This window comes from Zootoca vivipara, chromosome 17, assembly GCF_963506605.1.
Source record: "Zootoca vivipara chromosome 17, rZooViv1.1, whole genome shotgun sequence".
Classification (NCBI taxonomy): Eukaryota; Metazoa; Chordata; class Lepidosauria; order Squamata; family Lacertidae; genus Zootoca; species Zootoca vivipara.
In genome coordinates this window covers 26,236,464-26,297,411 of record NC_083292.1, presented here as the reverse complement: position 1 = coordinate 26,297,411, position 60,948 = coordinate 26,236,464, and the positions used below count along the sequence as shown (strand labels likewise).

Here is a 60,948-nt window from a genome sequence, read left to right as displayed (position 1 = left end):
TGAACATGGCTATCATATCACTCCTTAACCTTCTCTTCTCCAGGCTAAACATACCCAGTTCCCTAAGCCGTTCCTCATATTGCATTGTTTCCAGGCCTTTGTCCAATTTGGTTGCCCTCTTCTGCACAGGTTCCAGCTTGTCAGTATCCTTCTTGAACTGTGGTGCCCAGAACTGGACACAGTACTCCAGGTGAGGTCTGACCAGAGCGGAATACAGTGGTACTATTACTTCCCTTGATCTGGATGCTATACTCCTATTGATGCAGCCCAGAATTGCATTGGCTTTTTTAGCTGCTGCATCACACTGCTGACTCATGTCAAGTTTGTGGTCTACCAAGACTCCTAGATCCTTTTCACATGTACTGCTCTGAAGCCAGGTGTCTCCCATCCTGTATTTGTGCCTGCTGTCAAATGCCAGAGAGCCATTTGACAGCAGGTAGCAGCTGGCAACAGCCCCCAGAGATAAGGAGTGGACCTTTGGGCTTCTACGCTTATCACAAACCACCACTTCCCCTGCCACCCATGTGCAGCACCTCTGCCATCTCCACAGCAGAGTTGGAAGAGAAAAGGAAACGGGCTGACATAGCAGCGCACCCCAAACTTCTGATGTCCGCAGCACCCTCTGCTACACCAGGTGGTCTGAAGGTAAGGATGAGAGAAATCTCTGACTTACTTGATGTTTTAATGCAGACCACTGGTTCAGAGTCCCATGAAAAATTATTGGCAGGGGATGGGGAGCAGAGAAAGCTTTGATACTATCAAAGTGGATAGTATTAGACCCTGGGGGGGGTACCTAAGTGGGTGCTAAGACACAAGGGGGTTGTGGGGGTGGGTTGCTGAATCAACTTTATAATTAGAACTACCATGTTTTTCCATGTATAAGACTAGGGTTTTTAAAACAAAAAATAGGTTTAAAATTGGGGCTTATCTTACACACTGAGGGGTGTTTTCTTAATTTAGGGTCCCCCCAAATAGAGGGCATCTTATGTACGGAAAAATACGGTAAATAGTTCTAACTGGATTTTGAATCAATGTGCAATTGATGGGCTACGGTCTTGAATTGCATTGTGTTCTTATGGGTTGTGCAAACCGCTATTCTGAATGCTTTTTCTAGGATGGGGGCGCTAGGGATGAGTTTATGGAACCAAAGAAGCCATGGCTTGAAAACAAACTGGGAACCACTACTGCAGAACAGGATACTGAACTACATGGAGCAATGGATTCAAACTACAAGAAAGAAGATTCCACCTAAACATTAGAAAGAACTTCCTGACAGTAAGAGCTGTTTGACAGTGGAATTTGCTGCCAAGGGGTGTGGTGGAGTCTCCTTCTTTGGAGGTCTTTAAGCAGAGGCTTGACAGCCATATGTCAAGAATGCTTTGATGGTGTTTCCTGCTTGGCAGGGGGTTGGACTGGATGGCCCTTGTGGTCTCTTCCAACTCTATGATTCTATGGGCCTTTGGCGTGAAGCAGCAGTCAGGTGCTTTCTCCTGCTTTTGTACAGACGTCCTTAAAAGAAAAAGCAGCATCCAGCTACAGTGAGGGCCCAGAGGAATGAGCACCAGTGGAAGCAAAGGAAGTGATTCCCACCCCCCAAATGAACTGGTTTGCAGGGTGTTCTGTGATGACCAAGATCAAGCCCTTGAGATCATCCGTTCAAGAAAAAGAACCCAGGCTACACAACATATGCCAACCTTAATTTATTGGATCAAATGATCAACCCTGTTTATTTGATACACTATAGAGGACTGGGAGAAACGGTAATTTTTTTATCCTGGGGTAGCCAATATGTTGCCTTCCCGATACTGCTGGAGGATCCCCGCTCCCCCCGCCAAACTCTGCTCAGACCCAACCAATGTGGCCAATGGTGAGGGGTGGAGGCTGCAAGCTCCACAACATCTGGAGGGCACTGCATTATATTAGCAGAGGAACAAGGTATATCACCTGCTACAGGTTAGGAACACAGTTTCAAAACCAAGAAAGGGGTTATGAACAGGGCAGGTGGGTGGTGCTGATGGTGGAGATTAATAAGCAGTACTGGAAGGGGAAAGGAGACCTGGGCTGGAGATGGAAAAAGATGACAAAAAAACAACAGATCAATAGGGAGCCCTGGGGATTCCCCACAATGGCCTAAGCTCAGACCAAGTTGGCAATGCATTCTTTCAGACAGCAAAGAGGTGTGTGTGTGTATGTCATGTTCCTGACTACTTCCCCCATAAAAATAATTCCCTCCACTCAGAAATCAAGGGGGAAGAACCTTGCCTAGTCGCCCCCCCCCAGATATGCTAACTTCTCTTGTAGGTGGAAACATTTAGTTCACCCCCCAACACAGGGGAGCACCCACCCCACTGCAGTCTGATGGGATGCCACCCAGCCACAGGTTGGGCATCCCAATGAGAATGCAGGGCCCAAAGCTTTGTAGCTGTTAGAGATGGGTGGCAGGCAGAAATTCAATCTGTGCAGCTTCTCCCAGAAATGAGAGGCCACAGTGAAGAGGGAAGGGGAAGCAACCCAGGTGGGATTTCTGTCTGTTGTGCAACTGCACAGAGCTCCTGTGAAGGGAAATGAGGTGGCAGCACAGGGTGTGAGGAGTAAGGTGGCTAAGTGCATACTCTGAGAAGATTCCCAGATTTTAAGAGCTGCAGAGGAGATACCCCCCCCCCAAAGTTCTTTGACAGGAGTCTTCTCAGGGTCTGGATTTGCCAGCTCTTGCTGTACTAGGACAAGGACGGCCAGAAACCTGACTTTATATAAAGCATCAGATCGTAACCAGATTTGGAGCACATGCCATACCCTGTGAGCTGCCTGGCAGAAAACCAGCATCCCTACTCAGAACTTAACCCTCCCCCAGGCAAACAGGAGCCACCCACCATTTAAAAATAGTAATACCAAAGAAAAATCTCTCTGTGACTGACTACATTTAGCTTCAGGAGGTCACTCGATTTCAAAAGTTATGTTTATGAGACACGGGGGGGGGGGGGGGAAGAAGAGGCTTGCAAAATCAGGAAAAGGAACTACCAGTGCCAAATATCAAGGCATACCATAGAACAGCCGTCCCGAATTCTCATGCCGTGTCAATACCCCAACTTCCATCATGCTCAGTGTGGCCATGCTGGTTGCAGGCTGATGGAAGCTGGGGTCTAGAACGTCTGGAGGGGGACCAGGTTGAGGAAACACAGACATTAAAGCGCTGCTTGTTAATGGAGTGGTGAAGCCTAAAAAAAACATAGGAGCCACAGCTCGATAGGAATAGCAGAAACCCATTTACTGGGCATGTGCTTACTCCTCAGTCCAAACGTGGCCTCAGCTCCACAGTTGTTCTCCCTCGACCTGCCCGCAAAGAGGCAGAGAGGATGCAGAATGTCACAAGGCCTCGTTTCCCCAAGGGGCACCGAGGCACCATGCCACGAGGCAGCCCGTCACTAGATTTATGCACAAGGACATACCTTCGCTTTTCACCTCCTGCTCAAGAGTGGAAGAGGCTGGGTGTGGCAGTGCATAGCATAGCTCCGATCCCTTCCCCAGTGGCTCCAATGTCAGAGCATTGAAGGATGCATTCCCACAGTTCACAGGGGGCTGAACCGTTGCAGAGCAACCCAGGATGAATTAAAAAGAGCAGTTGAGTGGGTGGGATTTGCGGGGAGAGGTATTGTGGAGTGGGAAGGGCAGAGGAGGGGCAAGCCAGGGGCAGGATACGTCTTGAGGACCATCTGCATAGGAAGGTTGTAGTACAGTGGCCCAGAGGAAGGTTGGTCACGAAGTTGCTGTCCCCCACTTAAAATTGAGTGCAGATTAGATGTCCCCCAAAGTGTCAACACGCCCAAGCCCCCACATACCAAGGAGCCCACGTTACGCAAATGGCCACCAGCTGCCAAAGGCTGTCAAAGTCGCAAACACCTGGTGCCGGCCCCTGGAAGTGGAACACGTAGAAAGAGGAAGCCCTGTGACATGTTGGCCTGCTCTACAGACACCAGTGCCCCCCCCCCTGCTCCCGCCTTTCAAGGCTTCAGCTTCAGCCATGGGAAGACAATGGTAAGGATGGAGATGACGGAAGATGTCAAGCCGCAGAGCCCCACGAACCCTGGGTTGGTCTTGTACAGGCCCAGCTTGTCCATGGGGATAAAAATGTCGCAGGCGTTTTTCGCCAGGTCCAGGAGCAGAGGGGGGTTGTCTCTCAGTACGTGACACAGGAGGCGGACCTGCAGCTTCAGCCTCAAGGTCAGCTGCTGGAGCCGGTGGTCTTCCCCCACTCTGGGGCTGTCTCCACCACCGCCTCGCTGGCACTTCCCGTTCGCCTCATGCTCCATCAGCAGCCGGATCTCATAGGCGTCCCTGCTCAGGTTCATGATCAGTGCAAAGAGGTAATACCTGAAACAGATATCAACAGATATCAGCTGTGACAGCCATCGTATACAGTGTCTTTATTTGCAGTCGGCAGACTGCTGCAACGTTTTACGCCCATCAATAGTGTTAATAAAAGCACACATTCATACAACTAAAAAAAACCTCACCTGAAAGACCGCTGGCTCCATTTCTCCTGGTCCATGTGCGGAACGAGACCTGATTTCCCTGCCCACAGGATGTTGTCACAGGCGAAATACATGGCTCTGTTTAGATGGCTGACAGTGATGCAGAAGCGAAGGACCATGTCTGACAGGTGGATGGCCCGTTTGGCCGCCTCCAGGGCATCTGAAGAATTCCCCAGCCGGAACACTGGAAAGGAATCCCAAGTTAAAGTGCTCGTCCCGCATTGGTCTCACTTCAAAGGGGGATGTAAGAGAGAGGGCTTGCAGAGAGCAGCCCACTCTGCTTACTTCCATCAGATGAGAGAGCAACAGCAAGTCTGGAACAGGAAGGGTTAAGACGGGTCCAGGGCTCTGCAGAGTCCTGGTGGCTCAGCTCCAGGTTGGTAGCAGGGAAGCAGGGGAGGAGCTAGCTTCAGCAGGGGCTGGAAAGGAGGGAGGAGAGGGAACGGCACCTCAGGAGCCTGGTTTGGGACCACGGAGGACCCATAGAGCAAGGAGGAGGGGCGTTTGGAGTCTTAAAAGGGGGGTCAGAGCCCACGAGACGCCATTGTGGGCTTCTGCCCCATGCAGAGCAGACATGATTTGAGACATCTCACCACTGTATATAGCATGCACAATAAAACTATGAAAATCCAGAGGATGTGTGGAGTGCTTACTCGGGAGTAGCCAACACCCCATCTGTGACAGGGAAGCTCCAAACTGCAATCAGATTTGGTGTCAACTGGCTGTCTGAATGCGTCCTTAGACAGAATGTGTTTGCCTTAGGAGTGGCAGGAGATGGGGCCAGATAGACCAAGAGGATTTTCAAGAGGCCAGGGTCTAGGACAGCTTTGCTAACTAAGGATAACACAGCAGCTATGACAGGCATCCCCAAACTTTGGCCCTCCAGATGTTTTGGACTGCAGTTCCCATCATCCCCGACCACTGGTCCTGTTAGCCAGGGATCATGGGAGTTGTAGGCCAAAACATCTGGAGGGCCAAAGTTTGGGGGTGCCTGATCTATGAGGTAGCCGAGCTAGGAATCATCAGGTCCCTGGTTTGAATTTTACTGCTAATATGACCTCATTAGATTGGGTAGGCCATTCTCAGTACCAATAACCCGCTGCCATGTGGGGGGAGGATCCTTACAGCAACCTTGCAAGGTAGGCTCAATATAGGTCTACCTTATCGGACAGTTGCATAATGCTGTACAAGTTACTATCCAACAAATAGGTTTTCCTATTTGTTGCACGTAACCTATGGCTATGGCTGCACGTAACCAATTGTGGCAAAAACCAAAATCACCATCTTTGTCTAGTTACCTGGGGGAAGGTTCCCACTTGCAAGAGTGGACCAGGAAACTGGCTATTTACAAGCCTGGACTAACAGAGCTCAGGCACAAACTTTCTGGGAAGCCTTGAGAAACCTGCTTTATCAGTCTAGGTTCCCTATCTGTAAAATGGGAACAACCTTAAACAGTAAGGTGTGCTGAAAAGCAGTTCCTAAGAGAGCTGCTACTTGGGGAGAGACTTGGTGCCTCTTCAATATGATCTAGGAGGGCTGCTCTCCTGTACAGTGGTACCTCGGTTTTCGAGCATCTCGGAAGTTGAACGTTTCAGCTATCGAACGCAGAAAACGCAGAAGAAACTGCTTTGGTTTTTGAACACTTTTCGGAAGCCGAACATGCCATGCAGCTTCCATATTGAGTTTTCCGGACATAAATGCTTCCGGAAATGCATGCTTCAGTTTTCGAATGTTCAGAAGTCAAACGGTCTTCTGGAATGGATTACGTTTGAAAACAGAGGTTCCACAGTACTTATAAAGCATTTTACAAATTTGAAAAAAAGGGCAAAATGATGCAAACGCAATTTAGCATGAATATATGAAGCCTGCCCTTTTTTAAATACCCGAGGTCCACCAGATCTTGGAGTGTAACTGGGTGTGCTAAGAGCAGCTGACTGATTGCTGGAGGGGACACAGCTGTGGGAAGCCTCAGGAGGCTATGAGACCTTAGTGCCTGCATGTAAGCCCTAGAGTGAGGAACTGGGGCTAAGTCAAAAAGTCCTTCTTCACACAGAACATAGTTATAAACTATGGGACTCACTCCCACAGGTGGCCACCAACTCATATGGCTTTAAAAGAAGATCCAACAAAATCACGGAGAAGGCTGCCCGCTGCAATGGCTATGCTGTTCCTCTGTGGAGGGACTAACATCAGTACAGTGGTACCTTGGTTTAAGAACAGCTTACCGTAGTTTATGAACTTGGATTAAGAATGCTGCAAGCCCAGAAGCAGGCATTTTGATTTGTGAACTTTGCCTTGGAAGCAGAACATGTTTCGCTTCCTGTTGAGTGTGTTCCATTTGTAAATTGAGTCCCCTGCGGCTATGGTTTAAGAATGGACTTCCAGAACGGATTAAGTTCGTAAATCAAGGTACCACTGTATTCAGTTACAGTACTAATATCCAAATATATATTTGCATTGCATTTGCGTTCATGCTTTTACTGTATGTTTGTAAAATGTTTTTTTTTTAAATCTGCCATGCACTGCATACAATGGTACCTTGGTTTAAGTACACAATTGGTTCCGGAAGTCTGTACTTAACCTGAAGCGTACTTAACCTGAAGCGAACTTTCCCATTGAAAGTAATGGAAAGTGGATTAATCCGTTCCAGATGGGTCCGCGGAGTACTTAAACTGAAAGTACTCAAACCGAAGCATACTTAGACCGAGGTATGACTGTAGATGTATACTAAGTGCTGCAGAAATTTCCTCAAATAAATAAAAATGAATCCCTCCCCAACCCTCTCAGGTCCCAGTCAAACCCTCTTGTACTCACACTTGCGCCCCAAGCTCATGTGAGCCTCCAGCTGCTTGATCCTAGCAATGAAATCAGGGCTGGCCCCATACTTCTGCAGTGAGTAGCCAAGGAGAGTGCAGGCATACTGGGCAGCCCTAGGAGGAAAGAAACAAACAGTGGAAAGAGGTTAGCTTGGAAAAGAAGATGCTTGAGGCCCCTATTGCAATAGCTGGTAGCACAAGGCAAAAAGCTAAAGCAAAAAGGAGGGGAGGTATATACTTGTATACTTGTAAGTGGGTCCATGGGAGCCCCTTGGAATAATTAAATACTGTATATAGATATGGTATATACAGGAGGGTTTTCTTTTCCTTTACTTTTTTTAGACTTTATTATTATTAATTGACACCCAAGGGTATCGTACCCAATCTTAAGTACATGTACAAAGAAAAGGTAAAACTAATAATATCAACCTTAAATAATTATACTGTTAAATATTGATTAAAACTTGTACTGTACATGCTCTTTTCTTATACTTCCTAACTAAACAAAAATAAACCAAAGTAAAAACCCAATAAACTAAATTATATCAAAACAGACTTCCCGTCATTTCCTGATGTAAGTTACATTTACAACATTGAATGTACTTATACTTCTTACCTTACTCTTACTATATTTTCTGATACTTTCTTATAACATATTGTACCATTTCCCCTTATTTAATAATATTTAATTTACACAAGGGTCATTCAAACACTGCCATAGATGTTATGTCATTATTATATTTTTGTAGGTATTTCTTGAACATATCCCATTTTTGTGTGAATTATTATTTTGTATTTCCCTTTAATCTATTTGTCGATTGAGCCATTTCTGCGTAATCTAATAACTTATTCTGTCATTCCCTTACTGTCGGTACTTTCCCCCCTTTTCAGTTCGATGCTATTAATAACCGGGCAGCGGCTGTCGCATATAAAAAGATTTCTCTTATGTTTTTCGGGATATCACTGCCTAGAATTCCAAGTAGAAATGCTTCTGGCTTCTTTGAGAATGTTAATTTAAAGATCTTTTTCATCTCATCATAAATGAGGTTCCAGAACTCTTTTTTTTTTTTGGCATGTCCACCACATATGGTACATACTGTATCTCCTTTTGTTTCTCCACACCGCCAACATTTGTCTGAAATATTTTTATACATCTTGGGGAGTTTTGATGGTGTAAGGTACCATCTGAACTGCATTTTCATCACATTTTCTTTAATTGTGTAACATGCCGTAAAATTCATGTTAAGTTTTCCAAAGGGTTTCCCATTCACTCATCATGATGGTGTGTCTGATGTCTTGCGCCCATTTAATCATTACTGCCTTCACCTCCTCCTCCTCGACTTCCTAGTCAAGGAGGAGTCGGTACATTCTGAAAATGATTTTGGTATTGTTATTTTTAACAATTCTTTTTTCTAATTTTGAGGGCTCGTTGTTGAATCCATTTTTTTGTCTTGTTTGAATGTCTCAAAGAGCTGGTGATATTCTAGCCATCCTGATAATTAATCTTTTATTTCGTCATATCTCTTTAATTTTATTTGGTTACCATCTTGTATTAATAATGAATTATAAGTCAGCCAATTTCCTTTCATATTTTTCTTTTTAACCGCCTATACAGGAGGGTTTTCAAATTAGGATATGTCACATAAATATCCATGTATTCAATGTTCTCCAACTTGATGCCCTTCAGATGTTCTGAACTACAGCTGCTCCCATTGGCCTCAGCCAGCGCAGTCTATGGTCAGGGATAGGGTTGCCAGACTCAATAGAGGACAGGACTTCTGTGCCTTTAATTGCCCTGCTCTCTTTTGAGTCTGGAAACCTTAAAGAGAAACCAGCACACCCTTTGCTTGGAAATTAAACAAAGGGTCTGCTGGTTTCTCTTTAAGGTTTCCAGACTCAAAAGAGAGCAGGGCAATTAAAGGCACAGAAGTCCTGTCCTCTATTGAGTCTGGAAACCCTAGTCAGGGATGAAGGAAGTTGTAACCCAAAATATCTAGAGGGCAGTGGATGCCAATACAAGGGTTGCTTAAGACCCCTGATCACATACTGCCAGGCGAAACAGAGAGTGCAACCCACATATTCTCAAGCTCTGGCAAGCCTCCAGGAGGGAAGGGAGAAAGGCAACCACACTGTGTGCTTGTTATGTCCTTGAAGTTTGAACTATGGAGGAGCTCTTGGCCAACCCAAGGGTATGCAGTAAGATGTGAGAGGAGTGAAGGAGTTATTGCATCACCATATATTCCTGCTGCTACTGTATCATGAACAGAAGCAAAAAACACTCTGTGGACAGACCCTTTCTCTACAAGTAGAATCATTTTGCAAAGGGCATCTTAACAAATTAACTGTACTATCCTGAAGTTTAAGAAAAGCCTCCTTTTCTTTGAGGGGCAGTTCAGGTTAGGCCATCAGGAGTCTTCCAGCTGGGAAAAGCAAAAGCAGCCTGAGAAACATTAAGGTGCACGGCTTACAAATGGACTGTGGAGGAAAAAAAGTTTGGGAACCACTAACCAAACAATTGCTACTGGCCAGTAGAAGAAAATTGAACAATCTGAGATTTTTAGTGCAGCTGTGATGGGGAGAGGGGAGTGTGTCAGCCCAAAGCAAAAAGTAGCAGGAAAGAGAAGTATGTTTGTGTTTTTTTAATTTAAAGTTATTTACATCAAAAAGAGGGTGTGCTTTCCCTGAGTTTGTAAACTTTTTAAACAAATAAAAAATAGCCCTGCTAATGCCAATGAGATAAAGTTCATCATCTTTAATCCCATAATGTAGAGGACAGGGTGTGGCTGAGAGTGTGTAGATTAAACCACCCCTGCAAAGGAACCCATTTTGATGGGGGTGGTTAAGAGTAGAGTATTACACAACGCTGCAGTCCAGCAGTTATCCTGGTTTTGGGGAGGGGGGTATAGAGATGCAGAGGGAAGCAACTGTAAAGCAGATTGCACTGCTGGTACAATTAATTATGGGCTGGGGGGGGAGACTGAAAGAACCGAGGGTGTGTTGTGGTGAGTGGGAAGGAATTATTTGGCCACCATTGAGAAACAAAGGAGGAGCAAACCAGCAGTACAAGTCTTTCAGAGAGCAAGTGTGCCAGGTCACATCAGTCAACAGATCTACCAAAAAGGCTACACGTGTTCTCCGATACCAATGATCTTTGTCTGGAGCATTTACTTTGCCCCCGCTCCTGGAAAAATCCCCCCTTATTTCTTTCTTTGGAAAAAAGCAATTAAAATCCATTTAAAAGGCATATAGTCAAAAAGTAGCCAGATGACAAATTAAGACCTACTGTCACACAATTTGGGAAGATTTTCTGACCTACAGCTGTTAATAACAAGGAAAACAAGAGACTGAACCACGTGCCCCAAGCAATGGTACTGAAATGAGGAAATTGCACAGGAAGGTGTGTGCATGCAAAGGTAAACTGAAGCAGCTACTTGGAAGCAGCAGCCTGGATTCTTCTAGCCCAGAGATGGAAAGAAGCCACAATTCCGGCCAAGGAAGAGTGGCAGCTAAAATTGATGAACTATGCTGAAATGGCAAAACTTACAGGAAGAATTAGAAACTAGGAAGAGGCAGATTTTAATAAAGAAGGGGGAAAGTTTATAACTTTTTTGGAAAAAATATTGTAAACAATTACATTCATTGGTATGTTTAACAGAAAACTTGTAGCAAAAATTTGAACTATGGGTTGGCAAAGGATTTATAAAAGAGTGTTATGGAAGGGATGCAGAGGGGGAAAAAATCATGATATGAGGATCTACAAAGGGGGAGGAGAGGGAAGTCAAGGGGATTTTATGTTTTTATTGTGTTTATTTTTCTTTTGCTTATTGTATGTAAAATTGAAAATGAAAACATATTTTATTTTCATTTTTTAAAATGGAAATAATGAGAAGCCAGCATGCTGTAGTGGTTTGAGTATCGGATTAGGACTTGGGGGAGACTAGGGTTCAAATCCTCACTCTGGGTGATCTTGGGCCAGTCACTGCCTCTCAGCCAAACCTACTTTCCAGGCTTGGTGTGGGAATTAATTGAAGATTAGCTGAGGAAGAGGAGGGTGTTGCGCCAACTTAAATTCCTTTGAGGAAAAAAAAAGGTAGGATATAAATGTGACAAAGACATACCGGTAAAAACAAAAAGTCTTCTCTCTCTCTCTCTCTCTCTTTTCACCTGGTACCACAAGTTGATGGCTCTACTAAGAAGTCTCAAACTCACACACCCCCCCCCCCCAAAAAATCTGGCTTTTGATATTTGAGAGGTTGCATAGTTTTAAGGCACACTTTATTGTTTTAGGATTGTGAGTTGTCTTAAATTGTTTTTAATATTGAGTTTTAGTTTGCTTACTTGTTTTTTTTATCTTATTGGCTGCTGCATTTACATCTCATCTTTTTCTCCAAGGAGTTTTCAAGGGGGCACACAAAGTTCTCCTCCCGCTCCATGTTACCCTCACAGCAACCTTGTGAGGCAGTTAGGCAGAGAGAGAGAGAGAGAGAGAGAGAGAGAGAGAGAGAGAGAGAGAGAGAGAGAGAGAGAGAGACTGGCCAAAAGTCGTGGCTGAGGTGGTGTGTGTGTGTCTGTGTGTGTTGAACTCTGATCTTTCCTGGGTCCTCGTCCAACACTTCTAATCACTACCCTACAACCTGGCCCACCTTGGGATGAAAGGAGGGTGGTTAAAGAACAAATAATGATAAATGATAAACCAATAGAAACAACAACAAAATAACAATGACTAAAGAAATGTAAAATATTTAAGAATACAGTAACAACAGTAACCTAGTGACAACACAGTATTAATAATGTGGATCACAATGAACCACGATCATTACACGAATCCCCCGCTCCCCTTCCCCAAAACGAAAGGCGCCCCAAGAGATGGCACCGGGAGCGGGTTGGCTCTTGATACCCTTCGCGGTCCCTGCCTCTCCCTCCGCCACACCTGAAGACCCGCTCCTTGGCTTGGCTCTGGGCGCTGAATCGCACCCAGGAATCCATTGCAGCAGCAGCCTCTCCTCGGCGAATGCAGCACCGGCGGGCCCCCTCCTTCCCTCGCCTCCTCCAGGCTCGCTGGCAGCCCTCGGCAGCTCTTTCCTCGGCCTCGCAGGGCCACACCGCCCTCCGCCTCCCTCAGGGCCGTCACCGCCCCACTCCCACGGCACGACCCCTCGGCCGCGGGCAAATGAAATCGCGGTAACTTCTGGGGGCAGTACGGCAGCGCCCGAGGGACAAATTTAAACACAGATAAGGGTCAAAGGCTTTGTTGTCGTTGCCGGGATTTTGTTTTTTTCTTTTTACTGGCTCGCTCTGAATCGCTCCTCCGCCCTCTTAAAGGCGATTGGGGGAAATCCCGACGCTTTCCATAGTTCGCACGGTTATCATTGGCTGATCCTAAGAGGCTGGGTCGGCCTTCTCTTTACCGACCCAAGCTGGGCAGCCATTCGTCGACCTCCCGGCTACTCCCCCCTGAAGGTGTTCACGACGGCGATTGGAGGAAGCCCCTCCGAATACCCCCCGCCTCCTAGCTTGGGAACCTTGCATTTCTATTGGCTGAGTGCTCAGCTCAGGCACCTCCCCCGCTCCGGCCGAGCTGTCATTCGTCGGCCCCTCCTGCTCCATCCTCCGCCTCCGCTCCTGAGGTGCTCGCGACCGCGACGAAGCCGAAGCCCCGCCTCCTAGCTCGTGGAGGGCGCTCCCATTGGCTGAGCCCTTAGCTCGGGCACCTCCCCCGCTCCGGTGACGGACACTTTGGCATGAGGGGACGGGGGCCGAGCGTTTCTTTCGCCCCTCAGTCGCTCGACGGGCCGCCGACGCCTCCGCGCTCGCCATGATGATGGAGTCGCTGCGCGTGCAGCGGCTGCAGCCGGGCGTTGGGGGCACGCTGCGCTCCCTGCGGCCTGGCGTGACGGCGGGAGCGTGCCTGGCGGCCACCTCAACTCCCCCGCCGCCGCTGCCGCCGCCCCCGCCGCCGCTCGGGCTGTCGCTTACCCTGGGGCCTCCCCCGCCGCCGCCACCCCCGCTGCCGCCTCTCCCGCCTCTCCCGCCGTCGCTCTTGCCGGGCGTGACACTCGGATCCAGCCCCCCGGGAGCCGCGGCGACGGGTCCGCCCGCCGTGCTGAGGGAGGCCGTCGAGGCCGTCGTCAGGAGCTTCGCCAAGCACACGCAAGGCTACGGCCGCGGTGAGGATGAAGGGCTGCCTCGGCCACCGTTATCTGATTTTCGCCTCTGGGCGTGTGCAGAGTGCCTGCCTCTCCCATCCAGGCTTGCATAGCGGGACCAGTTACCGTGTCATAAGCTTCGCCTAGCCTACCTGGCAGTGTTGTAAGGATAAAGGCGGCCGGGGAGGAGCCTTACAGAAGGCCCAGAGTTTCTAGGAGGAAAAGTGGGGTGAAAAATGTAAGGAACGAGGTCGAATGTATCCCTGAGGGGAAATGGTCCCGCCTTCCCATTAACCAGCTGTTTAAAAAAGCATGTGGAGTGGTCCTGTCTCTTCTGATGGACAACTTTTTAGACGTGAGGGCTGAAGCATGTGCATAATTCAGTTGCCTTCTCTTAACCGCAGTCTGCCTTGCAGTGCTCTTGTGACATCAGGCAAACAACTTCATTGCACACATTTTGGTGCCTGCTGTCTGACAAATATCTGACTTTTAGAAGACATATGAAGGCAGCCCTTTAGGGAAGTTTTTAAACTTATGAGGTTTTATTGTGTTTTTAATAAAGTGCTCTGTTGGGAGCTGCCCAGAGTGGCTGGGGAAACCCAGTCAGACAGACTGGGTATAAATAAAAATTATCATTATTATCATTAAAAACAATTATAGTCATTCATTTTTATTATTATTATTATTATTATTATAGATTAAATTTATACAGTATACTGCCCTTCATCCGTAGATCTTGGGGCGATTCACAGCATAAAAAGTTTAGATAAGCCTATTTAGATATGTAGGAAGGTTGATGTGTGTTTTTATCAGTTTTTAGCTTATTGTTTATTTTAGTTTTTTAGCGTTTTAAATAACTGATAATTTGGTGCGTTTTTCTGTAAACGGCTTTGCAGGTTATTGCTTTCTTTTTAAATCAATCAAGCAGTGTAGAAATTTTCTGAAACAAAAAAATAAGTAAAGCAGAACAAGGGAGAAGACTTGCAGAATACCTAGAGCTTCTTAGAGGAAAAGTGAGATAGAAATGAAGTCAAAATGCCTCTGAGCAAAAAATTGACTTGACTTTTTACGAGTCAGCTGTTTACATTTAAAAGGTGAGCTGAGTTTCTTTGATGACAAGCAACTGACTACTGTGTCTATTTCTGGAGGAAAATTGTCCTGTGGATTTCAGAAAGGGAGTGCTGTGTTCTGGTGAACTGGGGAGCCCCAGTGGTGTGGATTCTTGAGTCTGGGGCTCTTGGAGAGGGAAGAAAGTAATTTGAGGGTGTTGGTACAGGTGTTGTGCACCTGCAGTTCTGGATAGAAAGGCACTCTTCTTCCCATCGCCAGCCCTTGATTGCTTGCTTCCCCGCTGAGAATTTTATTTGTTCATTGATTTATTTTAAGTATGGAAGTTAGCATTTTTGGCTTCTATATTTGAAGTAAAAATACCGGTAAGCTATTTAAAATCCTACACATCTGAAGCAACCATTGTTTCTCATGTAGGCTGTGTTATGTGGCTTATGTTAGGTCCAACCATAGGGTAGATGTCTAGAATGTTAGTTTTCAGATAGTGTTGAATGAAGGGGTCTCCCCCAGACCTGAGAAAACTTCCCATCAATCATGGTGAATCCTGCTCCCTCTTCCTATCCCTTTTTCCCCCCCAGAATGGCTGTATTTTTTAAGCAATGTTTTGTCCTTGTTTTTGGATGAAATGGGTCCGAGGTAGTTCTTCTCTGTTCTGTGAAATTTTTTCTAGCCTGCTACAATTTTTTTGTTCTGGGATAGTACAGAGGGCCCTAATTGTGAACGTGCTCCAGGGTAGCCTCAAAATGGGCCATCTTCAAGACTTGTTTGGTTGGCTTATGAAATGCAGGAAAGGAGCAGTTAAAATGAGTTTTTGCAAACATTTATGTGGGAAAATGTTGTCGTCTTCTCCAAATGGGGGGACTTTGTGGCCACTTGGGGTGTCAGATGTTGGCCTACAGCAGCAGCTGGCCCAGTAGACACTGCCTTGCAGGTTCTAAGCAGCAAATGCTTGGCAGGCAATCTGTGACTTAAACACAACACTGCTTTCCTGGCTCTCAAAGGCTTTGAGGCCATGTGGAATCATTTACTCTTTCCTATTTAATATGCAAGTCAGATGTGCTGTCATACACAAGGTAGGGACTAGAGTACAGTATGTGATCCAAGGCCATAAACAGTGGATATAAATAACAGCCAGTGGTTCTCTGACTGTAAACGTCTTCATTCTCGGGTAGGAAATGTAAAAATGAACTGCTGCTTTTCGTACTTGTTGAGGTCTTTGAAAGATAATTTCTTTCAGTACTTCATGCAATGAAAGGGGTTTTTGAACAATCACCCTTTTTTGCTGCTCAGTAAATTCCAGTCTTATAAAAAAAACCAGCTAGTATCAATACGGTACATGGGTGCTGATTGAGAATAGTGTTCTGTTAAACACAAATATTTGTGAACCCTGGCATTGAAAGGTCTGATACTAGGAGATCCGTGTAGCTTTACTTAGCATATTGCCTCTAGCTTTTCCTTCAGATCACAAGCAATTGTTCTCTCTTCAATCATTTCCCTATATTCTGAAGGACTACATACACAGTCTTCAGATTACCTGTGTATACATAAGCATAGTCTTGTATAAATTTGCTTGTAGAAGTTGGGAAGACATCCTAGAGCAGCAGTTCATACTGTTTATATGTGCTGCAAGCCTGAGGTAGAACTGAAGTAACAACAACTTTCTCCCGAGGACCAAAGACAACTGTGTAAAACCAACTGTAAAAACTAGTGTGGACAGTGGCTCATGTTATAATCTTTAAGCACACTTCCGTTCTAACATAAGCCAGCTTCATTTCCACAGTGCTTTGGACAGCATTGCTTTTCCATAGTCTTGTTGGAGCCAGTAAGCAGCCTCTGGAAAGCTGTTCTTCGTTAAGCTTTTTTTATCTCCTATGTGGTGTTTGCATACTTTGAGGAAAGGCTCAGCCAACTCTTCATGGAAACCTGGACATCTTAGACATCATTGCTTGCTTTTTTAAATGTTTCTAGCCAAAATAATTATTTTATTTTTCCTTGGGCTTTTCCATCTTCCTTTTAAAATCAGAACCTCTAGGCTGCTTTTATTTAAAATACAAGTTAGTAGAGTGGTCTAGGAGAAGCGCTATGCCTATACACAGTTTTTGTCTTCTTTTAAGATGTCACAATAATGGGGTTCTTAAGAATGCTGGTGACCAAGAAAGCATTGACCCTTAGATGGTACAGAATGAATTCCATCTTCATAGTGGATTAATATATTTTGACAGCTTGAAAAATACCTCTTCGGTAAATAATCTGTGTTGTGCAGTATTACCACAAACTCCCTCGCTCTCTCAGATCATATTCACTTTTAAACAATAACTTTAAAACAGTAACACTGCTGTTTCTAAATATTATATTAAAATGCAAAACAGGACTTTGCTTCTAAGCTCATGCATTTTTGCAACCTTAAATATGAAACTATTTTGTTGTATCTTTTCTAACCAAAATATTCATACTATTCGTGCTTGGGCTGCTGGTGCTGGTTTCCATCTTCTGGGGAAGTACTAATTTTAGTCAAGGAGTGCGGCTGCTTAGCATAATTATCCACTGTCTGGCCTCATGCTTTCACAAACATAACACTTTGCAGTACAAAGGGGACAGTGTGTAACGGGATCTTGTCTGGGCTGAGAATAGAACACCCATGCTCTGGCTACAAAATACCATTTTCGCTGCTTTCAAACATCACAAACAGACACAAACCGGTTGGTTGCTTTCTTGACACATGATGAATTGATATTGTGTCATGAAGATTCTAGATAAATAAAGTATGGGGTTACTGGGACAAGAGTGCAAGCTAATGGCCAATTCTGAGAGAACAAACACTTGCAGACAATTCTTAGAAGCATAGTGAGCAGTATTACTAAAGACTTTTCACTCTGTTTGGCCATAGCCATTTCCACACTGAGCTAGAATGCTATTGTTTCATTTGGTGTGTATTCAGCCAAGTCCTACTGGGTAGACCCATTGCAATTAATCAACCTAAGTTAGTCATATCTATTGACTTCAGTTGGTATACAGTGGTACCTCTGGTTAAGAACTTAATTCGTTCCGGAGGTCCGTTCTTAACCTGAAACTGTTCTTAACCTGAAGCACCACTTTAGCTAATGGGGCCACCTGCTGCCGCCGGAGCACAATTTCTGTTCTCATCCCTGAAGCAAAGTTCTTAACCTGAGCTACTATTTTTGGGTTAGCGGAGTTTGTAACCTGAAGCGTTTGTAACCCGAGGTACCACTGTACTCTGAGTAGGACTAGCACTGAATACCCACCCATATACTCTAGAGGTATACTTTCACACTGCATGCATGGGAGTGGGGGCATTACAGTGCAATATACATCCTTCTGTCCATGGGTGACTTACACCAACTGTTGATGTCGAGCATCATAACATATATCTAGAATGTTTATTTAACACAGAGCTACTTAGTTCAGCTGACGGGCTGCTTTTAACAGTTAAATTGACCCAGCCCTGAAATTTTCTCTCCCAGTTTTTGATGCGTGAGTAAAGCTGCCCTTTGAAAAGAGCAGTTGGGCTCTGGTAAGTGACCTGGGTGTGTGTGCATATTTTATGTGCCACCCAGGGTAGAATCTGCTTTAGGGTAATTATTTTGATTGATATTTTTTTTTGAGCAAGCAAATAAAAGGCATACTAAAGTAAAACTGCTAATATATTTAATTGTGTATTATGGGTTCAGTTGCTCTGTGATAGCTTGACAAACTACTACAGAAGAAATCTTCTTCTTCTTCGGAATGAAAGTGCATGTTTGACATTAGTAAAAATAAATTTTGCTTGCCCACATTTGAATTCCAGGCATTCAATGGTTTCCCATACAGCATACTGCACAGATTGTCTATGGTTTCCTGTGAGTTCCTTTCATTAGTAACTGCTGTGCTTGTTTGTGTGTGAGTGTACATGCACATGTGTATAAAGGAAACCCCAAATTTAAAAAAATCTCCATTAATAGTCATTCCTCAGAATCTTGCTGAAACTATTTTAGCAACATATGTATCTATTACAGTATATCTCTTCTTCCTAGAGCTAATCAAGCTAGTTCACATTAATATGAAAATTCTTTTCTTTGCTGTAGATTTGCATGGAGAAGAAAGATGGGGTGGGAAAAATCTATATTTGATGCACCCCACTTAATCAATTTCTCTTGCTCCTTGCACTTCCACAAATTATGGTATCCATCTGGATTGCCTAGATAGGGTGGGTTGGAAGGCGCCGTTTTGCAATTGTTCCAGTCCTTTCTGGAGGGTAGAGCTTCAAAGATGCTATTGGAATTTGACTACTCAACTTCATCGGCATTGGCCAGTGGGATCTGCAGTGTTCTACCTCCATCCCCTGTTTGCTTAGCATCTAAATGCAGCTACTGTACTTGGAGACGTTGTCTGGAGATGTGGGATTGAGTACCATCAATATGCTGTTGACAAGCACCAGTTACATTAAATTCTGGGGAGGCAGTAGAAGTCCTGAACGAGCTTGATGAAAGACTGGATGATGAACAAGCTGAGATTGAATTGAAATAAGGCAAAAGTATCTCTATTTGTCTGAAAAGCTGATTTGGGGTTAGGCATCTAGCTTCTGTTAGAGCTGATAGCACTCTACTTGAAAAGCCAGGTTTTGTGTCCTTGTGCTCTTGATCCTAGTATTGCTCCTTGGTACCCAGATGGTAGCTGTGGACTTAAATGGTTTTATATAGCTGAGTCCTGTGTACCAGCTGCATCTTTTGCTGAGCGAGGCAGATTTAGCTATTACCTATAAAACATGTCCTAGTAACATGAATCAACCTTGAATTTATCAAGAAAGATAGGTCATAGCATTTTATAAAAAAATATATAAAATAAGTTGGATCATTGCAATGTGCTCTTCTTGGAGCTGCCCTTTGAAAAGAGTACAGTACATAAATTTTAACAGGTGCACAATGTAGCAGAGTTGTGACCAAAACATTTTTTAAGAAAGAGATCTAGAACATGGTTGTTGTACCAGATTCTTTGCCTTACAGTTTATTTCCAAGTGTAGTTCAAAGTGCTGCTCATTTCCTTTAAAGCCTTAAATGATTTAGGACTAGGGCACTTGAAGGTTGGATTCTGCCCACCTACATAGCTTTTCATTGGAGACCCTGTTCAGTGTTTTACCACCAAGTGAAACTATTCTGTTGACAAGACCTTTATTTTTGTGGCTTTGTAACTCTACCCAAAGAGGTGGGTGGTCCTAATAAAGGTATTCTCCTACTGTGGATTTCTGATATTTTTTCCATGGTCCAGTATGTCTTAATTCTTTTTTGTATATCTTAAAAATACTTGTATGATGTGCTATCCCAAAATCCTTAAATTTGCTGAGAAATACCACATATGATTCTTGAATCAGCTGCTTACTTTCTCTTGTATGTCTCTTTCAAAATCTAGCACAGAAAAATATTATGAATTGTGCTAGGTGTGTCTGGGCAGGTCAGTCATACTATTAATGGATGCTCTTAACCTGCCCACTCTCAAACTATTTTCAGTTGCATCAGAATAGCACAAAAGGCATGATGCAGTAGTATCTTTGTTTTTAAATGTCAACAGGCTGCCTATTTTTAGGGGGAAATGAGTTGCAATTTCATGCTCTAAACTTTTTTCTGCCTCAAAACAAGTCCTTTGAGGCATTTTTAAAGTCAACCTGGGTATAGTATTGCATGCCTTAGAATAACATTTACTCAGTAACTATCACCACAGGCTTTCCTTTCCCTCCTCTAGCTTTGGATATATCCCAAGGATGCTGAATGTCTAGGCAAGCTTTAGATTTAGCTGCTGACCCTTGGTCATGGTTGAACCTGTCTTTGTATCTCTCTTGGGGGAGGGGATGATAAGCAGAAAATGATGATTGTAGATTATATTCCTCTTGCTGCCTTCGGTGTAAATACTCTGTTATGATATACGCCTCTTTCTCTATTTTCAGTCAACGTTGTGGAAGCTCTCCAGGAATTCTGGCAGATGAAGCAATCACGTGGTGCTGATCTGAAAAATGGTGCTCTGGTGGTTTATGAGATGGTCCCATCTAACAGTCCTCCTTATGTCTGTTATGTCACATTGCCTGGGGGGAGCTGTTTTGGCAGTTTTCAGGTTAGAATGTGTTAGCTAGATATTTTGATTACTGTACTTTTTGTTGTGGTGGTCTGGAACTCTGATCTTAAAGTTCCTTAGGCTGTGTGCAGATGACTTTAGTGGAGCAAAGCCAGAAAATTTCCCTTCATATCACAACCATGGCACTAGCCCTGATCTAGTACAGGCAGCTAGAGAATTGTACAAATATATCCTGTGGATATGAGAGCTGCTCCGTGGTCTGTGTATGTGTGTGTGATTCATCACGGGCACAATCTGGTAGGCACAACAGTTACCACAAAATGTGCATGCATCTCTTGCAGTGGTACTAATTATGTTTGGGAGGGCTTGATTTTCCCCAACAAAATGGTTCTGGATTTAATGGTGACTTACTGGGCAAAAATGGTGTCTCTTCTTAAGCTCACCTCAACTAGGAGGTTTTGCTTGATAGATGCCATTCCTTTCATCAAAATGTGTGGCCTGTCTGTACGGGAGTGTTATCTCATACAGTGGATAGCTTAAAACCAATTTTCCCATTAAGTTTTTTGCCTCTAATTTCTAAACCAGTGTTACCTGTTCATACTAGCAGGCAGTCCTTGATGGGAGCATCGTTGTGGTGTGTGCATGTTTGATTTCTGTTCTGCAAATGTGACCTTAGCATGCAAAAATTTGAAATAGTGTTGTTTCACACACCACAATGATGAAAAATACTGCCCGTGCTCCTTCAGCAACAACTGGTGGATAGGCATGCTGCATCCTTTCCTTTGGGCTATTGGAAACAAAATGGCTAGCTTGTTCTCGGGCGAGGTGCAAATGGAGGTAGAGGGTGTGGCAATAGATAACGCCCAGCAAAACATCTCCATACACATAAAAACCCACACGGTTGGGTAACTTGTAATTTTATATTCCATTTTTACACTTAGTAGACTGTTTGAGTGAAAGTGTGGACTGGCAGTTAGAAGAGCTGGATGTTATGTGGATGGATACTACAAACACTCACAAACTGAGACACAAGCAGCCTCAAGCCTGCATTAAACTGTTGTGTGGATTATCCCTTAAAGTCCATCCAATTGCTGTAGTAAATCATAAGTCTCTTGATTGTCCAAGACGCATGTGTGAAGCATTGTGGTGTGTCATTGTGCCATAAACTTCAATATATCGTCCTTCCCACCTCAATTCCAGTAGGATACAGACTTAACACTTGGAAGTCCAGGGTGGCTGTTACTTTTGGCTGGACCTAGGCTCTGTGTAGTGGGCTTAAAACAGGTATCCCAAAAAAGCAATCCTTCTTTCTGAACTGCCTACCCACTTGGAGAACAGCAATGGGAGTTTAGAATAGGGTGTTCACAGCTTGGTTTGAACTAATTAATTTTGTTGACAGATCCAGCTGTGGTATTTCCTTCTCCAAATAATATGTGCTGACTTCAGCTGCCTGTGTAATTCTTGCATTGTAGATGACTGGAGTTTCTGGGTTTAAAGAGCCCGTTCCTAATGACTTCAGGATGTTGGAGAGTACCATGTCAGCATGCATAGCTGCAACCTAGTAATTTGGGGTAGAAATACATACTTCATAGTATGTGGGATCTAACTGATCTTGGCTTTCGTGATTCCTGTTCTTAAGCATGCCCTGTTCTTCTGTCTCCGCCCGCCCCCTAGTTTTGTCCTACCAAAGCTGAAGCCAGGAGGAGTGCAGCAAAAATCGCACTGATGAATTCAGTGTTCAATGAGCATCCATCCCGGAGAATCACAGACGAGTTCATTGAGAAGAGTGTTTCGGAGGCTCTGGCATCTTTCAATGTGAGTGCTTTTCAAAGCCGTACGGCTAATTGGTGGAGACAGAATTGCTGGGAAGCATCACGACTCCATGGGAAGGGAAATTCTTTGCATCTGGAAACCCTTATTGGCAAGGTTTCTAACAACTCCGGGAATGTCATAAAAATAAACTGTTAAACACCCATCCAGCCCATGCTCTCTTCTCTATTGAATGCAGAGCTTCTCCCAGTTGCTTTCTTGTTAATTTGCCCTTGACACTTTCACTACACCCTGTGTGGAGGCGCTCTGGAGTACCAAACTGTTCTAATTCCAGAGCCATGCAAAAGCACATCAGAGTTTTCTGAACTCTGATCAACATTCTTGTGAAATACTTTTTTAAAAAAAACCTAAAAACTTAAAACTCTCTTTTTGTGGTCCATGGTGGGGGTGGAATGTTTGATCTGGGTTCAAATCCTGCCTCTTTCATGGGTTTATGGGACAGCCTTGAGCTACCGTAATTGCTCTCACCTCAGCCTTTGTCTCTAAAGTGGGAATAATATTGAGCTTTTCAGTGTTGAGGAAAAAAATAGAATAAAGATCCTGAAGTGCTATGCAATTGTAAGATCATAGATTTCATTACACTAGACTCTTGATTATCTGAAAATCAAGTTCATATATTTTTGTGTTTGATATCTTCTGCATTAATTACCTGCTTCCAGAAGGAGTGGCTCCAACTACCAACCAGCCATTGCTTTTCTGCTGTAAATTACAAGCAGAATTGGAACTGACTTTCTACACATTTGCTTTTTCTATGCATACATTCTGTTACATATAGAAGTAGAGTGCCACAGAGTTCTGTCCCAGGCCTAGTGGTGTTTAACATCTTTATAAATAACCTGGGTAGAGGTTATGCTCTTGCAGATGACACCAGACTGAGTGGTGCTGAAGACATCTACACACCTGTAGAGATTGCACATCTCTACTGCTCTATGGGTTGTGGGGGGGAGTCCTAACTTTCTGCAGCCTGAGAATGGAAAACCACAGGAAAAAATACAGGGTGACAATGTTTGGCTGATGCCCTGTAAAATGCGTGACAATTCCACTCTAAATGCCTAGTGTAAGCACTCAATGCTTAATTAATAAGACAGCAAAATGTAATGAAGTTCATTGCATATCTACACTCTAAACTTTTTGTTGTGTACGTATTTAAGCGCCATGGCTTCACCCAAATAATCTTGGGAACCATAATATGGTGAAGTGTGGGGGTTTGGCTAAATTGCTAGCCATACTCTTGCTGAGCCACAGTTCTAGGGACTGGGAGTGTGAATGGCTATTAAACTAGATGAACTCTGGTTTAGTTATTTCTGTGTGAGTGTAACTGGAATGCCTGTTGTGTGGCGTGAGGAAGCTTATTGTGAACCATCAAATTGACACATAAGATTCATTCTTAACTAGCTTGTGTATCTTTCTTCAACTGTCCTGCAACTATAAGAAAATGGCTATGTTTACATGTAATGCTAAACCATGGGTTAGTGCTATGTGTGTGAGCTAGAATGAGCCTGAGCAAAGCCTTGGGCTTGTGGACTCACCCTTCCCTCTCTTCTTTGGGAGTCGACAAGAGATGGGGTTTGCCAGTGTTTCAGTTTCTCTTAATCTCAGTTTAGTCATAGTTTGTTTATTTATATACAGATTTCCCCACAAATACATTTTACTCAGAGCAGTTCACCAAGGCTGCCCTGTGTGAGAAAGGAGGATGTCTATTAAAGATCACACTCTTGCTTGTATCCAATTGCTGTGGAAATATCTCTTTAGAAGTCTGTCTGCCCTAAGCTCCTTGAATATTTGTCTTTCCTGCAGGGCAATAGAGAAGAAGCAGATAATCCAAGCACAGGCATTGGTGCTTTCCGCTTCATGTTGGAGTCAAACAAAGGAAAGTCCATGTTAGAGTTCCAGGTACTCTTTTTAATATGATTAATCATTCCTCCGGGGCTGGCCCTACCATTAGGCAAAATCAGGCGGGAGGGCACAGCAGCTACATGTTGGGGAAGAAGAGGAGTGTGTGCCATGTCGGCTGCCTTGTCCTAGCCTGTTGCCCTTGGGCGCCGTGGAAGACACATTCTCATTACCAGTATTAAGGTAAGATTTTGCTGCCAGCCTGATCAATCTATGTACATGGAATGAGAGGTGGCTCCGCCTTGTACTTTGCCACAGGCAGCAAAATGTGTTGGGCCAGCCCTTCATTCCAGCCTTGTGTGCTTTATGCATAATGGGACCAGTCAGGCTGAATTTTTAAAAAAGGCTTATTAAATGCAAAGTAGAAAGGGAATCCAAGTGGTTTAGTAATGCAGTATTTTTTTCCAGTTCAGACACACACTGCTGAGCAGCAGAGGGCTTAATTTGCTACAACTCAGAAAGATGAGTATTTTAAGACCTTTGCAATTAGCTTTAAAATAGGTTCTTAAGGGATTAAAGCAGGCATCCCCAAACTTTGGCCTTCCAGATGTTTGGGCCTACAACTCCCATGATCCCTAGCTAACAGGACCAGTGGTTGGGGAAGATGGGAATTGTAGTCCAAAACATCTGGAGGGCCAAAGTTTGGGGATGCCTGGATTAAAGCTTGTAATTGATTGGTTTCAGCTGGCAGTAGCCTGAAGTGATAGTTTTGGAATTTCTTACCAACTCTAAATCCTCAATCTTGTAACAAATTAAAGAATTCATGCTTTGTATTTATTCTGCTTTTAGGAGGAAATAAATTTGTCTAGTTCTGTCACCCCCTCCCCTCCCCCCTCCGGACCACTTCAAAATTGCTAAGAGTTGTGATGGAACACTTAATTATTTTTCTGCCTGTTGTAGCAGTTGTAATGCACTGTGCTAGATGCTATATGGTTTTTCATTTTCATTTTATTGCTTCTTTTATTTCTTATTGATGGTGTTTGAATTTTGTAGAATTCACATTGTAATAAAATAAAATACAGTATAAGAAATAAAAGAAGCAATAAAATTAATAATTAATATTAATATTTAATGTGATGGATGTGCCCGTCCCCCTTCTTCAACCAGAATCCACAGACATGCTGCGGACTACCTGAATCAAGCTCCTGCGCCATTGGTGGCTCATGGACCACAGTTTGAGAATCCTGCCTCTACCGTAGTTTATACTGCAGTGGGACTTGAAAGCTTAGTGTCTGTGAGGTATCATGCAGGATGCTTAAGCAATTAAACCTTAAAGTGCACTCATGGAATGTGAATGTTGCTTATTGTGTAGGAAGAAATCTCTGATGATCATTCTGTGCCAGCAGCACACTGAATAGACAATAGAGAGACATTCTGTCAAGGGAAAATTGGGCCCCAGGGTTTCACTGCTAGGGGCTGGAATGGAGCCAGATTTATTTTTTATTTTTATTTTTGAAGGCAGGTGCCTCAGCCTATGACCGCAGATCAGCCTCCCTGGTGCTGATGTCTCCTTCTCTAGTATAATAACATTGCAGGAGGTTAGCAGAGCAAGGTTTATATTAGTGGCCCTGCTTATACAGAGTGACTCAGTTGGTTGTGTATTACCTCCTGCTCTTGCTGTACTTATGGACCTGCCTGCCTGCCTGCCTGCCTATGTGAGAGAGGTTTATGGGATAGTTTTTGGCCTGAGCCTCTGCTGGCCTTCACGCAGTGTTGTAGCTCTAGGATTCTTAGTGGTACATGCACACAGAAGACCCAAACCATGAGAATCCCTGACGGTCTTCACAGTCCTTCTATGTAAGTGTCAGGGTATCTTCCCAAGACAGCTGGAATGGTTCTTCTAGGCAACAGGCCTGCATTGTCTTGAACTCTATCATGCTGCATTTTTGCTAGCCTCTTGGGACATACAAAAGGCCTTTGTAAGAGCTGGGATTTTCACCCATGGCGCTGTGATCCCTCTGCCATATGACACTGTTTTGGAGAAAAACAGTTGGGGAACAGTTAAGCTGGCACTCAATCCCTCTCCCCACCCCAAATACACAAACTTACAACAGATTTGTGGAGGCTCTTGGCTTTTCTTTTATTAGGGGTAAATTCACTTGGTAGAATTCTGCCAAGAATTTTGGGTGATACCACTTTTTTTAAAAAATTGATTTATTTTCCATGGTACAGAAGATACATTTTGAGAAAACAATTGTTACAACAGTAAACAACAAACAACTTGTGTAATATGATTATTACATAGCATGACAAAAGTCTGTAAAGTTTCTTTTTATTATTCTAAAAGATCATGCCACATTTCCCCATGAGTGTTGGGTGGATTCCTACTGCAGTGTTAACAATTAATGTATTCAGTAAACATTTGCCATATGTTATAAAAGGAATAGGGATTGTGTGTGTCCTTTTCTGCTCTGACCTGACATGTTAGTTTCTTGACCAATGCTGTTGACCATACGCTGGTGTAACAAGAATTGAAGTTAAGCCCAACATCTGGCTATCTCTGTATGGACAGCTGTTAATAGAAAGGTTAAGTGGTCATAATTAGGGTCATCTTGGGCAGATGGGATAGTAAGCCCAAGTAGTGCTATTGCATGATATATTTCAATGGTTTTGTTATATATCAAGCTTACTTCTTTGAATATATTTTAATGATATCGCAAAGCCACCACATATGGAAATACGTAACTTTGACTGTGCACTCTCTCCAACAATTAGGGTTGACTTCCTAAGATATTTGTGATAGCCTCACAGGTACATAGTGCCACCTATGCAGAAGTTTTAATGAGGATTCCAATTTTTGCATAAACCAATTTCAACGATATCTTGGACCACAAAGCTGTCCACTTTTCATTTGCTATTTGTGCTTCTATGTACATCTCCCACAGCATTTTTGTGTACAAAAGATTGCTACATTTTAGGTTTATTAAAGATTTATAAATTGAGAAAGCTATACCCTAAGAGAATGGAGAGAGGTTGGGGGACACCAATTTTATGTATTTATACCCCACCCGTCAAAATCTTTCCCAGGGTCGTTTACAGTGGTAATCATACAAAAATACTGTATAAAATAATTAAGGCATACAATAAAACACAAACAACCCACAGTCTAAAAGCACCATAAAGCTGATGAACATGGATTTAAAATTCAGAGTTTTAAAGGCCTAGGAAAAGCGAAACGTATTTCCCTGTTGCCAAAATGACACCATGGAGGCAGGCAGGCACCCTTTCAGCCTCCCCAGAGAGAACATTTCACAAATGGAGCACCACAACTCTGAAGGCCCTTTTCTTTAGTCACCACCCACCACATCTGTAATGATGGAAGCTTAGAGGAGCGCTTCCAAATATGATCTCATGCATTTACCGTAAGTTCTTTTAGAGAGGGCAATCCTTTATTCTGACTCCTCCCTGTGAATGGACTGAAAGGAAAATACCAACACTTTGGCTAGGGCCTGGAACGGACTGGGAACCTGCGTGTGTGTCTCTCTTCCCACCAGCAAGAGACCTTTCCAGTGCCTGGTCCCTGTTAGCAGCCTCACAGCTGTATTTTGAGTTTCCACACCATTTTCAAAGGCAGCTGCATGCGCAATGCCTTTGCAGTAGTCTAATGGACAAGGCTACCAGAACATGGTCAACTGAGGCTTAGCTATCTTGGTCTATAACAGGTAGCAGTTGGTGCACTAGAGCTCCATGCCACAGAAGCAGGCAACTAGCAACTCCAATAACAAGTGTGGTTCTATGAGCACTCACAAATGGTGATCCTGCTTTTTTAGACAGAGTGCTGCCTAATTAGATTTAAGCACCACCTTCATAGATGGATGAACTATCCACTGTCAACAACAACTCCATTTTTCTGAATTGACCTTGTTTGTTGGCCTTTATCCAGTACATTACAGACCCCAGGCACTGGTCAGTGCTTCCAGAGTCTGATGAAAAAGAGAAACAGAGTTTGGTGTCATCCCCATGTGGACAATGCCTCACTCAACATTCTCATGTAGGTGTTAAAGAGTGGGTGAGTGGGAGCAAGATGAAGCCTTGTGGGATGCCTTAGAGTTGAGCCATAGTAGGCGGTGGAGGTGTCTTTTTCACTTTCAGAACATCTAGATACACTTCCTGTGAGAAGCATTTCATCCATCAGTGGACATCTCTTTAATTTCCTTCTCTTTGCTTCATTAGTGTTGAAACAGTGCTTAAAATTGGGCTGCTTTCCTTTGGCAGGAGCTGATGACCGTCTTCCAGCTGCTGCATTGGAATGGCAGCCTCAAAGCCATGCGAGAGAGACAGTGTTCGCGACAGGTAAGCAGAGCCTGCAGATGGGATTCCTGAACCTTTGGACTGACAATCCTGTCTTCTGTGTGGGATTTATGTGGCTGCCAGTGGATTCTCCCAATGCAGTATGGGAGGGTGAACCCAGGTGTAACCCATGAACGTCTTTGTAATGAAGGCTTTTATATGTTGCCACTTGCCTTCAGCACAGGCTGGGTAAGCTTTCCTATTCAACAGAGTTTATTTGAGTATACTCACTTGGGTCTTCATGGGACTAGTGAATTCTGGATAGATCTACTTTCCAGGCAGGCACACCAACAAGAAGTGATTGCATAAGCTTTCTTGTCGCTCCAGCCCTCACTACTGCATCTTAGCCATGTCTATCTGTGCCAATCAATTTCTGTTTTCCCAGACTTCTTTGAAGTCCCACTTAAAATATGCACCATCATCTCAGTGGCAGATGGGCTGGCCGTAGTGGTTCCTCTGTGCTTGGTCCCTGCCCATTCCATTCCACTGCCCTTGTGTTTGGGCGACACTAGTTTCATCAGTCAAGTGCTCATCTGCTGATCTCTTTCTCTCCCTCCCGCTAGGAGGTGTTGGCTCACTACTCTCACCGTGCTCTCGATGATGATATAAGGAACCAGATGGCAATGGACTGGGTCAATCGGGAGCAAAATATCCCAGGGGCTCTTTCAAGGGAGCTGGCCTCAACAGAGCGGGAATTGGATGAAGCCCGGCTGGCTGGGAAAGAGCTGCGGTTCCACAAGGAGAAGAAAGACATTCTGATGTTGGCAGCTGGCCAGTTGGGGAACATGCACTCGTCCAACTGTTGAGAAACCCCAGAGAGCTGTTCGGTTTCCCCTTCCCTTCCCTACACTCTCACTTCACAACCAACGTGCTAATGGGGCATGACCTAGAGCTTGTTACAAAATTGAAGGGGCCAAAATGTCCAACCAAATTCTCCTAATTGGCTTTCAGATTTTTCTTACGTTATCAGTTATGCAACATGCTGTTTGGATTTTGGATTTTTAAGTTTAATCTGGTTGTAGATTGTTGAGATTTGGCAAGTGAATAACCTATATTGCCAAGCAGATAGATACACCCACCCCCTATTTTACTGACACACAAACGCCATTTTTCAATATACTTCAGCCAGAGAGAAATATCTCAAAATCTGAATGTTGAAACTTGGTCAGGTTGAGTTTGTTCCTAATTGAGCTTCAGTTCTAACCTGAATCACGTCACTTAAAGAGTGTGCACAGGTGCCTGTTTTTGAAGAATAGGAGGCCATTTGCACATTTTTAAAACCTCTTTGTTAAAAAAAAAATTCTGTATAGATTTTATAATGTACTTGGATATTCTTAGTTATCTTTTTTCTCTTTGGGATAGAGAATTTCTTAATGATTCACTATAGAGCACATTTTTAAATGTAGCCTTTTTTAGTGTTAAATATACTAATACTCATTTAGTCCTCAATTCTATCCAGGTACTATACAGTATTAAGTGGAAATGTAGCATTGCCAAGAGGATACTAGTTTTGCCATGGATATAATGCATAAGCTGTATGTTAGGCGAATGTATTCCTGCAGTTTATGTAGTTTGATACACTCCTCTTCCTCTTGCCACCTGATAAGCACAGCACTTAAAAACACTCCTCTTCACTGTTCTCGAACTACTATTAAGGTTTTTATTCAGTTGGTTAATGGCACCTTGTTCTAGCTGGTGTCTTGATTGCAAGGTTCCACAGAGTTTGAGCAGTTCCCTAATGCTGCAAGGGACGGGGTGTATTTCGTCGTAGTGGCTGCATATGCGCGTCACTGTGTACCGTAGTTAATGGCTGGCTGTCATGTCACTCCTCCCCTAGCACAAGTGGGAGCAACAAACCGCAATCTCTGACATAGTGTTACATTTGAACCAGAGATACTGGGTTGCTTTTCTCTCTCATAAGTAAAATACAACTCATCTAGTTGCGCTTCACGAATGAATTGCGTTCATGCTTGAGTCACTTAAAGGAGCTTTCCAGGTTCTAGAGATTTGAGTTCACTTTGGGACATTCCACGCCAAATCACCTGGTGTAATGTGTTCTCACAACTCAAATATTTTAGATTTTTTGGTCCAAAATTGGCTGCAGGAGAATTTTTTTTGAAAATTTCGATTTTCACGCGATTTAGGCTAATGCACTTTCTGCGTCAGTTTAGAAAAAACCTCCTGTTTCGCTTATTTTGGTATCAAAATAAATCTAATTGTGGCCTCTTTAAAAATTAGTTATAAAATGGTATTAAGTGCCACAGAAAAGGATCACCAACCATTCAAAGTGAATTTTTGTCATTTTATTCCTGGTAGGTTCCAACCACAACTAACACGTTTATCAATCTGAGTTGTGAGAACATGGTTGAGTATTAAAAACAGGTGATTTTGTGTGGAGTGACCCCTTTATAATGAGTCTTAATGAGGAGCTCCCCGCCTTTGGCATTTTAGTCTCTCTCTGCTTGCCTCTTGCAGGGAAGGAAGATAGATGAAGTGCTGTTTCTAAGGTGCTCAGCTGATTTAAAAGAAAAAGCCCTGACTCATTTTCTTTCCCTGCTAGCTTCAGCTTCTTGATGAATGCAGAATCCTTTGATTGGGTTGCAGATACCATAGGCTTATCTTGAGTCAAAGGGGGGAAGCACTAATCGAGCAGCCTCCTGTGTCTTAGGAGACTGCATTGGCAGAGCAGTCTGTGAGTTAGCCTGTCCCCCAATAGCTAGAGCTACTTGTTTGTAAGTGAAGAACTGTGATTGTGCAGCTGCAAGGAGAAATGCCTCTTTGTTCGAGCAACATTAGAAAGTTACAAAAAATTGTAGAATACAAACTTTATATATGTATGCACTTTTTATATAAAAAAGAGAGACTGAAACTAGGAGCAGGACTCTTAAATAGCAATACTGACTATGTATATAGAGAAAGTTGCTTGAAGCTTCAGAGACAGAAGTGCTCTGCAGATCACGTGTAATATGAGGGAAAGCTGATGTAGATGTAAGGGGGAATCATGTCAGCCACCCAGAAGCCAAGATCACTCATCTGCACTGTGAGGAGAGCATTGTGTGTTCTGTGTCTGACTTTGTCACATTAGCTTGGCAAAGAACTGCCTTCCAACCCACACCCTTAAGATTTGGGACTAAGACAGTACCATGAAGTAGCAAAATGTGATGTTTAAGGATTAAAGGGGGGGGGAAGGAAAATAGGTTGCAGAGGGGGACTACGCCTCTCAAGAGTGCCATGTGACACTTTTGAATAATCTTCCTGATTAACAGTGCAATCTGAGGAAGTCCTGTTGAGTTCAGTGGGTTTTGTTCCCCTTTAAGTGGGTACAGGATTGCAGCTCTAATTGAGCTTGCTTGAGAAAATTTTGTTACCACCTAACACTTAAATATCTTATTAAGCTGATACAGTAACAGTACTACTCCCAATTTTCAGTGCGTAATTTGAGGTGAAATTGGGGCTATACTACTTTATTACTTTATTAGTTGTGAACACAGAACTAGTGGGTGACTGTTACTTCCAGGTTGATGCTAAATCCAGTGGAATCATTTGTGTACATAACATTGACTTTATTTTTAAAATTGCATAAGGAAAATAGCAGTAGTGGTGATTCTGACTCCGAGCTTTATGTAGTTTACTTACGGGAGGTGGGGAGCTATCCAGAAGCACAACTGTAGGACTGTGTGATTGGGGAAGGGGACTATTGGGCTAACATTAGTGCCATTTTGAGTGTTTCCTATCCCGGATTTTCAGGGTCTTACTTGTCATCAGAACCTGTTGCACCTTAACCCATGTACAACAACATTCCTGTAGCCTTGGGTTTAATTGCCATGGTTACACTTTTAAAACGCTTCACTATTTACAGGGTAGAATTAGAGTTTAATCAGAACCTCCTTGATGTTGCCTTTCTGGTCTTGACATTGGGCGTGGAGATTGTTTGTGGCTGGAGGGAATGAGGAGAGGCAGAAGACAGTGTCTCCCATTTATTTTCTCCCCACTTCCTTGCAAGGCATTAGCTTAACCTTACTGTGAACAAAGATCTTGGATCCCTTTGATTCTTTCTACTGAAAGGGAAAATAGCCTGGCTTTCTGTAATTCCATCCTGGAAGTCATTTTGTGTTATAATGTGTTTATAGTAATTCTTCTATCTCAGAAGATAATCTTCCAGGGTATTGTCACCAGGAATGATGGAGCTAGATGACCTGTGCACTTGGACTATATTTTAACTAGAACAAGCCCGTGAATTGATACTGCCTTGATCAATTTGCCTTGTTCAGCACTCAGAGGGCAAAAGACATTTAGTGGAAGAACAGTCTCAGTGCTGACAGCTGTATATAGCAACACATGGTATGTGATAGTTTTGTTGAGTCCTTTTATAATTAAAACTGACAGGCCCTTGCTTATAATCTTATAGGAGATTGGTACAAAGTGAAATTGCTGTCTATAGGGCCCGAGAGACACAAAATATTTGAACCAACGTCAGCAGGTAAAACACCAGATTGCTTCCCCAAGGTTTTTTAGTAACTTTCACATGCATACCATTCCTCACAACTAAATGGTAGTCCTGCAAAATGTGGGTGAGGAGAAAGGGGTGTGTCGGCTGTTAATGCACTTCTGTGTCCTTTGTGTACTGCTTAGGAATGCAGTTGTATACAGGAATAAGAACTTGGTGCTTCAGGAAGTGTGGGTAGAACGCTCTGAATTGGGCATTAGAAGCTGAGGACAAGACACACACACACAGGGATCCAAGTTAAGTCATGACTAACCTGGTTCTGTTGGTTTCAGGTAGCCATATGTTCAACTAATTTAGTCTAGATACAACCCTATGTGTACAGGATTATTTTCCACCTGGGAATCGCCTTACTGAAGCTGAGGGCCTTTAGTCTCTTAGCCAGATGGTGTATAAGCAGGTGTATAGTCCTTTAGTGAGACTTTGCAGTCAGACCTCCTAACAGATACTTTATAACTGTGGGAGCTCAGACTACCACTTTTAGAAAGGGAAAATAGACAAAGGGCTGCAGAAGATATGTGGAGATGGTAGTTGTTCCATAGGGAGCTCAAGAAGTGGCATTATTTTGTCCTCCACACTATGTCCATTTGTATACCTGAAATAATAAATCAGTCTTGTCCTTTATATATATATTTTATATACAGATTTGTTTACACAATAGTATTAACGTTGAAATGCATTTATAAAGTTGGCTTATAAATAATCCTTTGACAGTTTGTATATGAATGTCTCACTTGCCTCACTTACTACTTTCTATTAGAAACAAACTATGTACAGGGTTTGAGTTTTTCCTTTCCAAACATGTGGCTCTTGAATTTTCCTTGCGGAGATCTGCCTACAGACGTTTGCCTCTGGGCAGGCCCCAGCTGTCACCTATAACCTGATCCCCCACATCCCCTCCTTTTGGTGCTGGTTTTCTGAATATGCTGCCCTCCTCCTCCTCCCCTTCCTTCTCTTCATTCAATATTTCTACTGTCCAGGTTTTCAGTGCTGTTTTTTTTCTAGTTCAGAGGTTACCTAAAACAGTTCTACATACTGTCTGCCTTTTCTTTTACTATAAGCGATAAAGTCCAGTACTTAATTTTGTAATGCATAATTTTATACAATAAAATAGCATTTTTTTGAATCTCTGCTCTCCTTGGTTTTTCCCCAGTTAGAAATTTAGAAATTATGCCATTAGATTTGTCCCCAAAGCTTGTTCTGTCAACAGGTTAGAGCCTGGCCCTAATCTGTTTCTTCTCTCTTCCTTCCCCCACCTTCTTAATGATAAGCCTTTGCCATTTGGCTGCAAGAGCTTAAGAGCTCCAGACATCATCCTGTCTGCAAAATTAGTGTATGGATTGATACCGTAGTCTAGAGTGGCATTGACATTCAGGAATGGCTGCCCTTTGTCACTCTTCCTAAATGCATGATCTTTTTTCTTGCAGTGAAAGAGGGAATGCTTTTGGGTACGCTTCAGTTCTTTAAAACATGCTTCTCCTGGAGATGGAACAGGGGGAATTGCCCCTTCCTCAGCACATTGCTCACTGCTTTTCCTTGGATTTTGAGCTGCATCAGAGGAGCACATGAAAGGTCTAGTTCTTTCACATTAGAAGTCTGTGCTCCCCCCCTCCAGGGCCTAAAAGTCATTTAATTCATCTTGCAATATATTCCCCTTACAAATAACACTTAAAGCTCATCTACCTCTCATCTTCCCTTGGTCAAGGTATTTTATAGCCAGCTGTGTAGTACTGTTAGGTCCTCATCCAAAAATGCTTTCTACTCATGGCTGTAGATACATACAAGACTACTTTTTAACACAGGGAAATCTTCTCAAAAGTTGGGGGTAGTCTTATTTATACAGTGAGTATATACCAAACTCTATATTTTAACTGGAAAAGTTGGGGGTCGTCTTATACGGCCAGTCATCTTAAACGCCGGTGATATAGGCAAAAATCTGTCTTTATTCCCTTATTGGGTTCTCCATCGGTTGGAGAATATAACAGAGGCCAACCAGAGAAGTTTGAGAAGCAAAGCCTTTATTTTCGCTGTTGCAACAGTGTCCTGCCCTTAAGAAGAAATTTGAAATTGGTTTCAGCCCACCCCCCAGAAGCATCACCCATACATCACAGAAGGGGTGTAGCCCAAGACCCCCCTCCCTAGATTCATCATAGGTACATCATGAAAGGGGAGGTCTGGTGGCAGTAATCTGAGCATCCTGGACCCTGCCCCCTGCCCCCAAAACCTAATCAACCAAAGAGAGAGATATTTACATTTCCCTGTTTCCCAGCCAAGTTAATCACACCCTTTTGTCTGGCACTCAGGTATCAGGATGCCAGGGATTATCACTTTAATTCCTGAGACAATGAGAAGGTTCCCCCCACCCCCCTTCTTCCTTGCAGAGGAACACCTGGTCAGAGAGAGAGAGAGAGAGAGAGTCAAAATGGTGTCAGCCAGGCCTGTCTTCCTGTGCTGCTTCAGACATGTTTCTGTACATTCATGTACATGTTTTATGAACAATTATATATATATATATATATATATGACCTCAAAATTCTTATAACACCGGAAAATATGGCAATTCTAAAATCTCCCGTTTTCTCAGTACAGTATTGGGGAGCCCATATTGCTTCAGGAGGCCGTGAAGCAGAGATGTGATGCTATCAGTCCAGTGCTTGTAAGCCTCACTGACCCCAGTGGGACTTGCTTATAAATCAACAGATTGTAAAATTCCTTAGCATAATGCAAATTATTTGCTAGTTACGCTAATTTCTCTAGCTCACCTGCACACCTCAGTGGAACATTATTGTTTTATTGCGTTTATTTCCCCAACTTTCTTCTAAAGAGCTCTAGCTGGCATACAGAGTTCTTCCCATTTTATCCTCAGAACAACCCTTTGGGGTAGGCTACTGGCTCCATGATTACTGCAGATGGTGACAACAGTCACGAAATTAAAAGACGCCTGCTTCTTGGGAGAAAAGCAATGACAAACATAGACAGCATCTTAAAAAGCAGAGACATCACCTTGCCAACAAAGGTCGGTATAGTTAAAGCTATGGTTTTCCCAGTAGTGATGTATGGAAGTGAGAGCTGGACCATAAAGAAGGCTGATCGCCGAAGAATTGATGCTTTTGAATTATGGTGCTGGAGGAGACTCTTGAGAGTCCCATGGACTGCAAGAAGATCAAACTTATCCATTCTGAAGGAAATCAGCCCTGAGTGCTCACTGGAAGGACAGATCCTGAAACTTTGGTCACTTCATGAGAAGAGAAGACTCCCTGGAAAAGACCCTGATGTTGGGAAAGACTGAGGGCACAAGAAGAAGGGGATGACAGAGGACGAGATGGTTGGTGTTGTGTATTGAGTCAAAGGATTTTATATCTGTATTATTATTGTCTGTATTTGCATTAGGATAAAGTAACTGCCTTTTGGTTCCAGAGGGTACAGCTACTATTGGTTCATTTAAGCTGCTGTATTTGGATCCTCTGTCTTATTGGTTTCCTCCAAAAGGCAGCACTGTGATTGCTCGATATTGTTCCCTCCAAAATGTATCCCTTCCTAGCTAGTTCCCTGTCCCTATAAATGTAGCTTTCCTCTCCTCAGTCTTCAGTCTTGTTCACTGTAATAAAGAGCTGTTACTAGAGAACTGTCTCCAGCATGTTTTGTCAAGAGAGCTGAAATCACAAACCCCACGTCACAACAACTGGCGACGAAGGTGGGATCCGGAATGCTGAGGAGCGGTTAAACACAACCCTGCCTCAGAGTCCGGATTGCAGCTGAGAACAAGACTCACTGGCCAGCTGAGAAGACGACCCTGCCCGCTAGGACAATGGAGAGTCCAAGGGTATTGGAGCCCTTCCAGCCATCAGAGCCCCACACCTGGGAAGACTACGTCGAACGCTTCGAGTTCTTTGCAGTGGCTCAAGGGATCACTGATGCCAGCAAAAGAAGGGCCACATTCCTGAGCTACTGTGGGCCCGAGACCTTCAAGCTGGCCAAGGCATTACTTGCTCCAGCGAAGCTGAGTGAGACATCTCTCAAAGATATTCTTGCCTGCCTAACAAGCCACTTGGCGCCTACTGAGACCAAGATGGCCCGGCGGATGGAGTTCCATAAGAGGCAGCAGCATGCTGGGGAGTCTGTATCCACATTTCTGGCTGAACTCCGGAAGCTCGCTCAGCACTGCGGCTTCCAAAATCTGGAAGAGACTCTCCTGGATCGGTTTATTGGTGGTCTGAGCAGCAAGAAAGCCAGAAGACGCATCGTGGCTAAAGAAGAGGTTACCCTTGCTTCAGCCTTGAAAGAGGCCACCGCCACGGAGAATTATGAAAGAGAGGAGCTTGATGCCAGTCGCAAGGCCACTAAGCCACAGATAGAAGTTGCACATGCCATGGACGAGCTAGAGGCTACTCCGAGCCAGAGCCCAGTCCGTGGGGTCGAGTCGGTGCGTCAGGCCTGCACAGTGCACAGAGATCGCCGAGGCAGTTGCCCAGGTTGTGGCGGAAACCATGAAAGGAAGAGTTGTCGTTTCAGGGATGCTATCTGCCGGACGTGCGGAAAGACGGGTCACATCGCCAGGGTCTGTAGATCGGCGGCGTCGGGAGCGACAGGAGCACCTAGACTGGAGCATCGCAGACCGCCCACAGCAACTCGTTTTCTAAAGGACTGCCACTACGTAACGGAGATCAACGGGAGGGCCGTGCAGTTTCCAGCGCAAGGCAAGGCACACGTCAAGGTGAAGATTGAGGGTCAGCAGTGCGACATGGAGGTGGACTCCGGATCCGCATTCACCATCGTGTCGGACCAGACCGCGAAGACATTCTTCCCCAGGGGTAAGTTGCCCCCTCTGGAGCCCTTTCCGGCAACCTTGCAGTCGTACTCAGCAGGCCGCATCCATGTTATGGGAATGTGTGCCGTGAGAGTACAGTTCCGGGACAAACAGGCTGTACTCAAACTGGTGATTGCGAAGGGCAGTCGCCCCAGTCTCCTGGGCACTGACTGGTTCCCTGCCCTGGGACTGAGTATCTCAGGGCTTAATTCAATCCAAACCTGCCCTGAGATGAGTGAGGTATTATGCAAGGAATTTGCTGGTCTCTTTAATGGAAAACTGGGTTGTTATAAAGGGCCCCCAGTTGACTTCGAGTTGGACCCCGGGGTGGCTCCAATCCGACTCAAACCAAGGCGAGTGCCATTTGCACTGCAACCCAAGATCGAGGCAGAGCTGGATAAATTGGTCAAGCAGGGAGTTCTCTCACCCGTGGACTCTGCTAAGTGGGAGACTCCAATCGTCACACCCCTTAAAGCAAATGGGGAAGTCAGGATATGTGCAGATTACAAATGTACTATCAATAAGGCACTCAGGGGAAACTCATACCCCATTCCAGTCGTATCACATCTGTTGGCTAAACTGGCTGGGGGCAAGGTGTTCGCCAAAATTGACCTGGCACAAGCTTACCAACAGCTGCCAGTAACCCCACAATCAGCGGAAGCACAGACTATTGTCACACATAAAGGGGCGTTCAGAGTTAACAGATTACAGTTCGGAGTTTGTGTGGCCCCAGGGATTTTTCAAGGGCTCATGGAACGCCTGTTAAGAGGTCTGCCGGGGGTCTTGCCATTTTTTGATGATGTTTTGATTGCTGGAAAAGACCCACAGGAACTGGTTGCGCGTGTCCGTGCAGTGTTGCTCAAGTTCAAGGAGGTGGGGTTGCAACTGAAAAAAGAAAAATGCAGTTTTGGGGTGCCAACTGTGGATTTCTTGGGGTTTAAAATTGATGCATCAGGCATCCACCCCACAGATGCTAAGATTAAGGCCATCATCGAGGCACCACGACCACAGAACAAGATGGAGTTGCAGTCATTCCTGGGACTTATTAACTTTTATCATTCGTTCTTACCCCAGAAAGCTTCGGTAGCTGAACCATTACATAGACTATTGCAGAAAAAGAATGTGTGGCGATGGGGGCGGGAGCAGCAGAAGGCTTTTGACTCCTTGCGAGGAATGCTGAGTAGCAGGAGCGTCCTTGCTCATTATGATGAGTCAAAGCCGCTGGTCCTGGCATGTGATGCCTCTCAATATGGTCTGGGGGCTGTGCTGAGTCATAGGGAACCGGATGGGTCGGAAAAGCCCATCTCTTTCTATTCCCGTACGTTGTCGCCCACAGAGCGCAACTATGCTCAAATTGATAAAGAGGCACTGGCTATTGTGTCCGGAATCAAAAGGTTCTATGATTATTTGTACGGTCGCCATTTCTCCATTGAAACGGACCACAAACCACTGTTAGGGTTGTTCAACCCAAACAAACAAACGCCACAAATTCTCTCCCCCAGAATGTTGCGTTGGTCAATATTCCTGAATGGGTTCCAGTACACCTTGACCCATGTGCCGGGGAAACAGTTGTGCCATGCTGATGCGCTGAGTCGATTGCCCCTTCCTGGCGGGAGAAATGAGGATCCTGCTCCGGCGGAGCACATTATGATGCTAGAAACACTTCCGGGGGCTCCTGTAACAGCTACGGATATAGCTGAGAAAACTAGGAAAGATGCTGTTCTCTCCCGTGTGCTCACTTGGGTGGGGAGGGGGTGGCCAGGTGGTCCGCATGAAGAAAAATTCAGGCCTTATGCGACAAGGCAGCACGAATTGTCCATGCATAAGGGTTGTCTCCTATGGGGAGATAGGGTGATAATCCCAGCACCACTGAGAAACAGGGTTCTTGAGACGCTTCACATGGGACACCCGGGAATGGTCAGGATGAAGTCGCTAGCCCGATGTTATGTGTGGTGGCCTGGAATGGACCAGAACATAGAACAATGGGTACGAACATGCAAGGCATGCCAAGAGGTGCGGCCAGAAGTGGCCAGAGCACCAGTCCACTGGTGGGAGCAGTCCAGGACTCCCTGGAGCCGGCTGCACATAGATTTTGCTGGGCCATTCCAAGGGAAGGTCTTTTTGGTTATCGTTGATGCATATTCCAAATGGTTAGAAGTGGCGATGGTCCCTAGCATGGCATCAGCTGCCGTAATCAAGGTGTTGAGGCAGCTGTTTGCTACCCACGGGTTACCTGAGACCATTGTATCAGATAATGGGGCAGCTTTTGTATCCCAAGAATTCAGGGCATTCTTGGCTGATAACTTTATAAGAGGGGTCACATCCGCGCCCTTTCACCCATCCTCCAATGGGCAGGCTGAGCGCATGGTAAGAACAGCCAAAGAATCCATTGCGCGCTTAATGGAGGGTAACTGGTCGGCTCGCATTGCGCGAATGTTATTTTTGCAGCATGCGACGCCGTGTACTGCGACGGGCAAGTCGCCAGCCGAGCTGCTCTTAGGTAGAAGACTGGTAACGGTGCTGGATTATGTCCACCCAGATAAAATGCCAAACCGTAATTCAAGAGCAACCCCCCAGGCTGAGACTGACACAACAAGGTATCTCGCCCCTGAAGATCTGGTCTGGGTGAGGAACTATTCACGAGGTCCGCGGTGGGTGGCCGGTGTGATCACCCGGGCTAGTGGACCTGTGTCCTATTATGTGACCTTGGAAAATGGGCAAGTTTGGAAGAGACATATAGATCAGCTGAGGCGCCGGGCGCTCAGCAGGGAGGAGTCAGATAATTCATCCCTGGCTAATGACGCACAGCTGCAAGACCAGAGTGAAAATGGTCCAGAGGTACAGTCACCAGGGGCTTCAGCAAATGAACCAGGGTCTGCTAGTCCTCATGATGACGAGGTACAGGTCGGGGACCCTGAGATGTCTGGGACTCCATCTGTTCCTGATGAAACCCCTATAGCACCCCCTCCACCACAGGTAACACCCAATCCAGAACCTGCAACACCTGTTGTCAGGAGATCAGGTAGAAGTTGTAGGACCCCACAGTACCTGAGGGATTACGTCTGCTGTGCTCACTAGGGGGGGAGGGGTGTTGTGTATTGAGTCAAAGGATTTTATATCTGTATTATTATTGTCTGTATTTGCATTAGGATAAAGTAACTGCCTTTTGGTTCCAGAGGGTACAGCTACTATTGGTTCATTTAAGCTGCTGTATTTGGATCCTCTGTCTTATTGGTTTCCTCCAAAAGGCAGCACTGTGATTGCTCGATATTGTTCCCTCCAAAATGTATCCCTTCCTAGCTAGTTCCCTGTCCCTATAAATGTAGCTTTCCTCTCCTCAGTCTTCAGTCTTGTTCACTGTAATAAAGAGCTGTTACTAGAGAACTGTCTCCAGCATGTTTTGTCAAGAGAGCTGAAATCACAAACCCCATGTCACAACAGTTGGACCGGGGTCTTAGAAGCTACCAACATGAGTTTGACCAAGCTGCAGGAGGCAGTGGAAGACAGGAGTGCCTGGCGTGCTCTGGTCCATGGGGTCACGAAGAGTAGGACACGACTAAACAACAACAATAAAAACTGGCCCAGGAGCACCCAGTGAACTTCGTCACCAAGTGAGTGGATTTGGACTCCCAGGATCTAGTCAGGCAATCTAACCACTGCTCCACACTATCTGGAAAGATAGCCACGGGTAGGGTCCTTCAGAGTCTCCGTGTTAGAAGATCCCGTTCAGTCTTAGCCACACCCCTCTCATCCTCATTTTACAAGCTGGATCCCTCTGTCCGCCCTATTTCTCTTTTGGCCCTTCTTCCCAAGAGGCCTTGCAACTCTCCTTTCACCGTCGCGCTTGTATAGCGCCGCAAAGACCTCCTCAAGATGGCGCTCCACGCCCCCTCCTCCCACGCCAGAAGACTTCCCCCCAGCCGGCTCATCTGCGCAGGCGTTGAAGTATCCCTAGTACCGTAGCTGCATAAAGACATCCTCAAGATGGCGCTCCACGCACCCTCTTCCCCCCGCTTCTTGCCGGAAGCGGGCCTTCAGCCAACCCATCTGCGCCGGCGCCGAGCTCTCCCGGCGTGCACTGCGCTTTTTCCGTCGTCAGGCGGGCGGCGAGATTAGCTCCGTCGGCCGAGGAAGACGCTCGAGTGGCCAAGATGGCGGACGTACTGGACCTTCATGAGGCGGGCGGCGAGGACTTCGCCATGGACGAGGATGGCGACGGTAGGGAGAGGCGGCGGGGAGGGGGGGGGCTGATAAATTCTGACCTTGCTCCTCCCCAGTATTGTTGTTAGGATTGATGGACGGTTAATTTAATTCACTAATCACAGCAGCCCTGTAAGGTAGGCCGATGTGACCATTCCCTATACAGTATTGAGTAGAGGGTGGCGGTGGCGCTGTCGTTTAGATGATTAAGATGGAACGATTTATATACCGCTTAATCAAAATAAACAGCACCTTAAGATGTTGAAGGCTTGAGGTACCTATTTTTAGGACTTTCCTTGTTTCTGTAATTGCAAGAACTGTTTTTAATACTGTGTTTTTGTTGCTGTAACCCGCTCTGGGACCTTGGGGTGAAGGGCGAGTGAATTAATAAAATACATGGCTGAGGCCCGAGAGAGAAGAAAGAAAGCGCTTAAAACAGCCCCGCACTGTAGTATACTATTATTACCCCTACTTTGCAAAAGGGTCTGTCGTGAACTGTTCTCCTCCCCCCCCCCCGCCTCCCTAAGGCTGCACTGTATTGTTAGGAGACCTTCCTCACAGGCCTGTATCCTTGTTTTGTAAAGGGGAAAAGCTGAGGATGAGGAAGAAAAGTCTTACCTAAGGCGTTGAAGTATCCCTAGTACCGTAGCTGCATAAAGACATCCTCAAGATGGCGCTCCACGCATCTTCGTTTGTTTGCAGCAGTAGCCAATGTGGTGCCTTCACACATGAACCTTTTAGGAAAGCTTTCCTTGCAGGGTGGCTGACAAGTAATAGACCAATTACAATATAGAAAACACATGATTAAAAACTTAAGAACATGCTAGCTACAATACAGTAGGTAACAGGTCTGTGCTAAATATTAAAACAGTTCTGCAATGCTTTCCCAATACTACCACATTCCTCTACTTCCTCCCGTGGGTTGATTCTGGTGTTGTTTTCTTCCCCAACCCCATTTCATTAGTTGTTTCCTATCTCGGTGGTTTAAGGCAGCCTTTCAACTTGGTGCCCTTCAACTACAACTCCCAGCCAGGTGGGCGAAGGCTGGGATAAGCTGCATCTCAAGGTTTCCTCCACTCCCAGGCAACATGTGTACATAATGCCTTGGATAGGGCTTGAGAGTGCATGCAAGTAGAGACATGCCACCCATTTAGATAATCACTTTGACCCAGCCTGTTTGATCTCTCTGCAGAAAGCATCCACAAACTGAAGGAAAAAGCGAAGAAGAGGAAAGGCAGAGGGTTTGGGTCAGGTAAGGTGACTGCCTTGTGTATGTTGCTTAGATGTGTGTGTTTATCTCAGAGGTTACATTATTTGATTATCTTCCTTTCCTTTGTCTGAAAAATATCAATGGCAGTACAGTGGAACCTCGTGTTACGTACCTGTACTGTCCTCCTTACAAATGCTTCAGGTTACAAGCTCCGCTAACCCAGAAGTAGATGCTCCCGGTTGCGAACTTTGCCCCGGGATGCAAGCAGGAGTCGCCCGCCGGTGCCACGGCAGCAGCGGGAGTTGCCATTAGCGAAAGCGCGCCTCATGTTAAGAATTGTTTCAGTTTACAAACGGACCTCAGCAACGAATTAAGTTCGTAACCAGAGGTACCACTGTATTGCCAGTTGCTTTGATCTGCCGTTTGTCGCCACAGGGGGATCAGTGGGCTGCCAGTCATAGCTGGTCTTGCTGGGTAGCCAGATTTTGTTCTTGCCACCACCCTTAGAGGAAAGGGCATGGTGGCGTTTCCAACCTCACACTGACTTTTCTCCACAGCCCTGTATAATTGCCCTCAAAGCAGAAAGGGTGTGCTCAACACTCATGCTTAGTTTCCCACTTGCCAGAGTGCAGGAATCACATTCATTGCTCCTGAACAGCTGCAACAGCCAGAAAGGTGGACAGCCTTATGAGCAGGCCCTCAAGCTGTGGCTGTGAGGGGAGGTGGCTGCTTTCTGGGGGAGTTACTCCGTGGAGTGTTTGGCCTCTGGGGGAAGCATTGGAAAGCACAGGGTTGTCATATTGGAGGCACTCAGAGCCCATTCCCTGAAGGAGTTTTATTAGGGAACATCATTGCAGGTGCTTCAGAGGGGATGTCTATGCAGAGTGTTATACAGTACTTTCTAGTTATTGGGACTGAGGATGTGAGATCTGGGTTGTGGTATCCCTGAGGGTGAAGCCTGGGGAAAGCAGTCCCTGCTGCTAATGTGTAATTACATGCCATTAACCTAGAATAAAAATAGGGACGCGGGTGGCGCTGTGGTCTAAACCACAGAGCCTAGGGCTTGCTGATCAGAAGGTCGCCGGTTCGAATCCATGCGATGGGGGTAGCTCCCATTGCTCGGTCCCTACTCCTGCCAACCTAGCTGTTTGAAAGCACGTCAAAGTGCAAGTAGATAAATAGGTACCACTCCGGCGGGAAGGTAAACGGCGTTTCCGTGCGCTGCTCTGGTTCGCCAGAAGCGGCTTAGTCATGCTGGCCGCATGACTCCCTCAGCCAATAAAGTGAGATGAGTGCCGCAACCCCAGAGTCCGCGACTGGACCTAACAGTCAGGGGTCCCTTTACCTTTCTAACCTAAAATAAGGTGTGTGTGTATGTATGTGTGTGTTGGGAGGGTTCCACAACACCATTAGTGCTTTCTAAATCATATTCTGGGTGCTTTGCTTTTTGTTTCTTTGTGTGTTGGTGCATACAATCAGAGGAGGGTTCCAGAGCCCGAATCCGTGAGGATTACGACAGCGTGGAGCAAGATGGGGATGAGCCGGGTCCCCAGAGATGTGAGTACGTGTCCAGAGAGCATGTTCTCTCTCCCATGTCCCGCCCACCCTAGTTGGCCAATAGTAACCCCTCTTTCCTTTGCATGGGGCAGCCTACGTTGAGGTATGTTCCTCCAAGCACAGCTCATGACTCTTCCTGCTCTTTTTGTCCTGCTCTTCGTTGTTACAGCGGTGGAAGGCTGGATTCTCTTCGTCACGGGTGTCCACGAGGAGGCCACCGAAGAGGACATCCATGACAAGTTTGCAGAGTTCGGTGAAATCAAGAACCTCCACCTGAATCTTGACCGGCGGACAGGTTACCTGAAGGTACAGAGGTGGCTGCTTTTGTGTTCTTTCTGGAGATAGTCAAGGAACACACCTTAGTAGTGCATTGCTATAGCTACCAAAAGCCTCAGATCTGCTCCCTGTGGCAGCAGGCGGCAGCACAGATAGGTTCTAGAAGCTGGTGTGTGTGTGTGTGCGCGTGCTATCTGCAGGTTTCTCAAAAGAGCCATGGGACATGCACAAAAGGCACTGAAAGGAAAGCATAAGAAGAGGAGGTTGCTTTTGTCAATAAGTTGTTGCATTTTGTCAGCCTTATTTCTTGCCAGTGTTGAATGCTGCTACAAATAAGGTGTCCTGGGATCAATCAGTTAGTCTGACCAGGGGAAGTTTGTTCAGACTGCAGCAGTGGAAGAGAAGGAAAGCAAGGACTCTCCGTCAGCTCAGCTGAGAGACCAGCAACTTTTGGCACCTGGGGCTCTTGAACTATCTCCCATTCCATCCAGTTGTTAAAATAACTAGAATGTGTGCCTGAGTTTGCCTTTTTCCTTCTCCTTCCTGCTCTCTTTTCCTTCTGTGTTATGTCCTTTAGATTTGGCTGAAGAACAGTCTAGAAACCCTTCCAATAAATGTTTGACTGAATTATGTTTCCTCCCCTGAACGTCCTCGTATTTTACAGGGCTACACCCTGGTAGAATATGAAACATACAAAGAAGCCCAGGCAGCCATGGAGGGACTGAATGGACAAGACCTTATGGGGCAGCCGATCAGCGTGGATTGGTGTTTTGTCAGGGGACCTCCAAAAGGGAAGCGAAGGTGAGAGTTTCCCACTAAGAAGTGGGAGGGAATTGCACATTTTTTTCTCACAGTGAGCTAAAAGGTGGCGCTTACAGCAAACTAATAATACTACAGCTCTTTTTCTGTCTTCTGTATATGTTAAAGTAGGAAAGCTAAAATGAATTTAATCAAAAGATCTGGCTGTCTGGGCCCCGTTAACCTGTTTTTGCAAAACAATTTGAGCATAACGGAAGACACACTTATATACCCTTTTCTAATTGTCCATAGTTTTGTATGTGTTTTGTTTTTTTGTCTTCACGATCTTTGAGACTCCTGTCACTGTTCCCAATTTCGGAATGGGAACTGAGTCAAGGTTGCACAGTGGACTGATTATGCACCACAAGCAAGAACTGAACCCAGGGCCAAGGCACTGACACTGATCGGGGGGGGGGGGAAACGGGTCTGTGTAATTGCATAAACAAGATTAAGTTGCAAACGTTTTTGGCATTGGGGCTTGCCAAATTCTGGTCTTTTGCCAGCAGCAAGCTCTCTTCTTCAGCTACCACTTCCACACTCTTAAGTTGTGTCTAGAGTTGTCCTCCTTTTGTAGTTTTGTGGCATGATAAATGGAGCGCAGTTCTCCAGCAGGTACTTCATTAGCCTCATCCAGTCTTGTTAACTTTCTCAGCTTTTGCTTATGGGGAGAAGCTCAGCATAATTTAATGGACCTCTTTGTCTCTTCTCTTTCCTCTCAGGGGTGGCCGTAGAAGGAGCAGGAGTCCTGACAGAAGGAGGCGCTAAAGGTGGGGAGGGAGGTTCTCCTTTTTGCGATGCTTGTGATGTTAAATCCTGGCGAACCAGAAGGAAATTCCCATCTGCACTAAGACCATATGCGTATATCCCCCCCCCCAGTTAATTTTGTATTTACACAGTTGGTTTCTTTTTTAATTGCTCTCGAACTGATGTCAGTTTACATGAGATTTCCTGTTATTGGTGTCCTTGGACATACGTCCTCCTGTGATTTTGGTTCAAGTCATTGTACTTTTTAGTCTTTGAGAAGGGACTGTCTGAATGCAGTGTTCAGAATAAAAAGATTATGGACTTTTTTATATAAAGCAATCCTTGTGTTTAAACTTTTTTCCTTTGGGGTTGTGTTCCAAGGTGGTGGGGCGGCTTCAGAGTGACTGTAGTATAGTCTTATCACCTCCCCTTTGCTGGGCTGTTTGCCTCTTTTGTGGTTGGATTGTCAAGAGCATCCATAAAAATTCCCAAACTAGCCTTTTTTATCAGTCTGAAAAAGTTACTAGCCTGCTTCACTTGTCTATGTAGGTCCTTTGTGGCACATCAAAGGCCCCAGGGAAAAATAAAACCACTAGGGCTCCACATGTTTGTGTCACGCAAATTTGTGCAGATCTGGCCGGTTTTCATTTCTTTTCCCCCACTTTCCTGGTGCATTTTTTTAAAAGCTTTTGGTTACAGACCCAGAGAGAAAGGGCTGGAACCAGGGGGGCAAGACCCCCATAGCATTCTGCCTGCCCACCACACTTCATCCTGGCTGCCAGAAGCATGACAATATTTGTTCAAAACAAGGGTGTGCACAATGTCCACAGGTGCCCTCATCTCATTTGTGCATTCATTTCAATTTATTTTACTACATTTTTATCTAACCTTTTCTCTAAGGAGCACAAGGTGGCATGTTTAGTTCTTCTGTTCCCCATTGTATCCTCTCAACAACCTAGTAAGGTAGTTTAGGCTGAGTGTCTGGGCCCAACGCCACCTAGTGAACTTCATAATCGAGTGGGGATTTGAACCCTGGTCTCCCAGGGCCTAGTCTGATGCCCTAAGCACAACACCACAGTGGTCCTCTTGCCATCTCATTCAAGGCAGAAAATCTGTCAGGGAAAAGATGCATCAGTCTAATTTATGGAGCATTTTCTTTTTCTTCTGGCAGTCTCTTGAGCCTGCTGGTCCACTGGGAGAAAACTCTGAAAGCAGCCATAAAGCAATGCCTTTTCATTATTGTCAACCAAAAACTGAAGAAGTGAGTGATTTTCCACAGTCCTCAGATTTACCTTCAGACTGGATGCCAAGTGGGGAGAAGAAGATAGTGAAGAGAAGGACTAGGTATAAAGGGATAACCCTTGATTCTACAGTCATCGCTCCTGGGGCATAGATTTTCCAAGGGAGAATAGTCCTTCTCTTGCCTCTTACAGCCATTGGTGCAGTGTAAGATCTCTGACCACCAATCATGGCTTTTTTTATCAAAGACTTCAGCAATACCCTTTCTGTTTCATTTTTTAGAACAACGGCACAATTCTTAGCTGGGGAGCGTTTTCATCACACGGATGCCTGCATCCTTTCCTCTCCCATCACTCTCTGCCCCTGCCTTTTCTTTTGTGTCGAATTCGAAAGCTCATTCTCTTGTGATTTCAGTCCCTAACAAATGTATTGCTCTCCTGTTACTGCTAGACTTAACAGTCTTAACAGTCAGCAGATGGTATTCAAGGGGAGTGTCCCCTCTGATACTGGAGGTGGTACACGGCCTTATCCTCCAAGAGTGAGTATCTGTGATTCCTGCATTGCAGGGGATTGGACTAGATGAATCCTGGGCTCCCTTTCTTACGGTTTTATGGATAAGCTGTTGATGAACAGCTGCTTCAGTGAGGTGTCACAGGTAGCCTTTGGCCACTGGGTGGGGCTGTGGCTTTATTAGATTGAAACCATGCTCATTAGCAGGAAGGGATCTAGACCAGTGTTTCTCAACCTTTTTTGGGCCAAGGCACACTTGTTCCATGAAAAAAATCACGAGGCACACCACCATTAAAAAAGTTAAAAAAATTAACTCTGTGCCGCCCTATATTGACTATATAATTATGACTGTAAGAAACACTTGCCAATTGCTGTGTTGGTTGCAATCTCCTGTAATAAGGCTTCACAAGCCGCTGATTTCTCTGCCAGCACAATCCTTTGCTCAGCAAGTTTCAGGTTGAGCTCATCCAGCCAGCTTCTTTAAGTTTGTCTAAAACCACCCTCCCGTGGTGGTGGCTGTTGAGAGCTGCGCTTGCCCCGCATCGTGACCCGGCCGGCTTCCTTTCCGGCGGGTCAGTGTTGTTTATTGGCGGCCAGCAGGCACGTGACAAGGCAACTCGCCGTTCTCGTCGCCGCACGTCGCGGCACACTAGCCAGCGTCTCGCGGCACACTAGTGTGCCGCGGAACAGCGGTTGAGAAACGCTGATCTAGACATGTCTCCTGTTCCGTGCTTGATTGAAGTGACAGCATTTCCTAAAACACAGCTAGAATGAAGAAAGATCAGCCCAGATCTAAACTGCAGGGAAGCAAATTTCACGACACGTAGAAGCAACTTCTAGATGGTAAGAGGTGTTCAACAATGGCCAATGAAGAGAGCGTCCCACTTCCCAAGGCAGCCTGTGCCATTGCCTGTTGACCTGTTCCTGCAGCTGCCTGTGTCAGCAGGGAAAGAGCCAGCAGAGGACTTTGGGTGAGTTGCAGGTAGCTGGAGCCAGGATCCTGAAGGAGGAAGGGAGGCAATCCTTGGAGCAGATGGGGCTGCAGGGAGGGAGGGCAGGAAAGACTCTGGTGCTGCAGGGGATTCAAGAACCCATGGAGGTTCTGAGGCAGCACAGCAGTGATGAGGAGAGTAAAGTTGAGAGGCAATGGTCTCAGGCATTTTATTCTCAGGAGAAGCTGGAGGCAGGGGTGGACTTTGGTAATTTGCCACCCTGAGCGATGACAAAATTTGGTGCCTCCCCCTACATATTTCTTAATTTTCATGTCCTCTCGCCTTCCGCTCTGCGGCCCCTCAGCTTAGTGACCTGGGGGAGGCCGTCCCTACCGTCCCTACATTTCTGGAGGTTAGCTATGCAGCTCAGTTTTAAGCTATGGGATTCCCACTGGTGCCAGTGATGGCTACCAGCCTAGATGGCTTTGGAAGAGGTTTGGATAAAATTCAGAAGGACAGGGCTATTGATGGCTACTATAGCAGGGCAGGAGAGCTGGGGGGGGATCACAACTGCCAACCAATGTGCCCCTTTGGTTTCAGATACAGTGGAACCTCGGTTTATGAACACCTCGGTTTACGAATTTTCGGTTTACAAACGCCGCGGACCCATCTGGAACGGATTAATTCACTTTCCATTACTTTCAATGGGAAAGTTTGCTTCAGTTTATGAACGCTTCAGTTTATGAACAGACTTCCGGAACCAATTACACCCATGCTTCGGGTTAAGTACGCTTCAGGTTGAGTACTCCGCAGACCCATCTGGAACGGATTAATCCACTTTCCATTACTTTCAGTGGAAAAGTTAGCTTCAGTTTAAGTACTCTGCGGACTGTCTGGAACAGATTAATCCACTTTCCATTACTTTCAATGGGAAAGTTCGCTTCAGTTTATGAACGCTTCAGCTTATGAGCAGACTTCCGGAACCAATTGTGTTCATAAACCGAGGTACCACTGTAGTACATGGGCAAAAGCCCAAGACACAAATTTTCACGGCCCTCTAGTGGCTAGGGTGGCTCATTTACCAGAAGTGGCTCATTTACCATTTAGTGTTAACTCTGAAAGTGAGTACTGTACTCTATTCTGAGCAAACTAAGCCGCCTAGAGCACAATATAAATCAGGAGGCATGTTAAATGCGCATAAGATGTGATCATACCATATTACTATTCCTGGGCAACTGCCTTTTTCCATGGCTGCAACACTAGAAGAGAAATAAGAGACAAGAGAGAGGATCCCTCATTGAGAAAATATTCTGTATTTGTTGGTCAGAGATTCGGAGTGCGGACTATTGCCATGGAAGCTCCTCCAGAGCTCGAATTAGCCACCAAGACAATTTGCCACCTGTAGCAAAAGACAAGATGTTGGCTACCTTCCCTGAGCGGAAGTTGAGTGAGCTGACAGTTGACTCTTACCCCGGTGCTTGTGACAAGACAGCACCCTCTACAGCTCCCAGCAGCAGGCTGGGTTTCGTCCCCCAACACCTCTGCCTCTGAATAACTGGCACCTGAGGCAACTGCATCACTTTGCCAAACAGTAGTGCCGGCCTTCCACCCAACTCCCAGCAGTGAAAGCAAATCCCAGCAAATGAGGTAATGGACCATGTTTTATCTACATGTTCAAATGAAGCTCTCCGCCACCTTCTTCCTCTTCAACCCCAGATTTCTGACCCTCGCTAGTGCCGATTCCGGCTTGTGCTTCTGGGGCTCCCTCAGCTGCCTGGCAGCTCCCCCGCTGATGGTGGAAGCTCGGAAGGAGCCGGTGAGCACGGAAGCTCCCTCCATCTCCTTTTCCCTCCGAGGGCAGCAGCAGGCCCGCCCGCTCTCCATCCGGAAGTGCATAGCGAAGAAGCCGTAGATCAGGGGGTCAAGGCACGCGTTGAAGAGGCCAAAGAGGAAAAGAATGTGGCTGAGGGCAGGGGGCACCTGCTCCCTGGTCAGCATCTCTGGGGAGAACCAGTACCACAGGCCGAGCAGGTAGTAAGGAGTCCAGCAGACGACGAAAGTCAGGACGATGACGGCAGACATCTTGAGGGTGCGCATGCGCACCCGAGGAATGTTGTTGTAGGAGCGGCGGAGGTGGATCTCCCTGGACTTTGGTGAAGCTGGAGGAGGAGGAGGAGTAAGACGTTGGTGAGAGGCAAAAAGTAAAGGGTCTGGGGGAGGGGGGAGTTGGGGAACATCTTGGCTGTGAGTCCTGCCCCCTGCCTTGCTGGTCTCTTTCCACCTTGCTGGGAGAGCAGGTCCCTGCCTGCCTGACTCCAGCTACAAATGTTGAGGATGCCTCTGGGCTCTTGGGGCAGGGTATTGTTGAGGGTTTCCTTTTTAAAAATAAATAAATTGGTTTTTCAAATTAAAATTTTACACTCACATATCCAACATACAACATAAAAACAGGATTCCAAGGAATCTCTTGGACTTCCCTCCTCCCCTTTGTGGGTCCTATTGTTAGTCATTTCCTCCTGCATCTTTTATGATAATCCAAAATCTTTCTCCTCTCCATTGTGTCCAAAATTCACCATTAAACTACAAGTAATATTCCAATCCTACTAACTATTTTAACTCTTTACAATGGTTTTTAAGGTAAGTTATGAATTTCCTCCATTCCTTGTTAAAATTTTGCTCTTCCTGGTTTCTGATTCTTCCAGTCATTTTGGCCATTTTGGCATAATCCATCAACGTGATCTGCCATTCTTCTCTAGTTGGGACTTTATCTTCTTTCCATCTCTGGGCCCAGAGTTGTTGCGGGTTTTTTTGGGGGGGTGTGTCCCAATTGGAGGTGCTTAATTGATATTAAGATTTGCACCTTTATTTTTACAACTTATGTGGGGGGGGGGGATGTTGTTTGATTTTCTTGTGTGTGTTTTGATATGGTTTTATTTCTTGCTTATGACTGCTTCTGTTCTATTTTTTTAACTATGTAAATCTTTCCGTGTCGTAAGCCGCCTTGAGCATGGTTTTAAATATGGAAAGGCGGCATATAAATAAAAACGGAGGAGAGAAGAAGAAGAGGAGGAGGAGGAGTTTGTATTTGATATCCTGCTTTATTACTACCCAAAGGAGTCTCAAAGCGGCTAACATTCTCCTTTCCCATCCTCCCCCACAACAAACACTCTGTGAGGTGAGTGGGGCTGAGAGACTTCAGAGAAGTGTGACTAGCCCAAGGTCACCCAGGAGTCATCTTATTTTTACTTGCCATTTTGTATTGTTTAATTAATGTTTTGTAGTTATTTTAAATTTATGTGGAGTGCCTTATCTGTGTGGATGGAGCAGCTGAGTAATTTTGTTGTTCCCGCAGGGGGGCAATGACAATAAAGATTATCTTATCAGCTGCATGTGGAGGAGCGGAGACGCGAACCCGATTCACCAGATTATGAGTCTGACACTCTTAACCACTACACCACACTGGCTTATCAATGGCTACTAGCACTGACGACTGTGCTCTACCTCCACCAATTGCAGGAGGGGAGGCTTCTGTGGTGTTCATGTGCTGCTTTCTAGTTCCCCCAGGTTTCTGGTTGGCCACTGTGGGAACAGGATCCTGGACTAGATGGGCAATTGGCCTGATCCAGCACGCTGCTCTTATGTTCTTATTAACAGTTATTATTTATTATTGTATTTGTGTACCGCCCTATACCCAGAGGTCTCAGAACAAAATCAAAATATAAAAACTACAAAGTATATAATGAAAATAAAAACAACCCAATAATAACACCCCTACAAAAAAAAAACCCCACATATTAAAAAGGCATAGGATGCCAATCAAATCAACCAAAGGCCTGGTTAAAAGGGAACACTTTTGTCTGGTGCAGGCATGGCCAAACCTGGTCCTCCAGCTGTTTTGGGACTACATCTCCCATCATCCCTAGCTAACAGGACCAATGGTCAGGGATGGTGGGAATTGTAGTCCCAAAACAGCTGGAGGGCCAGGTTTGGCCATGCCTGGTGCCTAAAGCTGTATAATGAAGATGCCAGGCAAACCTCTCTGGGGAGAGCATTCCACAGACGGGGAGCCACTGCAGAGAAGGCCCGTTCTTGAGTTGCCATCCTCCGGAGCCACAGATCAGCTCCCATCAACCCTGACCAAGGACAAAGCTGAATGGGGCTGATGGGACAGCACCATCCTATTTATTAGACTTACAGTATTAGTCTTTTTTAAAAAAAAAAAAAAAACCAAAGCCAAAAGTAACGCTCCTTCGCCCACCCTTTCTGGGGAGGAGGCACCAGGGGGATAGTTGGCGCACTGCAGGTTAACCTCACCGCAAGCTTTCTTCATCTTTCTCGAGATCTCCACAAAGATGCGGGAGTAGCAAAGGACCATGATTAGCAGCGGCAGGAGGAAGAGCCAGCAGAAAGTGAACATATTGTAAAGGGTCTCCTGCCAGTGAGCCTGGAAGCTCCCTACGGTGGCACATTGGATGAAGTAGGTGGGCTGAGACCGGCTGACAGTGTGGAAGACAAACGCCTGGAAACAGGACCGTGGGGGGGGGGGGGAGAGAGAGAGAGAGAGAGAGAAATATCCATCAGCGTGCCCAATCTAAAAAAATCCAGCAGGCATCTCAATGTAGTGGCTGCGTTCACATAGCAGTTAATTCTATCTCCCCAGCTGTTAATTTCCACATTATATTTGGCTTTCACACAACTGTAAAAGCCACAGCTGGAAAATTAGCGGGATACAGTATACAGTGGTGCCTCGCTTAACGAATGCCCTGCTTAATGAAATTTCCGCTTAATGAAAGGATTTTTCGAGCGGAGGTTGCCTCGCTAGACGAATTCGTTTTATGAAAAATTCGTCTAGCGAATCGTGGTTTCCCATAGGAATGCATTGAAATTCAATGCGTTCCTATGGGCAAAAAAAAATTCAATGCATTCCTATGGGATTCGCTAGACGAATTTTTCGTTATAAGAAAAGACCCGTGGAACGAATTAAATTCGCCTAGCGAGGCACCACTGTATAGCACATGCTTAGCGTCCATTTCCGTTGGATTTGGTTGCGGGGGGCAGGGGAATGCATTTACAGCTCCCCTTCACCCGGAAAATTGTGGGAGCAAAGTGACGGAATCTGGGGCAGGATACCAGCATGCGGATCTTTCATGCTGTTTTTGTGGGAGAACAGAAGCAGGCATTGCGGAAAGGGTAGGAGACTAGCGACGTCCAGTGTCACACGTCTGAAGGCTCCCCGAGTTTGGCTTTATGATAATTCTTTATTGTCCCATTACCTGTGGGTTGTTTTTAGGCGCAAATAATTAATATATAATTCAATGTCAATCCCCTCTTGGAGAAAAGCTGTATATTTCCTGTTGATTTTAAAATCCGTAGAAAGTAATTTCAAATAGCATTGGACAACAACCAGGATTGCAGCAGTGAGCATAAGATGAAACCTGCTGGATCAGGCCAAGGGCCCACCTAGTCCGCCATCTTGTTGTCACAGTGGCCAAGGAGATCCCTGACCGCCAAGGTCTTCCTAACCTACCTCACAGGGTTGTTGTGGAGATTAACCGAGAAGCGGGGAGAACTGAATTTGCCACCTTGAAGAAAAGGATGGGATACACACACACACACACACACACACACCAATAAAATAAATTGCACCTACCTGAGGTAATGCCAGAACTAAACTCAAGGCCCAGGCTATAGACAACATGACCTTATTCTTCCTCTTGGCCTCACTGACGCTGAGCGGGTGCAAGATGGCTGCCCTTCGGTCCAGGCTGATCACCACAGTAACGAAGGCTGAGGCGTACATGGCCACAAGTTTAAGGAACATGAGAAACCGGCAAGCCAGGTCGCCAGCATACCACTGGACAGTGACGTTCCATGCTGCGTCCAAAGGCATCACCACAAAGGTCACCAGGAGATCGGCAGCCGCCAAGTTCATGAGGAGAATACGGAGGTGAGGCCTACGCTGGTACTTCTGGGTGACAGTCCAGAGCACAGCAGTGTTGAAGCAGGTGGAAGAGAAGAAGAGGACCACCGTTATGGCAACACGGACTTTGGCTGCAGTAGAGAAAGTGGGCAGCTGGAAGAACTCCTCTCCCGGAACACTGCCGTTCGTGGTCGCCCCATTGGACAAGAGCTCCTCTAGGCCGTTGGGTTTCCATTGACTTTGGTTGGACGCAACGGGCAGCCCAGAACCCACCATCTTGCTGAGCTTCATCTGGCTGGTGGTGGTGTTCATTGGGCCAGTGTCAAGCTTTCCCGAGACGGAGACGGCGTCCTGCCCCAAACAGATACACGGATCCTAGTTGGATGTGGGGTTCCCAATCGGGCTGGGCCCCCACCAGTTCCCAGGGAAGCCCTTCTCTTCCAAGACTGGGGCAGATCTGGCAGATATAGGGCATGGTTCCCTTGCTCAGACAGAGCTTGAGCTACCCAACTGTGCTCCAAATCGAACGGGGGCAAGGTGTCCTTTCTGTTGGGTCAGCTGACCAGCTACAACTTGCTGCCAGGTAAGACCTCTCTTTGGGAGGTCCAGAATCCCTTGTCTTTGATCTTTGTATTTCCAGTCCCAAATACTCTATTAAATAGAAGAGATTTGTCTACTTAATGTACTTCTAATGTTGTGGCCATGTCAGGAACACACAGGTCAGTCAGTGGCCAAGATGGTGCCTTCTCAAGGATTTCTCTGTGGTTTATCTGGCCAGCTTCCCTCCAGGGAACAGTTCACAGCCCACACATTTCTTTTCTCTTCAGGGCAGTTTTAGTGACTCTTAAAGCACTGAAGAAGGAGAGCACAGCCCAAGGACCTGCAGTGAGGACAGAATACAGATTGGCTTAGTTCTCCTTGCCATTTCCACCACTTCCACCCTGCGCCCTCCTTCCATGTTGCCTAAAAATCAGTATCTGGTGAATTTAACTTTTACGTTTGCAAATGCCAGGATTTTGACTTAAAATTTTAGGTCTTGAGGGACAAATAATAATAATAATAATAATAATAATAATAATAATAATAATAATAATAGTAGTAGTAGTAGTAGTAGTCTCTTGGGACCGTATCCAACAAATTGAGGATTTTTTTTTGTTTATAGAAAAGGCAAGTAAGAGGTGGCACGCTGGAAGTGTATAAATTTGTTTCATAAATTTCTTTACCAACCTTCACTGGAGGATCACAGGGAGGTGTGCAATAGCAAAACACAAAAATACATAACATAGTAGCAAACAAAACCCTCCACTGCAGGGAATCAAGAATGATTCTCCTGGTGCCTAAAGTTATATAACAAAGGCGCCAGGCGAGCCTCCCAGGGAAGAACATTCCACAAGCAGGGAGCCACTGCAGAAAAGGCCTTCTGAATCTTCACTTCAGGAGGATACCATGGTCGATGGTATTGAAAGCTTCAGAGAGGTCGAGGAAAATTAACGGGGACATATTTCCCCTGTCTCTCTTGCGACAGAGACCATTGTACAAGGTGACCAAAGCAGTTCCTGTGCCAAAAGGAGGCCTAATAAACCCCAACTGAAACGGATGTCGAAAATTGGTTTCCTCCCAGAGTGCCTGGACCTGCCATGGCATGGCAGAAGCGGACAGAGGAAAATTTTGTCCCCCGCCAGTCTCACATAGCACTAGAACTTGTGGACATCCCATGAAGCTGAACGCTGGAAGATTTGTGTCAGGCAACAGAACACACTTCTTCATATGCAGTGCAATAATTAAACTGTGGAACTCGCTGCCACAGGAGGCAGCGATTATATTCTTACCCATTTTACTAATTTTTTTATTTATTAAATTTTTTAATGCCACGTCAGACTGTCGGTCTGTCTACCTCAGCACTTCCTACTCTGACTGGCAGCATCTCACTTGGTTTTCAGTCAGGGAGATGGCATCGTGAATTGAACCCGGGACCCTGTGCATGCAAAGCCTGAGGGGGAAGAAAGCCTGATGCCCTGGAGATCTGTTGCTAGGTTTCCTGGAAGGGTGCTTCCTTCCTACGTTCAATAATCAGATACTTCTTTGTGTCCTCCCCGGTTTCTAAACTACCTATCTTGTTGAACGAAAAAATTAATAGACTCCCAATTAAAATGCAACGCCCATCCTTGAGGTTTTGTCACAGACACTTCATCCTACCTGCCCACACTGGTGCTTATTTTTAGCTTAGCTGCTGTGGTTTCTAGCTAGCCAGCCGCTGATTTATTGAGTGCAGTCGGAGGAACAATGGAGAGGAGCCTGAGATAAGAGGAAGAAGACAGGCCCTGAGCTATTTCCAGCACCTCCCAGTGGGAAGCCAAGCATGCAAAGGGGATACCTCTTTTCTTTCCCACCTGCCTCCTCCTTTGCCAGGGAAGTTTCCTGAGAAGAGTTCTAGTGGCTGGGAATCCTCATCAAATGCTGGGCTGAAATGAGCAGGTGTTATAGGAATTCTAAGGTCTTATATATATAAAATAAATCTCCATAAATGTACAAGGCAAACACATAAGTATATAAATCACGTGTCTGAAAAAGTAGTTGTTGTTTAGTCGTTTAGTCGTGTCCGACTCCTTGTGACCCCATGGACCAGAGCACGCCAGGCACTCCTGTCTTCCACTGCCTCCTGCAGTTTGGTCAGTCTGAAATAGTACAGGAGAGCAATCCTGAAGCCCTTTTGACTCTTCCAAATTGACCTCAAATATTTCTCTGTGGTGCTGGAGGAGACTCTTGAGAGTCCCATGGACTGCAAGAAGATCAAACCTATCCATTCTTAAGGAAATCAGCCCTGAGTGCTCCCTGGAAGGACAGATCGTGAAGCTGAGGCTCCAATACTTTGGCCACCTCATGAGAAGAGAAGAATCCTTGGAAAAGACCCTGATGTTGGGAAAGATTGAGGGCACTAGGAGAAGGGGACGTCAGAGGACAAGATGGTTGGACAGTGTTCTCGAAGCTACGAACATGAGTTTGACCAAACTGCGGGAGGCAGTGCAAGACAGGAGTGCCTGGCGTGCTATGGTCCATGGGGTCACGAAGAGTCGAACACGACTAAACGACTAAACAACAACAACATTTCTCTGCAAGGAGGAAGGAAATGGGAAAAGCTTTCCAATTGTCTTTGGACTGTAGGGGCTTACACCTCCCTGTAAATACAGCCTGGCAAGTAGCTGTTAAGCTGAGCACACCATCAATATGTGTAAGAGATTCAGGAACTAAATATTTACCATCTCAAAGGAAAGGCCAGGCTGCCCAGAAAAGCCAATCAGATAAGGCATTATTCAGTATCCTGGCAGACAGGAGAGAAGCAACACACTCAAATTTCTGCTGGGGACCACCTCTTTCTGTGATGTATGTATGATGTTTTTTGGGGGTGGTCTTGAGCTACAGGGTAGGGTAAAGGTAAAGGGACCCCTGACTGTTAGGTCCAGTTGTGGATGACTCTGGGGTTGCGGCACTCATCTCACTTTACTGGCCGAGGGAGCTGATGTACAGCTTCCAGGTCATGTGGGCAGCATGACTAAGCCGCTTCTGGCGAACCAGAGCAGCGCACGGAAACGCCGTTTACCTTCCTGCCAGAGTGGTACCTATTTATCTACTTGCACTTTGACGTGCTTTCAAACTGCTAGGTTGGCAGGAGGAGCTACAGGGTAGGCAATTTCAAAAGTCTATATAAGAGCTTGCACACCAATGATCAGGGTTCCTCACCTCCCTGCGTGGGGTGAGCGGGGGGCCCTGTTGCAACAGTTTAATAAAGATTATGCTTACTAGCTGCTTTGCTTCTCAATATTCTCTGGTTGGCCTCTGTTACTTTCCCCTACCAAGAGAAAACCTACATAAGGACTCTATACGGGCTCTTGGATAAGGGATAAAGGAGCAGTTTTTTCTTATAACAAAGGGAAGTGGGAAACCTTGCAAGAGGGATGCTAGTTACAGACACACCCTCCCAAATGCAGGCAGAGCTATGTTGCTCTGCTCACTTCACCTCAAAGGGGAAAAAAAAGATATTGAGAGATGGAAAAGGTCCAGAAAAGGAAAACCAAAATTATCAAGGGGATAGAGAGAGACTCAATGAAGAAAGGTTGCGGTTGTCTGAGATTTCTTATGCAGCCCAAAGGACAGCCCTTCATGTGGCACATCGTTAAACTGTGGAACTCCCTCCCACAGGAGCCAGTAATGGTCACAAGCTTGGATGGTTTTAAAAGAGGATGGGGGGGCGGGACAGATTCATGGAGGACAAGGCTATTGATGGCTACTAGCTATGATGGCTATGCTTTGCTGCCACGGTTGGAGGCTGTAATGCTTCTGAGTACTGGTTCCTGGAAACCACAGGGAGGAAGAGCTGTGCTCCAGTGCTCAGGTCCTGCTTGCAGGCTCCCCCCGGGGGTCTGGATGGCCACTGCGAGAACAGGATGTTGGACTAGATGGGCCACATCCAGCAGGACTCTTGTGAGTGCCTTGCAATCGCATTCATTGTTTCTCATAAAGCTTGGTTTCCGGGCCCGTTATCATCCTGGTCACCCTCCAAGTTGTCAATATCCTTCTTAAACTGTGGTGCCCACAGCTGGACACAGGGTTCCAAGTGGGGTTTGGCCAAGGCAGAACAGAGTGGCACTATGACTCCCCTTGATCTGGATGTTGTTTTCCTGTTGATGCAGCCTAGAATGGCATTAGCTTGTTTTGCTGCTGCATCACACTGTTGACACATGTTAAGCTTGTGGTCTACTAAGACCCCTAGATCCTTTTAATGTGTTCTGCTGTCCAGCCAGGGGGTGTAGTGGTTAAGAACAGTGGACTCGTGATCTGGGGAACCGGGTTCGTGTCTCCGCTCCTCCACATGCAGCTGCTGGGTGACCTTGGGCTAGTCACACTTCTCTGAAGTCTCTCAGCCCCACCCACCTCACAGGGTGTCTGTTGTGGGGGAGGAGGGGAAAGGAGATTGTTAGCCGCTTTGAGACTCCTTCGGGTAGTGATAAAGCGGGATATCAAATCCAAACTCCTCCTCTTCTTCTTCTTCTTTTTGTGCATCTGGTTCTTCCTAAGCGTAGACCCATATGTTTGTCCCTCGCATCTCCAGGTAGGAAGGACCGCTGCCTGAGACTCTGGAAGCTGCTGCCAGTCAGTGTCAGGCATACTGAAGTGGATGGACCAAGAGTGACTCAGTCTAAGGCAAGGTTTTATTGGAGGCAAATTTTCCCTGGCAGCAGACAACAGAACTACAAGACTGATGTAAAATACTGAAACAAGAGTTTTATTACAGCTATACAAACACAAAGGATGTGGGTGTTCTCTTTCTGCAGGCAGTTGCAAACTGCAATTTCTCTCTCTATACACATCACCAGCTGTGCCTAATTAGCCTGGAAAACCACACCCAGAACTCATAGAAAATGTCCTTAAAGTTAAAGCACCCTTTTCCTGTTTCATGACGAAATGATACCTAACGGGTTTCTATATTCCTAATATTCCCCAAAAAGGTGGTTCTGGTATGAAAAGATAATAGCTTGAATTTCCCGACCCAACTTTCAGACTCTCATTGGCTGCAGGTACCCTCATCCTCTGTACCCTAACCATTTGATTTTTTTTTTAACT

At 45.5% G+C, this 60,948-nt stretch overlaps 4 protein-coding genes across 4 annotated transcripts; 2 read left to right on the top strand and 2 right to left on the bottom strand.

Annotated features, from left to right (window-relative positions):
* Positions 1 to 965: 965 nt before the first annotated feature.
* On the bottom strand, positions 966 to 12,590 carry PEX11B (peroxisomal biogenesis factor 11 beta). Its single transcript, XM_035097934.2, has 4 exons — positions 12,276 to 12,590; positions 7,344 to 7,459; positions 4,512 to 4,713; positions 966 to 4,368 (listed from the first exon to the last, which is right to left on the bottom strand). The coding sequence occupies exons 1-4, from the start codon at positions 12,329 to 12,331 to the stop codon at positions 3,999 to 4,001; spliced, it is 744 nt and encodes a 247-aa protein (XP_034953825.1). The 5' UTR covers positions 12,332 to 12,590; the 3' UTR covers positions 966 to 3,998.
* Positions 12,591 to 13,029: 439 nt separating this feature from the next.
* LIX1L (limb and CNS expressed 1 like) lies at positions 13,030 to 33,555 on the top strand. Its single transcript, XM_035097933.2, has 6 exons — positions 13,030 to 13,512; positions 20,495 to 20,658; positions 22,294 to 22,434; positions 24,247 to 24,342; positions 28,558 to 28,635; positions 29,196 to 33,555. The coding sequence occupies exons 1-6, from the start codon at positions 13,161 to 13,163 to the stop codon at positions 29,436 to 29,438; spliced, it is 1,074 nt and encodes a 357-aa protein (XP_034953824.2). The 5' UTR covers positions 13,030 to 13,160; the 3' UTR covers positions 29,439 to 33,555.
* Positions 33,556 to 42,007: 8,452 nt separating this feature from the next.
* RBM8A (RNA binding motif protein 8A) lies at positions 42,008 to 47,063 on the top strand. Its single transcript, XM_035097932.1, has 6 exons — positions 42,008 to 42,161; positions 43,336 to 43,395; positions 44,833 to 44,910; positions 45,080 to 45,216; positions 45,851 to 45,987; positions 46,704 to 47,063. Exons 1-6 carry the CDS (start codon positions 42,095 to 42,097, stop codon positions 46,747 to 46,749), a joined length of 525 nt encoding a protein of 174 aa, XP_034953823.1. The 5' UTR covers positions 42,008 to 42,094; the 3' UTR covers positions 46,750 to 47,063.
* A 4,020-nt stretch (positions 47,064 to 51,083) lies between these two features.
* LOC118076215 (gonadotropin-releasing hormone II receptor-like) lies at positions 51,084 to 55,805 on the bottom strand. Its single transcript, XM_035098843.1, has 3 exons — positions 55,060 to 55,805; positions 53,724 to 53,928; positions 51,084 to 51,568 (listed from the first exon to the last, which is right to left on the bottom strand). The coding sequence occupies exons 1-3, from the start codon at positions 55,639 to 55,641 to the stop codon at positions 51,084 to 51,086; spliced, it is 1,272 nt and encodes a 423-aa protein (XP_034954734.1). The 5' UTR covers positions 55,642 to 55,805.
* Between the last annotated feature and the right edge of the window lie 5,143 nt (positions 55,806 to 60,948).

Coding starts and splice junctions, on each gene's coding strand:
- PEX11B (XM_035097934.2), bottom strand. CDS start 12,331: ATGGATTCCTGGGTGCGATTCAGCGCCCAGAGCCAAGCCAAGGAGCGG. Junction 7,460..12,275: donor GCCAAGGAGCGGGTCTTCAG/GTGTGGCGGAGG, acceptor CTTTCCTCCTAG/GGCTGCCCAGTATGCCTGCA. Junction 4,714..7,343: donor CATGAGCTTGGGGCGCAAGT/GTGAGTACAAGA, acceptor ATTCCTTTCCAG/TGTTCCGGCTGGGGAATTCT.
- RBM8A (XM_035097932.1), top strand. CDS start 42,095: ATGGCGGACGTACTGGACCTTCATGAGGCGGGCGGCGAGGACTTCGCC. Junction 43,396..44,832: donor AGGCAGAGGGTTTGGGTCAG/GTAAGGTGACTG, acceptor GCATACAATCAG/AGGAGGGTTCCAGAGCCCGA. Junction 45,217..45,850: donor GGCGGACAGGTTACCTGAAG/GTACAGAGGTGG, acceptor CGTATTTTACAG/GGCTACACCCTGGTAGAATA.
- LOC118076215 (XM_035098843.1), bottom strand. CDS start 55,641: ATGAACACCACCACCAGCCAGATGAAGCTCAGCAAGATGGTGGGTTCT. Junction 53,929..55,059: donor TAGTTCTGGCATTACCTCAG/GTAGGTGCAATT, acceptor TCCTGTTTCCAG/GCGTTTGTCTTCCACACTGT. Junction 51,569..53,723: donor AAAGATGAAGAAAGCTTGCG/GTGAGGTTAACC, acceptor CTCCTCCTCCAG/CTTCACCAAAGTCCAGGGAG.
- LIX1L (XM_035097933.2), top strand. CDS start 13,161: ATGATGATGGAGTCGCTGCGCGTGCAGCGGCTGCAGCCGGGCGTTGGG. Junction 22,435..24,246: donor AGGCTCTGGCATCTTTCAAT/GTGAGTGCTTTT, acceptor TCTTTCCTGCAG/GGCAATAGAGAAGAAGCAGA. Junction 28,636..29,195: donor AGAGACAGTGTTCGCGACAG/GTAAGCAGAGCC, acceptor CCCTCCCGCTAG/GAGGTGTTGGCTCACTACTC.